This window comes from Bacillus rossius, chromosome 3 (genome assembly GCF_032445375.1).
Source record: "Bacillus rossius redtenbacheri isolate Brsri chromosome 3, Brsri_v3, whole genome shotgun sequence".
NCBI lineage: Eukaryota > Metazoa > Arthropoda > Insecta > Phasmatodea > Bacillidae > Bacillus > Bacillus rossius.
In genome coordinates this window covers 99,625,863-99,697,951 of record NC_086332.1, presented here as the reverse complement: position 1 = coordinate 99,697,951, position 72,089 = coordinate 99,625,863, and positions in this window count along the sequence as shown.

The window sequence follows — 72,089 nt, the reverse complement described above, 5'->3', positions numbered from 1 at the left end:
ACCACAGCCGTCACAAGATGTCGTTAAGGTGCAGAATCGTAACTGCGGCTGTCAAGCCTGAGATGGCCTTGACTCCGGTTAACGTCCCCATGCGGTCGTCGCTCCTAGCCACACTTCTGAGAAGAAAGTGGTGGGTGAGCAGGAGGGGGATGGCTTCAAAAAACGCATGGTCTGTGGGACACAAGGCCCACGGGATCCTCCTGTCGTGTCTTGCTGCTAGTGAACCTTATACCGATTCGTGACAGAGTTAGCAGGGCTCAGCACTGCTTCACAAGCTGCTGTAGGCAAAAGGTAGTCACGCGAAGAAATAAAGTTACCGGCTCCGACGTGCCTGGAGGCGGGAGAAATATTAGCCAGAATGCTAAGCTAGCATGAGGCTGGGAAAGAAAATCAGCTCGCCTCTGAGAACAGAGGCTGAGGGCCTGGACGTAAAGAAAATAAGATGAGAAAAAAAAATAAATAATATTTCCAAAAATATTTAAGATTACAAAATTTTTAAATAAAACGTGCCTAAATCCCTAATACACGGCACAACGTCAAGCATTAGGAAGTAACTGAAGATAAATCTGACACATGAAGTCAATATTCAGATATTCCAAATATGGTAAATTATCTGCAAGGACAATTATAGACTAAGGGTGGATTTCAAGGTTCGCCGATGTAAATAATAAACACAAATTTTAACAAAAAAACCGACTTAAAAAACTATTAAAAAACAAATTAATATACACTAAAAAGTAAAAAAAAAAATTGCGTATTCTTCTACAGCTTAATAATCAACTTACTTGTTCTACTCATCAATATTTAGGTACGATCTGTGTGTTTACCACGCAAGAAGGACGACTTACGTAGAATAATATTTTGTCTTCATGCATGTATACAAACTAGGCTTACTTGAAACCTTGGTAATGGGCTACTGTATAAATGAAGCTGTGAGAGATATATGTATCCCTGTACCGGAACTGAGCGGACTTGTGTTGAGCGTGTACCGAACAAGGGAAGAACGAGCCAAGCCGCCGCGCCGTTCCATGGAACACTTGTCCTGCGGCTGGGAGTTAATTCTCAGCTGCTCTCCCAGGGTGACTAAGTTCTCAGAAAATGTGGCAACACTGTAAGCGGGTAGCGGGGCGATGAGAAGGGGAGAGGGGAAACAACCAACCACTCGCGAGCGCACGATTCAAGGTCAGAGAACAGAGCAATACACCCTACACGTTTGACTCTCTCTCCTCGAATGACCGCTTCTAGCAGCTACCCCCGTTCATATACAAGCTAGCGGAGTGGCTAGGAACACCACTTCGGCTCTCACTATCGTCCTGTAACAGTAGAATTAAAATTTGAAAGAGTGATGATTTTTCATACGTGAACCGCGCCCTTAATGCTATAAGGAACTAAACGCCAGGCCACTACCTGCTCCCTTTACAGATGCCAACTTGTAATACCTCCTGGACTGGAGTGGCCTCTTAAGCTGTGATATTTATTTTTATTATATTTATTACATATAATTTTTAAATACAGGTGGGCCCAGTTACCCTGATAATGGGGGTAAGTGGACCACCAAAGTCTATTTCTTATAAGAAACTACAGAATCTGTGACTGGGTAACTGGGTTTAATGCTTGCAAATGTACAAATAACAATAAAAATTTACCCCCATTTAGAAATAATTTTTCAAAGCAATTACCAATGTTGCAAGACTGATTTTTGTGATCATCAGCTATAAATTAACACAAAAACAGTTTAAAAATACAATGTAAAATAAGTAAACTTACTCATACTCAAATAAACAACCTTTTAACTCGGAAACACTGAAAATTCCACGTTTGTTCATAGGGATTGGGGGTCTAATCAATCTTAAAATATCTTCTTCTTCATACCACAAAATGTCCTCCTCTTCTGGCCATCGCCAGTAAGTTTAACCAGCACTCTTCATGTGTTTTATTTGCACTTGGTCTCTATCTAAATCCACAACTTGTCCAGGATATTTTATACCATTAAACAATACAATAACATAGTCATCTTTGATAACAGAGATACCAGGCACAACTTCGTCTGATTCACAGTTCGCAATGCTCATACCTGATGAGCCATCATCATCAGAGTCTGAATTCACACTTGAAGGTTTTGCCTTTTTAAACTCACAGAGGCCAGAAGTGGAAGGTAATGGGTTTTCAAAATCTTTCTTTTTCTGATTTTTTTCCTTGCATTGCATCTTAAATTTGCTGCTTCTCTTTTTGTTTTTACTTTCAAGTTTGTCTATGAGTTTTTTCTTCACAATGTTATTCTTTTGTTTAAGGAGCTTCTCTCTTTTTTTTTTTTTGCTGTAAAGCCAAATCTTCCAATCTCTTTTCTTCCTGTCTTATTTCTATGTACTCAGATGCAGTCATAATTTCAGCTCCCGAGCTTACTTTTTTCCTTTTTGGCTTGGCAGATTCCTTACCAGAATCTTCTCGAGTTTTGTTTTTGTGGAATATTTCGACAATTATGTCTTCAAAACTTTGTTTTACATTTACATTGTTGGGCATCTCAACAACATCAGAGCTCTTGTCAGATACTCTATGACTATGAGCATTAGGCGAATTGTTGGCACCTGCCTGGGCATCAGGAGTCTTTCCAACATCAGCCGATTCATTAGGAGTGTGTTCCTTATCCGTGTGGGCATCAGGGATCTTGTCGGCATCTGTCTGGTCATCATCTGTCTGGTCATCATGAATTTCGTTGGCATCTCCAACCTTTTTGAGCTGTGCTTTGTTGTAAGCCTGTACTTCACAAGGTTTGAATTTGCACTTTTTTTATTGCTTCTTGCCTGTTTGGGCCCCCTGTCTCTTCATCATAAATTCCAGACGCTTTAAAGGCATTTGTGATATTCTGTTTGTTAACATCATGAAATGTAGATGTCAAAATATTTACAAATTCCTGTTTAGGAGTTTTTTTCCTAGGATTTTGTCTCTGCCACTTTGTTAGCTTCTTATCCCAATCTGATTTCAAACCTTTGAATACTCCAACATCCATGGTCTGAGTGACGTGTGTCGTGTGAGGTGGCAATTTTACGAGCACTACCTGATGTTCCACTGCCTTTAAAATCATAGGGACACTAACATGACTCTTGTGCCCATCAAGGATAAGAAGTACAGGCCGTTATTCTGGTATGTTGGGCAGAAATACTTTTTTAAACCAGTTTAAAAAAATCTCTCCGTCCATCCACCCACTTCTTGAAGCTGCATAACCAGTACGGGCATCAGAGTTTGTGTCAATCCAGCTTTCCATTACATTCTTCCCTTTGAAGACACAAAGGAGAGGAAGCTTGTCTCCTGCAGCAGAACAACATGCAAGAACACGCCCAGCAGAGCTTATTGTTCTAGTGCACTTTACACCTTTGCCACCTACAACTTTGGTTTTGCCTGGGTCGTGTCCAAACCCTGTTTCATCGCAGTTAAATATCAAGTGTGGTTTGTTGTTCAAAACATTATCTTCAATTGTTTTCTGAAGCAAATCAAACAATTAATTGATTACAAATGGGTTTTCTTGAGACATGCGGACATATTCTACTCCTTGTGGTTTTTTTTATTGATAGGTTATGCCTTTTCTTAAAAGCAATGAACCAATCCGGACCTGGCTTACCCTCTTTAAATCTGGTTTTTATGTTGTTTTGTTGAACAAATGCTTGCACCATGTCCATGACTTCATCTTTTGACAGTCCAAATCCCCATTTTTCTAAATCTCTTAGGCAATCTGCAAGTTGAACCTCATACACATGCGGAATTGAAAGTTTTCCACTACCCCCAAACCCATCTCTCGAAATAGACCCTGAACCTCTCGAACCATGGATGTAGTGACGCAGTGTACTTCTTGGAATGCCATGAAATTTCGCTGCTTCTCTTTGTGTGCGGTTTCCATTCCTCACATCTGCAAGTGCCAACTCTATAACCTCTCGGGAGTATGAATTTTCTTGGTCTGCACCCTTGGTTGTTCTCCGGTAGTACTTCCTTACCATGGCCTGCAACATAAAAAGTAACTAATTAAGTTATAATTTCGTTCTTGGATGAGTTGCAAGAAAAAACTCTTTGTTTGAATTTTTACAAGCTTTAAAAGAATACATTTCTCCAACAAAATCCTACCTAAACAGGCCTTCATCTTGATTAACTTAATTGCAAATTATTAAAATAACATAAACTTATATTAGGTTAGGTTAGTAGCAACTTATTTAATATAAGCATAAGTGGTTCAGTGTGGGGTAACTGAGCCATACATTCAGGGAAACTGGGTCCATAAATGGCCCACTAAATATGATGGGGCAACTGGGTCATAACACTCCACAGACATATAAAATGCATGAGAGGTTAAAACACTACACAGAATGTTATTTTGACATTAACTGAGCTAAAATTTCTTACATTCGATTTTCAAGAGATAAAAAATTACTTACCAAAAATTTTTGAATTCACCTTTGTAGAGACATGTTTTGTGATCACAAATACAAAAAACATTAGCAGCCATAAAACATTCTTCTATCAAGCTGGAGGCCAAATGCCTCTTGTTTTGTATACTTCTGCTTACCAGTGTTGCCACAACAGAGTTGAATTTCCCTCATATGTTCAGGGAAAATCAGGGATGGGATGGCCCAGTTGCCCCATGGGCCCAGTTACACCAACTTACCTTATTTAAAGTACCACTAATTTTAGAAATAACATCACCAATTAACCTTAAAAGGTACAGTATACAGATACTTTTGTTAAAATGTGGCTTCAGTGTGCTAAGTGTTAAGAAATTGTACAGCTTATGAAAGTATATACAACACTTATCATAAAGCGGAGTAATGTTTTTCATGCTTTTACAACATAGATTCAGTTAATTAATTGGCAAGTAGTGAATTAAGTTAATATACAACCTTTTTGATTTTGGTAATATTTGTATACCAAATAATAGCTTAAAATTAATGCAATCATATCAAAAATGTACAATGTATTTTGTAAACTTTAGTATCTACTAATTTGAAAATACGTTATTTAAGTTTAGGACTATGTTTGACATTGTTTTATGCAAAATTGAAAATTAAGAAACATTTTACAAAGTAAATTGTTTACTGGTTAATAACTTTTCAGTTCAAGAGAAAACAGTGGAAGGCTAATATTCAGTGTGCATTTCTCTCTATACCATAAAGAACTATAAGAAAATGCTTCGTGCATATGGTTTTGCATTGCAAGATCTAATTTCTGTTATTGACTTGATAGAGGCTAGAAGAATAGCAACTGCTAGCAACTTGTCTTACTAAAAAATAAATTACACAATAAGTACTTACTTCAGAATGTAACTTTCCCACCAATATCTGAACATTGGCCTGCAGAATCTTGCAACAAAATTCCATCTGAAAGATTCACATAATCTTATTACTGCGTGTGTAGTGTTAATACATGTAGGCCTACTAAACATGTTCACAATACACATGTACAAATGATTAGTATAATATTATTAATTGCAAATTAAAGCCTTTTCATACATTACTTTTAAGTTACCTAGAAGCAGAAATTTTAGTGACCTTGTTATCTAGGCAAATAAAAGTTACCGTACCTTACAACTGTATGCATTAATAGGCCTACATTATTTGTTTGATTTTTATGTACATTTGTATTGTTACATGTGCTACCAACTACAGTACTTTATCTTTAAAAGATTTGTGCAATGGGAGTGCATGACTTGATGTAAGTTTTTGGACATACGCCATTGCTAAGAACTTTTTCTGTTGAAGAAAAACTAATAAATAAAATAAATAAATAAAAATAAAAATACTCAAAAAAATATACAAAAAACACACAAAAGTCGCACCTGTGTTTCCGTGCCATGTGCGTCTCTGCCTGAGGACGGGAGCAGATAGCAGTTCCCGAAACGTCGCTTGTTTCTGTTTAGGTAAAACTATTGTATTTGTTTGTTTTTTCGTTTTGTCATGTTTTTTGTCTCGCTTCAACTGTTGTGCTGAATTATTTTGGGTTTCAATATTTTTGTGTTGTCATCATTTGTGGGGATTTTTTCGTTCTCTTAGTACATTTTTCTTTGTTTTTTCTTTGTTTGCTGACCATATTCCTGTTTCGGAATATTTTGTGGTGGTCATATCCTTGTTGACAACAGCAATTGTTTGCTTAATTTTGTGTGTTTTTTGTATATTTTTTTGAGTATTTTTATTTTTATTTATTTATTTTATTTATTAGTTTTTCTTCAACAGAAAAAGTTCTTAGCAATGGCGTATGTCCAAAAACTTACATCAAGTACAGTACTTTACCAGACTGTAATATAGACTAGTGTTTTATCCCAGACATTTATAGCTGGGTCTTCCTCTATGTTTAATAATAATGAATGTCCAATAACACCAAAAAAATTTCATGTTTACTTAAAAACATTTGTCACACTTTAAAGTCTGCCTTTGTAAAGGTTGGTTTTTGGGAACAACTGTTGTCAAAACAAATATCCAAAACACATCAAACATAACCTTTTACTGAGCTAACATTTTTATGGCAGATCTTCAAGTATTTTAATTTAATGGTCGCCAACTATGGGTACTGTAAAGGAACACATATAACATTTTATCTACATAAAGTGTAGGTACATATGAAAGCAAATATAACTTACCGCAGTCACTGTCAGTTGCACTCGTGAGCCCCGATACCGAAATACTCAAAAGAGACTTCACTCGTTCATCTGATGTATTAACTGACAATTTTGGGGGTAACCCGCCTCCCGTCTTGAAAACCTGCATCCTTTCTTCGCTGCACTTTTTTCGTACCACACTTTTCATGTTATCGTATTTTGCTTTCAAAGTTTTTTCAGTCCTTGGAAGTATGCCAGACAAAGAATTAAACTCTGATGTAATCCTTTGCCATGCATCTTCTTTTTGTCGCCATGTAACTGCATCGGTTTTCTTGCATTCTACGATACTGGCATACTTTTCCGCTAAAGATATAAGTAACTCCGTTTCCGAAGCAAGAAAATTTCCGGACCGTGGCCGCTTATTTTCGTCCATATTGATGTTTGTTTACAATTTTCTCTAACCGAACCTTAAACACTGGCCAAAAGTAACAAACCAAGGTAGTACGACAGCCAATCGCGATCTGATACGTCATCGCCTGGTTGCCATATTTCCCTTAACCATTGTTTAGTTAAACACTCGTTAAAACTACATTGGGAAACAGTTAAATGATAATCAGGTCTTTTATGTCCTGTTTAAATTAATTGTTTGATTAGATAACGAAACTTTAAACAGACTTTGTGAAACCGGCCCTAAAACATTTAAATATTCCTTATTCTTACAGTACATCTGTAAATATAGTTGACATGAAATAAAAAAAAAAGTCTTTGTAAGAAAATATGGGGATTATAGTGATATTTCAAAATCCATTTATCTCATGATGGCACAGTGGAGTTAACGCATTTACCTCCGTTGTGAGGGAGGCTCTGAGTAAGACATTCTCATTAATTTATAAAAAATATATTTCTGGAATTCTATAGATACTTTTTTATCCCTTGCTGTTAAAATACAAATGTTTCATTTTTGGTTTTTTCCTGTAATTTTTAACTCTGTCACGTGGAAACACAACGGTCAAGACCACATTTAACGAACCACATCATACATTGTCACGTGTCCTACGATTTCAACTAATCAATAGGCACTGATCTTATCGTGATGTACATTCAGAAAGATTCTTTGATGATTTAGACCAATCAAAGCGGACAATAGACAGACAAAAATATTTTTACCCCCATGGTGTGCTATCATTATAGCCTAGCTATAATCAGACAAGTAAAGAAACAAAACATTTTTGGAAGAGGCTCAGAAGGCATCTCTTACGAACCCAGTTCTCCCCACATATTAACCGTAACAATGACAGCTATAAAATTATTAAATGTAAAAAATGTTAAAATTTCACATCATATTGTTATAAATATACAAGAACTAATTGTGAATGTTGCCTGTAAACTGAAACCAACTAAGTGAAACTTGCTTGGGACTGAACATATTATTGTTATTGGAAAATCACACTGAATTTTGGGTTATTGGGGAAGGGGTGGGGGGGGGGGTTGAGAATCTAAATGAATTACTCATTTTGAATGCTCCATTCTATCCAAGCTATTAAAAATGTGGTTTTATGTTGGATTCCAGCCATTAAAATATTTCAAATGTTTTAATGTAGTTATAATTGTTTTTTTTTTTCCTTGGTTACAAGTCTAAAAATTGCACAAAATTACTTACATCTGCCCTACAGAATGGGCAGGGACTATTAATAGTTTGCAATTTATTAACACATTGGTGATGCACAAATATGTGGGTGGCGGGTTGGAACAAACACACTTGTATTTGCTTAAGTTGAAACCTGCAGATTCTCAATTTCTTCTAGTTCTTCTCCAGCTACAGTCTCAATGCTTTCCACCCACCGAAACTGGTTTTCCTGAAATTTAGGCTGTGGTGCTGTTAGTATTATGTTATTTTGCAAAATCACCTTAGTTCAGCTCTCACCAGACATCCTGTACGGGATGACGAACCTATGATCATAGGTACAGTAAAGTATTTTATGAAGTTAAGACTAGTTGATGCCAAGCGAGTTGTTTCTATGTAAAGAGCTACGATTCTCTCCCCCCTCGTCTATGGATCGTGACAGTTGTTCGTCGTTGTATGCTTGATAGTATTTCTCAATACTTAATGTCGATCATGCCCTCCTCTTCGGCAGCGACCCACTCTCGCAACATCCACAAGGCGAAACCCCCTGTGATGTCGAGCAGATCTTGATCGCTCTGTAGTTCCCTGGCTCTGGCTTGCATCACTACCACGCTCTTAGCCACGTTCACGCATTCTTGTATGACTCCAGGATGTATTCTGGAGAGTAGGAATGCAAAGTGGGCATAGCTCTCGCTGGTCAGGTAACCTTCTATGTCCAGTGTTGGGTTGTCCGCGGCAGCAGTTAGCACATTCAGCGCATATATATCATCCACGGTCCTAGCAGATGTCTGGTGCATTATATATCTCAGCGCGTCCACCGTGTTCAATCCCAGCGCAGTCTTGGTGGTGGATAAACTCTTGAAGATGGTCTTTTGTACCAGCCGTGCAACAGCGTCCGCAATCATGATGGGCCGGGTTGGTGGTTTACTGCCTCCAGACAGGAGCGTAGTTATGGCTGATTTGGCCCACACCAGGTTACCTTCCGTGTATGGTGGACAATGAATATCATTCTTTGACAGTTCCAAGGCCGCCTCCACCACGTCAAGTGCCTGCCTCACGTCCTGCAGTGGTATTAACTTGGTGACTCCAAGTTGCTTTGTGTCTCGCAGGCTGTTGACGTAGTTAATCCACTTAGCGTGATATTCATGCATCATTTTCACCCCAGCAAAGTCCCTGATCACGCTGGAGTAATTGGTGACCAAGCAGGCATCCGTTAAAACGTTGCTCCTGATGATATTCCTGCCCCCGTCTATCTCACTCACGTGTCGTATCCAATCCCGTGACATGTGTTGAGGTACATCCTTCAGCTCGTGTGGCATGTTGCGCGGCATCACAGGCAGCACCACGAGCCTCTTTTTCCTCACGGCTATCTGCCCTGGTGGTGCCGCCCCCAAACCACCTGAGGTACTGGGTGCGTGTAACACATCTGGTGGTATCCGCAATCCGTTCCGGTCGTTGGGAAAAGCACGCACCCTGCCAAAGTACTGTATACACATGTCGTATAGGAGCCGTGCTGCTTGACATTCCATCCCACGCCTTTGCAGCAGCATTATATTATTGTGAGTAGACTTGACGATATTAACACAATCCAGGTCCTGCTGCTCTTGCAGCTGTTTGATCGTGAAGCTGGCAAGCGAACGTGCCAGAAACCCGCGAGCACCATCCTTGGTGTACAGCACTCTCAGAAACTCCCCGCACTCACTGCCAAACATCTGTTTCATCTTTTGGAATCGGCATCCCATTGCGTTCATCACATAATATAATGCCACTGACCATGCGATGCTGCGGTTTGATATCCAGACGTCGTCCCCCTGGTGCACGTTGTATAAGCCTACAGGTTCCAGACCATACAGTCGTTTCACCCACGCACAAGCTACCTTGAAATACGCCATATTCAGTGTAGTGTTGATCAAGTCCGTACACTTGGTCCCGGAAAACATACCCATACTCACCTTCACTTTCTTGGCGGCGGTGGCTCCCCCAGGAGAGAAGTCGCAGCTCATGTTGAATTTAGCAGCGGCTAGCCAATGTGCTAGCCGCTTCCAATCCGCATGGGCTTCTTTCCCTCGGGCAGCAACAATCATCGCATCAAATAGCATGGCTTGTGCTCTTGGCGAGTGCTGTATGTTGAAATCGGCATAATCAATCATACTGGCATGGTGGTCCTTATCCTTGGCCACCATCTCTTTCTTCCTTTCCGCCGCTAGCTGTGATATTCCTGTCATACCTTTTTCTCCTCCTTTCAGCAACTGTATGCGCTCTTCCATCCCTTGGGTCACGTATGCAGAGATTAGGTAGTGCATCGGCTCCACGCCATACAGAGCTCGCTCCTTCCCAGGCTCGAACTTGTTTGAAAAAGTTGCAAACTCTTCTGGCAACTTGCTCTCAATTGCCCTCTCCCAAAACTCAGCGGGCTCACTCTCAAAGAGTGTTCTCTTGTTCGCCTTGTATGTCGTCCCATCCAGAACGATTGTGGCTCCCAAAGCGCTGCCACTTGCTGTCCACTCATGCCTCCGTAGCAAGAAGGCATGTAAACTTTCCTTTAGGCTGTTTGGTGGCAGCAAGGTTTTCATGATGTCAACTAGTTCATGGAAAAGCTCAGGGTCTTCATCGTTGTCTTGGTTCCTGTTCTGGGGTTGTGCCAGAACCTCAAATTCTGTCCACGGTATGCGACACATAGCCTAAGAATGCATTAGTACCTTATTCACCAGTTACTAATTTCTGGATTCCCTTCCGAACAATTAATGTATTTTTATTTTTCTTGTTATGGCTCTTAACAAGGCGCCCATCCGTTACACTTCTACTGAGTATTTGCTACTTACTTTCAGCAACAACCCAACAAACTTCGATATGTTGGGGTGCACTCCCATTACACTGCGCAGGCGGGAAAGGAAACTTTCCAAGTCATTGTTTGTCTGCTGTGGATGGTTGAACGTAGTGAAGTTCTTTGCACCTATGCGCCTTATCCAAAACCTTTCCACATAATTTAATAGATCATTTTGGGCCTAAAACGTTCGATAAACGTGCGAATGACATGGAGTTCTCTTACTATATCACTTTCTGGAGTTACCGTGTCATGGGGTAGGCCCGGCTGTGGTAGTTAGTGAAGGGCCATTATCATTTTAACCGCCATCTTACGAAGACATTCAACTGCCAATCCTTGTCATACACTTTGTCTCGTAATGGCCTGTATTGTTGCTAGCACCTCGTCCATTTCCACCCTGAAGTACAGTGGGCTGGCGGGTTCTTTTGGGGCAGGCTGTACGACGGGTTTGTACTCCTGAACAATGAAACTTAACTTGATCCATTTTATTTAACTAATCACTTGAACAATGTTCTAATAGAGTCGGTGTTAGTGTAAAGCAGTATCTATAATAAGAAATTAATACATATCTAAACTTTTAAAAAATTCCAATGTTCAATGAATAAATTTATGATGTGAAACATTTGTTTATATTCGGCCTATCTGAAACATCGTCTTTTACAATTTAAGTTAAGTAATTGAACTTAAATCGGGAAACAATTTATAGCATACTTAGCAGGCTTCACGTCTCGATACATCGAGGTAATTTTCAAAATGACTTGGCGTGATCTCTAAAAAGTATAGAAAACGAAAATGAGATTTCACAAAATGGGATTCGAACCACGATCCTCCATAATGCAAAGAAAACTTTTTACAGTTGTGCCATCTCGTTCTGTCAAACGAATATTTCATTAACAAATAATAAATATATGCACGTACCTTGTTGCTTTTCTTGTGGTTCTAATTCATCCCACGTTGCACACATTCCTTTTCCGATCTCTTCCCAACTTGTTTCTCGCTCATTTTGGTCCATATAATTTTTGGATGCCATGTCCCAGATTAGCTGTATTAAAACGATCAGTATCAAACATGGTCTCCTCGAGCTACGGACCACAAGAGAAACGGAACCTGCACGACTGGACATTATAGCCTCACCCACTGGAATGCGTGTATTGTTGTCTCCCGTCCCTTCATCCCGGCGACGGGACGACCGACAGCATGTTCCCGGCGCTTCCCTGTACTACCTGTTTTCAAGGACAGTGTGGCCTCCCCCATTAAAAGCAACAGTACATGAGCTCTCGCTTAGGACCCAAAAAACGGGTCCCGGGAAAACGGATAGTGTGTCCCCAGCCTAACTGTGCGGCCTGGCGGGGTATATGCGGATATAATCGTGCATTTCTTGCCTTTTATTGTGAGTACTACTGCAAATTCTTTTATGAGGCCTAGGTCTGGCAGGTGCACTTCATGGTGAAGCATGGTTTGTGTGCACTGCTAGAGCAACTCCCCCCCCAGGTTGCCCCTGACAGTTCTGTATACCACATTCCCCGGGATGCGTAGGCTGTCTGTAGGTGCTAGGTGTGTTTCAGTGATGGCTAATATCTGTATTTCTTGTTCCGTGAGAAATTATTGTCTGGTATTTAGTTCTTGATGATTAGTGCGTTCTATGTGGCTATTTTTGTGAGTGAGGCATTGGTGGAGTGTGCTATCATGAGAGGGGGAGGAAGCTGAGGACATGGCCGTGAGGAAGTCAACGGCGAGATAGATACAATGTTCTTGTGTTACAGTGGTGTCTAGCCAAGCTGCGAGCAAGTTGTACATATTCTGGGCCACATCCATTAATATGGGCTGTGATTCGGCTACTTTTGTAAGGGTGCCATTCCCCACCTGGCAGTCCCTTCGGTTTGGCCGCTATTCCACACCTGGCAGTCTCTTTGGTTGGCCGCCATTCTTTCCGGCGTTATGTCAGTGGGTGGCGTCGGCATTGGCATGCTCCGTGTCACTATCGCGGCTGGCATTTTTGTGGTGCTAGCTGGCACGATTGTGGGTTCAGCTAGTGGTGCCGCCTGTACAGGTGGAGTGGGTACGTGCAGTAGCATGGTGATACGCTCAAGCGCTGTCATTGCACTCACAGAGTGTTTCGAGTGCTGGAGCAGCCTCCCTGCCTGGCTGAACTCCTGGTCAGCAGCCCTGGGGTGTCGTGACTGTTGTGGCTGTCTTAGCTGCCTCCTGCGCTGCTGGTGAGGCGGACCCGCAGGCTAATTTTTTGTCTAATGACCTGGCCTGGGCTCGCAGTGCTGTTCAAGGGGCGCGAATCGGTTTCCTCCTGCCTGCTGCAGGTATTGGCCGAAGCTCTGGGGAGGAGGGTACCTCGGGGTTCCCCAGGGGTTTGGCCTCTAGGGGCCGGTGTAGCCCTGAAGGGCCCTCTGCGACTGCATTGCTGCCCACCTGTTATCCTGCAAGTCACGACGAGACTGTTGCTCGCGCCAGTGGCGTAGCAAGGTTTGGAGCGCCCTGGAGCATAAATGGCTCAAGGGGCCCCCCCCCCCCCCCCCCCCAACCCACGAACAAAATCACCCTAGGGCAAAGCACATTCACTCTCATAGCCCCACCCAATTTTTTACAGTATTGTAGCCTCTATATTTTGTGTATATTGTTGATCATTAGTAAATAGTATACAAGGTATTATATAGTATCCGGCACGAATTCTGACGTTTGGCACTTTCGTAACTGAACTTAATGCGTATTTATAATTATTAACTTCTTTCAAAGGAAGTTTGAACGACCATGGTCAGTCTTGACAACCGTTTTTGGAAATGTTTGTTAAATGATTAATATCACATTAGCTGCTCAGGACCAAGTTTCAGAGTTTGTGCCGCCTGCTATATTTGATTACGTTTTTGTTTAAATGTCATAAATTTACATAAAAAATACAGTGCTACAAAAGAGAATCTGCTTTTGTATGTAGGCATAATATTATAAATTAAGCTATTCTTATTTTTAAATCGTAGTTTAATAAGTAAACCAGGTGGTTCACATTGCATTTAATTGCAAAATCAATGTATGATAATTAAAATTTCCCAAGTAATGAATAAAAAAAGCAAAGGATTTTACATTGTAAAAGAGTGAACCCGAAAGTCAATAATAATATTTTTACACTAGAAACCAAATAAAAAAACATACTTTATATGAGGCTTGCTTAACTAGTCACAATTGAAAGGGTTTTTACTGAAGCTTCTTTCATGACTTGGCACTTGCAAACTGTTATGGCGTCATCTAAGTCGGTGGTTCTGGCTCTAGCACATTCAATAGAGAGCGTTGATAAGGAGCTTAACCGCTCTTGCGACATTGTGCTTCTTAGATTGTTCTTGATGATTTTCTGTTTTGAAAATGACCTCTCTGCACTTGAAATTGTAACAGGTATTGTCAAAAAAATTAAGCATGCATTGGCCAGATCAGGAAAGCTGGAACTAACTTGTGCAATCACTATTATAGTATCAGATAGGTCCCTAACACTTTTCATTTCTTCAATGTGACTTAAAAAACAAGTTTCAAATCTAACAGCCTATGGGCCTAGGTTGTAAGAGAGATCATCTGGGTAGTTTTGTACTAAAACTTTGCAAGATTATAATATTTGTTCATCATTTGAGTCCTTTAAAAACGAGGGCCTCAAGCACTTAAGAGTTGAACATATTTCACTGACCGCGATAAAACGCTCTGTAACCAGGGTAATTATTATGTTGAAGCTTCGGTTAAATACTTTAACATGAAAACGCTTCTCTTCATCTATAATTGGGTCATCAACCTGCACTTCATCAAACATTATTTTCATCCTTCTTATTCTTGAGACGGAAAAGTGGGGCGGAACATACCATTGTAAGCAAAGCTCAGTTGCATTATTTTTTACAGTTTGCCACCCTTTTCTGAGTGTACTGAATTTTGTTTTGAGTTTTGATAGCATCTTGTTTGCATATTCTATATCTTTTTCAACACTTTGTAGTTTTTTGGAGATAATGTCAATTTATTATAGAACAACACATTCTATCGAAATAAAAATTACTGCAGGAAATTGTTCAAAATATTTTAAAAGTGACTTCACTTGGTCCATCTCTTCTTGGTCTTTACCATCCAAAATATAACGAATTATTACCCACTATCACAATATATAACTTTACCGTATAACCGCAGTTTAAAACTAAATTGCACTGTAGCCGCCTTAAGCTACGACTAAGACCAAAAGCATTGATGGTGGGGGGGGGGGGGGGGTTTACGGTAAACCCCATCGGCAGTGGACAGCAGGTGCTATGGAAAAACTATAAAAGGGGATTACAACAAAACAATATTTATATTTATTCATAGAAAATTGCCTCTCGAGCGAAAACATATTAACAAGGTTATATAAATTATAATAATCATGCGCTGCTCGTGTGCTCCCGTGGGAAACCACAACGAATAAATACAATCATTCAATCATACACTTTAAAACAATTTAAAACAATGTGAAGATAAAGCGGGCTTGGTGGCGAAGCGTTAGAAGTAGCACACAAGTAATATGGGCCGCTAGGCTGAAGGCATAATCAAGAAAAGAATTATAATGCGGCTTGACAAGAAGTGTCGAATGCCATTGTGGCATGCCCATATACAACCGCAGAAATATTACGCAAGCTACAGGTAGTACTCGGCGTGAGCAAAAGAAACTAAATTCAAACAATGACCTGAAGGTTCCAACATAGATAGCAATTACGAAACATTACATATCATGGCAAAAATACAAAGGTGAAGGCATGGCCACAACGCGCAGGCAAGGATAATACATCATACTAAATACAGACGCTAAGTTTCACAGCCGAGTACATACCAGAACGCAGCGCCACCCCCACAATGACAGCCTTCGAGTCAGACGACCGAGAGACTGCGATGAATAAGCTAGGAGCCGAGAATACTCTTCAGAGAGCGCTGGTGAGGCGGTGGGGAAGGGAGGAAAAGGGGTGGTAGGAAGGGGAAGTAGGATAGGAAGGGGAAAGGAGGAGAGGGGAGGGAAAAGGAGGGGAATGAATGCTGTACAGTGCCCACAATACGGAGCAACTGCTTCAACCCCCATCCATAAAGTGTCCCTGCCCGGAGAGCCAGAAGATCCACACAATGAAGAAATTTCATGATGATGAAATCGGAGACTGGTGTCAGCATCAAACAGCAAGCTTCAGGATCGCAGCGGCGATCAACGAGATGTCTTCGAATGTAGTCACATGCTACGCAGGTCGAAGGACGCTGAAGAACAGGTCTTCAGAGCAGCGGTAGACGACAGCCAGCGGCTGATATGGAGTAAGAAGTCCAGAGATGAAGTTGGTGTTCAGCCCAGAACAAGGGCTCGGAGCAGGGCGGTCCCGCGATTCGCAACCACCCAGGCATGGGAGGGGACTCCAGCAGGGAGCACCAAGTCGCAGTGCCTTAGCAGGCTGACGAAGGGGTCAGCTACGATGTCCAAGACCCGTCCAGCAAGGGCTAGGGGCAGCCATGGACTCACAGCGGTGCGGGAAGCACTCATTCGTAATCAACACGGCCGCTCTCCAAGACCCAGAAGCGGCAAAACAGCTTTGAGCCTCCGCGCAAGCAGGAAGCCGCCAGGGCCCTGATGCTCGAAATCGTTCGACTTCATAGACCATTCGAGTCGAGTAGAGTGATGAACTCGCATACGACTTGGTGTGTTCGACATTTGCTATGCTCGAGGTGCTACTTGTCGCATGCGACTTACACAAAAGTCTTCGAGACGGAGAAGTCGAGTGGATTGTGGGAATTCGGAGAGAACTGTGAATTTGTCAGGATGGCTACTCTGCTCGTGTTCCAACTGGCCAATCAACGATCGCCGTTTCGTTTGTTGTCGTGTTTGGTAGGAAGAAGACAAACTCTTTATCAAAACATTTTTTTTATTTTGCCGTGTGTTCGTGAATGCCTAATTAATTAAAATGGTCGATTAGGTCAGGTCAGTTACATTATAAATACTTTCAAACTAAACTGACATTAAAAATAATATGAATTAATTTTAATGGTTGTTCAGTTTTAAAGTATTTATAATGTAGCTGACCTGACCTAACAAACCAGGACAAAGGCTGAACAGTAGGAACTCACGTAATTTTTTTTTTTACTTATTACTTGCGCAACAATATCAAAATAACAAATAAAACATTAAAATTAAAAACGTTAAAAACTCGCCTAAGTTAGAAGCGGGTACAATTCCTTTGCCATTAGTAGAAAATGATGTAGTCATTCACGTACGTCACGAAAAAAAAAAAATGTATACTCGTAAACAAGCAACAAAACTGAATGCCGCATGAAAGCACAGGTATTGTGATGAAAATTAAAAATTCGATATCTCCTAAAGTATTTGGAATTTCTTATCTCCGCCGTGTTTAATGAAAAGAGGAAGTTAAAGAGCACAGAATAAAAGTATTTTCGGAATTTAATTTTTTTTAACAAATATCGCCCAAATATGAATATTAAAAAATTCGATATCTCCTAAAGTATTTGGAATTTCTTATCTCCTCCGGGTTTATTGAAAAGAAGAAGTTAAAGAGCATATAATAAAAGTATTTTCGGATTTTTAGCATTTTGTTTTTCGCAAATACCGCTACTCTACATATTTACCTAAATTAAGACTAAGTAGCCTTAACTAGTGTTGTGTTTACAGTATTGTAATGAACATGTAGGCCTAACCATTAATGTTCAGTTTGGCGTTAGGGAGCAGGCTACATAGGCTAATTTTAATGTGGATACACACAAGACTTGGAACTAAATATGCCAGGCTATTACCACTGTCACAGGAACAAACCAAGCATTTTAACATAACTGAAATAGGCCTACCTATTTAAACCTGTATAATGCTTAAACAGGGGGTTTACTATGTTTATCTTTGATTAGCTATTTATTGTAACTGGTAACTTAATTCAGGTATGCTCCAAGGAGGGATAAACTGCCATTCTGTGTTAATGGTGCTTTAGTGTTTGACTTCAGTCAATAATTATATTAAAAATGTACTACAGGCTTAACTGCCTTCTGCATAACATTGCACTCTGACAGCTAACGAACCATTTGTTTTGTCACCGAAACTACACATAAGCAAGCACATAAAGATAACAATAGGGCTTCTTTGGTTTTTATAAGGTGCTAACAATTACTTTAGTTTCAACAGAAAGTGCAGTTGTACGAGAAGGTGTCGGCATAACCTCTTCCAGACTGCTAATCAGGTCTCCGGCACACCGCTTGTTAAGACGAAATAACTTAACAAATTTGTTGTCGTCCAGTTCAAACGCATCCTTCCGTTCTAGGAATCGACGAGGGTTTCTAGCTGCTTCTATTTCAGCTAATTCAAGCTCTTCAATGTCCAAAACATCCAACCACTCCGCCATTTTCACTGTTTTCGTGACTTTTCGCATTCGTAATGGTTATCTCATTCGAGTTGGACCCCTCGGTTTCCATTCCGAACACTCGAGTCGCACACGAGTAAACTGGAACAGTTTGTGCATACCAAAGCATCAAACCGATCGGAAAAGACCACTCGGCTGGCAACTCGCATACGACTTAAAACTCCAGCATAGGGCCCCAGGCAAGCTCAAGGTAGCATGATGGGCAGTAGCACGATGGGCTCTCATAGACAGGTACCACCAATAGGGTGGAGGCGACGAACGGAAGGTCCCACGGAGACGTCTCTCGGTGAGGTGAAGCTGAATATCGCTGGCGGCAAGCAAGGGTAACAGGGAAAAAGGATGGCGCGTCAAACTAAAAAAAAAAGAAAAGGAGCCGCAACACCACGCACAAATCCAACAAAAGACAAGCTGCAAACACAAGTTTCAAACACAAGTTCCTAGGAACACAAACACTTAACAACAGGCCAATAGGCTAATCTCATAATAATACAATACTGCAAAAAAGCTTACAACAAACCTGTAAAAATCTATTTGACGAAAGGTTTCACCTGGGTTACGTGAGCCTTTCGAAATTTAAACTTGCGCCTACAGCACCTTACCAAAAGGGTGTTGGCACCAACAACTTGTCGACACAATAGGGTCCCTCATAAGGAGGAAGTAACTTCACATTTAATTGATCAGCCATCTTAGGCAATTTAAACGCTCTGCAAAGAAGGAAGAAGTGTATTACTAAAGATGCTACAAGAGGTAAGTGACAGTGACGATATTTCAGTAACAGTGACAATAATCCAACAACTGAAAATGAAAGTGATGCACTTGAAGATGAAGATTATCAATATGATGCTTTACAAATATCAGATGATGATTCGGAAATAACAGAAAGTAACTTGAGTGGCCTGTATTACACTGAGGATAAGTTAGATTCGTTTTTAAATGTGTACCATAATTGGAGTACCGTACGATAAAAACGTATCAAAGCTAAACAATGACTTGGAGCAAGAAAGACATATGTAAACCTAAGTTAAAAATGTAATATTAAATAAATGCAATACGTATAGAACCCTTGTAAGAGGTTTATATGTACATAAAAACAGGAAAAAATATAAATATATTAAAAAAACAAAATATAATCCTATTTTATCAGATTTCAAAGTTTTTCAACACAAGGCATCAATAGGTAATATATTAAAATAATGTATATATTAAATAAAATAATAATTGTTCCAACATTCCGCTTGATGCAAAATAAGATACGGGATGAAAAGATCAAGTATTTTAATTATAGAACCCTAAACTTGGAAAAAACACATATTTCTTGTCATTAGGCCAAGTTTAAGGGACAATAATTAAAAAACAAGCCGAGGTACCTCATACTGGATTACTACAACTTAAAGACAGTGTATGTGAGTGTGTTGCAGCCTATAAGATTCAGGGTGACAAGATCAAGTTTTTTAATTATAGAACCCTAAACTTAGCAGAAACAGTCATCTCCTCTAGACATAGACAAGTTTTAGGGACAATAATTAAAAAACAAGCCGAGGTGTCTTATACTAGATTACTACACCTTAAAGACAGCGTATGTGAGTGTGTTGCAGCATATCAGATTCAGGGTGACAAGATCAAGTTTTTTAATTATAGAACTCTAAACTTAGCAGAAACAGTCTTCTCCTCTAGACATAGCCAAGTTTAAGGGACAATAATTAAAAAACAAGCTGAGGTGTCTTATACTGGATTACTACAGCTTAAAGATAGTGTATGTGAGTGTGTTGCAGCATATCAGATTCAGGGTGACAAGATCAAGTTTTTTAATTATAGAACCCTAAACTTGGAAAAAACACACAAATTTCTTGTCATTGAGACAATAATTAAAAAAGAAGTCGAGGTAACTTATACTGGATTACTTCATCTTAGAGATGGCGTATGTGAGTGTGTTGCAGCATATCAGATTCAAGGTGACAAGATCAAGTTTTTTAATTATAGAACCCTAAACTTGGAAAAACACATATATTCTTGTCATTAGGCCAAGTTTAAGAGACAATAATTATAAAACAGGCCGAGGTTCCTTATACTAGATTACTACATCTTAGAGATGGCGTATGTGAGTGTGTTGCAGCATATCAGATTCAGGATGACAAGATCAAGTTTATTAATTATACAACCCTAAACTTGGACAAAATACTAATATTTCTTTTCATTAGGCCAAGTTTAAGGGACAATAATTAAAAAACAAGCCGAGGTACCTCATACTGGATTACTACACCTTAAAGACAGTGTATGTGAGTGTGTTGCAGCATATCAGATTCAGGGTGACAAGATCAAGTGTTTTAATTATAGAACCCTAAACTTGGAAAAAACACACATATTTCTTGTCATTAGGCCAAGTTTAAGAGACAATAATTAAAAAAGAAGTCGAGGTAACTTATACTGGATTACTACAGCTTAGAGACCGCGTATGGGAGTGTGTTGCAGCATATCAGATTCAGGGTGACAAGATCAATTTTTTTAATTATAGAACCCTAAACTTGGAAAAACACACATATTTCTTATCATTAGGCCAAGTTTAAGGGACAATAATTAAAAAAGAAGCCGAGGTGTCTTATACTGGATTACTACACCTTAATGACAGCGTATGTGAGTGTGTTGCAGCATATCAGATTTAGGGTGACAAGATCAAGTTTTTTAATTATAGAACCCTAAACTTAGCGGAAACAGTCTTCTCCTCTAGACATAGCCAAGTTTAAGGGACAATAATTAAAAAACAAGCCGAGGTGTCTTATACTGGATTACTACAGCTTAAAGACAGTGTATGTGAGTGTGTTGCAGCATATCAGATTCAGGGTGACAAGATCAAGTTTTTTAATTATAGAACCCTAAACTTGGAAAAAACACACATATTTCTTGTCATTAGGCCAAGTTTAAGAGACAATAATTAAAAAAGAAGTCGAGGTAACTTATACTGGATTACTACAGCTTAGAGACCGCGTATGTGAGTGTGTTGCAGCATATCAGATTCAGGGTGACAAGATCAATTTTTTTAATTATAGAACCCTAAACTTGGAAAAAACACACATATTTCTTGTCATTAGGCCAATCTTAAGGGACAATAATTAAAAAACAAGCAGAGGTACCTTACAGTGGATTACTACACCTTAAAGACAGTGTATGTGTTGTGTTGCAGCATATCAGATTCAGGGTGACAAGATCAAGTTTTTTAATTATAGAACCCTAAACTTGGAAAAAACACACATATTTCTTGTCATTAGGCCAAGTTTAAGAGACAATAATTAAAAAAGAAGTCGAGGTAACTTATACTGGTTACTACAGCTTAGAGACCGCGTATGGGAGTGTGTTGCAGCATATCAGATTCAGGGTGACAAGATCAATTTTTTTAATTATAGAACCCTAAACTTGGAAAAACACACATATTTCTTATCATTAGGCCAAGTTTAAGGGACAATAATTAAAAAAGAAGCCGAGGTGTCTTATACTGGATTACTACACCTTAATGACAGCGTATGTGAGTGTGTTGCAGCATATCAGATTTAGGGTGACAAGATCAAGTTTTTTAATTATAGAACCCTAAACTTAGCGGAAACAGTCTTCTCCTCTAGACATAGCCAAGTTTAAGGGACAATAATTAAAAAACAAGCCGAGGTGTCTTATACTGGATTACTACAGCTTAAAGACAGTGTATGTGAGTGTGTTGCAGCATATCAGATTCAGGGTGACAAGATCAAGTTTTTTAATTATAGAACCCTAAACTTGGAAAAAACACACATATTTCTTGTCATTAGGCCAAGTTTAAGAGACAATAATTAAAAAAGAAGTCGAGGTAACTTATACTGGATTACTACAGCTTAGAGACCGCGTATGTGAGTGTGTTGCAGCATATCAGATTCAGGGTGACAAGATCAATTTTTTTAATTATAGAACCCTAAACTTGGAAAAAACACACATATTTCTTGTCATTAGGCCAATCTTAAGGGACAATAATTAAAAAACAAGCAGAGGTACCTTACAGTGGATTACTACACCTTAAAGACAGTGTATGTGTTGTGTTGCAGCATATCAGATTCAGGGTGACAAGATCAAGTTTTTTAATTATAGAACCCTAAACTTGGAAAAAACACACATATTTCTTGTCATTAGGCCAAGTTTAAGGGACAATAATTAAAAAACAAGCCGAGGTACCTCATACTGGATTACTACAACTTAAAGACAGTGTATGTGAGTGTGTTGCAGCCTATAAGATTCAGGGTGACAAGATCAAGTTTTTTAATTATAGAACCCTAAACTTAGCAGAAACAGTCATCTCCTCTAGACATAGACAAGTTTTAGGGACAATAATTAAAAAACAAGCCGAGGTGTCTTATACTAGATTACTACACCTTAAAGACAGCGTATGTGAGTGTGTTGCAGCATATCAGATTCAGGGTGACAAGATCAAGTTTTTTAATTATAGAACTCTAAACTTAGCAGAAACAGTCTTCTCCTCTAGACATAGCCAAGTTTAAGGGACAATAATTAAAAAACAAGCTGAGGTGTCTTATACTGGATTACTACAGCTTAAAGATAGTGTATGTGAGTGTGTTGCAGCATATCAGATTCAGGGTGACAAGATCAAGTTTTTTAATTATAGAACCCTAAACTTGGAAAAAACACACAAATTTCTTGTCATTGAGACAATAATTAAAAAAGAAGTCGAGGTAACTTATACTGGATTACTTCATCTTAGAGATGGCGTATGTGAGTGTGTTGCAGCATATCAGATTCAAGGTGACAAGATCAAGTTTTTTAATTATAGAACCCTAAACTTGGAAAAACACATATATTCTTGTCATTAGGCCAAGTTTAAGAGACAATAATTATAAAACAGGCCGAGGTTCCTTATACTAGATTACTACATCTTAGAGATGGCGTATGTGAGTGTGTTGCAGCATATCAGATTCAGGATGACAAGATCAAGTTTATTAATTATACAACCCTAAACTTGGACAAAATACTAATATTTCTTTTCATTAGGCCAAGTTTAAGGGACAATAATTAAAAAACAAGCCGAGGTACCTCATACTGGATTACTACACCTTAAAGACAGTGTATGTGAGTGTGTTGCAGCATATCAGATTCAGGGTGACAAGATCAAGTGTTTTAATTATAGAACCCTAAACTTGGAAAAAACACACATATTTCTTGTCATTAGGCCAAGTTTAAGAGACAATAATTAAAAAAGAAGTCGAGGTAACTTATACTGGATTACTACAGCTTAGAGACCGCGTATGGGAGTGTGTTGCAGCATATCAGATTCAGGGTGACAAGATCAATTTTTTTAATTATAGAACCCTAAACTTGGAAAAACACACATATTTCTTATCATTAGGCCAAGTTTAAGGGACAATAATTAAAAAAGAAGCCGAGGTGTCTTATACTGGATTACTACACCTTAATGACAGCGTATGTGAGTGTGTTGCAGCATATCAGATTTAGGGTGACAAGATCAAGTTTTTTAATTATAGAACCCTAAACTTAGCGGAAACAGTCTTCTCCTCTAGACATAGCCAAGTTTAAGGGACAATAATTAAAAAACAAGCCGAGGTGTCTTATACTGGATTACTACAGCTTAAAGACAGTGTATGTGAGTGTGTTGCAGCATATCAGATTCAGGGTGACAAGATCAAGTTTTTTAATTATAGAACCCTAAACTTGGAAAAAACACACATATTTCTTGTCATTAGGCCAAGTTTAAGAGACAATAATTAAAAAAGAAGTCGAGGTAACTTATACTGGATTACTACAGCTTAGAGACCGCGTATGTGAGTGTGTTGCAGCATATCAGATTCAGGGTGACAAGATCAATTTTTTTAATTATAGAACCCTAAACTTGGAAAAAACACACATATTTCTTGTCATTAGGCCAATCTTAAGGGACAATAATTAAAAAACAAGCAGAGGTACCTTACAGTGGATTACTACACCTTAAAGACAGTGTATGTGTTGTGTTGCAGCATATCAGATTCAGGGTGACAAGATCAAGTTTTTTAATTATAGAACCCTAAACTTGGAAAAAACACACATATTTCTTGTCATTAGGCCAAGTTTAAGAGACAATAATTAAAAAAGAAGTCGAGGTAACTTATACTGGTTACTACAGCTTAGAGACCGCGTATGGGAGTGTGTTGCAGCATATCAGATTCAGGGTGACAAGATCAATTTTTTTAATTATAGAACCCTAAACTTGGAAAAACACACATATTTCTTATCATTAGGCCAAGTTTAAGGGACAATAATTAAAAAAGAAGCCGAGGTGTCTTATACTGGATTACTACACCTTAATGACAGCGTATGTGAGTGTGTTGCAGCTTATCAGATTTAGGGTGACAAGATCAAGTTTTTTAATTATAGAACCCTAAACTTAGCGGAAACAGTCTTCTCCTCTAGACATAGCCAAGTTTAAGGGACAATAATTAAAAAACAAGCCGAGGTGTCTTATACTGGATTACTACAGCTTAAAGACAGTGTATGTGAGTGTGTTGCAGCATATCAGATTCAGGGTGACAAGATCAAGTTTTTTAATTATAGAACCCTAAACTTGGAAAAAACACACATATTTCTTGTCATTAGGCCAAGTTTAAGAGACAATAATTAAAAAAGAAGTCGAGGTAACTTATACTGGATTACTACAGCTTAGAGACCGCGTATGTGAGTGTGTTGCAGCATATCAGATTCAGGGTGACAAGATCAATTTTTTTAATTATAGAACCCTAAACTTGGAAAAAACACACATATTTCTTGTCATTAGGCCAATCTTAAGGGACAATAATTAAAAAACAAGCAGAGGTACCTTACAGTGGATTACTACACCTTAAAGACAGTGTATGTGTTGTGTTGCAGCATATCAGATTCAGGGTGACAAGATCAAGTTTTTTAATTATAGAACCCTAAACTTGGAAAAAACACACATATTTCTTGTCATTAGGCCAAGTTTAAGAGACAATAATTAAAAAAGAAGTCGAGGTAACTTATACTGGTTACTACAGCTTAGAGACCGCGTATGGGAGTGTGTTGCAGCATATCAGATTCAGGGTGACAAGATAAATTTTTTTAATTATACAACCCTAATCTTGGAAAAACACACATATTTCTTGTCATTGAGACAATAATTAAAAAAGAAGTCGAGGTAACTTATACTGGATTACTACATCTTAGAGATGGCGTATGTGAGTGTGTTGCAGCATATCAGTTTCAAGGTGACAAGATCAAGTTTTTTAATTATAGAACCCTAAACTTGGAAAAACACATATATTTCTTGTCATTAGGCCAAGTTTAAGAGACAATAATTATAAAACAGGCCGAGGTTCCTTATACTAGATTACTACATCTTAGAGATGGTGTATGTGAGTGTGTTGCAGCATATCAGATTCAGGGTGACAAGATAAATTTTTTTAATTATACAACCCTAAACTTGGAAAAACACACATATTTCTTGTCATTAGGCCAAGTTTTAGGGACAATAATTAAAAAACTTGCTGGGCTACCTTATTTTGGAGTCTTATGCTATAGCCTATCAGGTTTAGGGTGTAAAGATTAAGTTTTTTAACTTAAGAGCTGTGAACGTGGTAACAAGCCATTCTTATAGAATAAGCTTGGTGATTGTACTTACACAGCCAAATACACCTTATGATCAGGTAGGTGTCTTAATAATTATCCAAAAATAATCATTATTTTTAATCATAACAATATTTAAAAAAAATCATACATGGAATGGCACCTAGCGCTGGGGAAAAATAAATTTTTTTTATTTTAACTTATAATGTGACTTTTTCAAACATGTCCACAGTTTCCATTCCTATGTCCTACCTTTTCTGAATCACTTATTCTATGGGGAATCAAGGCTCTTAAGGGGACCGGGAATGCCCTATCTTGACAGTGTTAAAATTATCATCTTAATGTCCCATTTTCTCAGGATCCTTTTGTCACAGCATGTTGAAATTTTTTTACGTATTCATGAAGCCTTATTTATGTAATAGACTTGAGGAAATTGTATTGTGTTGTGGTATAATTGGGGGGGGGGGGGGGGGAAATATTTAGCATTTTAAAATTTTTTTGCAAAATTTTATAAAAATTTTTTGCAATAACATTTTTTCTAATTAATTTAGAAAAATAATTTTGTGTTAAAATTCGCATAATCATACTAGCAATTTATGTTCCAAGTTTCATTATTCTATCTCGAATAGTTCCTGAGAAAAAGGGGCATTTGCAGAGAAAATTTTTATTTTGAGAAAAATGCATTTAAAGTAAATACTGTATACAATACAATCTCACTTAACATTCTAATACATTCCAGCTCCATATGATGGCTCATCCGGGTCTTCTTGCTGCTCATACAGATCCTCCAACTTCCGTTTTGCTGCATTCCTCTTCTGCCTGGCTTTCATTTCAATATTTTTCACCACACGCTTTGCTTAGTCTATTCTGTAGCTGTCTAGTCTCTTCATTGCTTCCACACAATTTTTACCAGGAGGAAAACCCAATCTTTCATACACATGTCACACCACCAAATTTCCATCATTGAATGATGCAACAGCATCCCACACTCCAAAATGCAAGGTACGGAAACCAACAAATGTAGTTTTGAGAAGTCTATTCCAGATAACACTGTTTACACTCTCATTTGGATTTTGTGTCCTTCCATGTAAACATTTCTTCAGCAACTCGGGCTCACTTAGGTCTCTAAATATGGGTTTCATTTCTTCAACCACGACACGAGGAAGGTGAAAGTGATCAGCATGTTTATAACATTCTCCTTTACTCTTTGCACGCTGATATTTACACCATTTCTGAACCCTTAGGACAGAGTCCATGCTGGAGGTCTTCATCCGATGATAGTAAATGGAAATACTCTGCCCATACACTCTCTCTCATTCCTTGAAGATTATTTGAATTTCTTCTTATTGCCAAACTATAATATTTTTGAATGTCCGCTATGGGTGAATCAGTAACTGTCCTCAGCCACCAAAAACTTTGCCATCTTCTAGTTTCTTTCCCTGCAATTTGATTTTCAAATTTTTCAACCTAGTACCCATCCTCTTTCTTACATGCCCTAAGCATTCTAATTTTGATACTGTTTTAACGCCATAAGGGGCAGCCTGAAGAACAGCTTTGTGTCCCTTGCAATCACCATCACCTAAATAGTTTGTATATCGTACATTGTACTGTGATATGGATCGATTGAAAATGTTTACAACACCAGAAACCTCCATGCCACCACTAGTGCCTTTGTAGTTTGCAGTGCATGCTTCTTCATGCTGACCTTTTAGTTTATCCTTGCATGTACAGTGCTTTGATAAAATGTCTACATCTATAACTTGACCAGTATCAACACTCGTACATGTTACAACACCATGCAGTGAAACATGCCCTCTACGAGCTGGAAAAATACCAACATCGAAATAGGGAAAAAATATCTTTCTAACTATAAAAGTCCCAATATAATAGCATTTTAAAATAAAAAGTTATTGATCATTGAATTTTTTAATTGTTTTCGTACTTTGATGGTTTTTCCTGAAAATCACAACTTTTAAATTATTATTTTTAACTAAATTATTTTAGTATTTACCCTTAGTGTAATATGTCATTTTAAAGCTAACATTCTGAAGAAAAATAATCTGCAAAAACATAAAAAAAATTTTTTTTAAACAATTTCATAATTCCCAGTCCCCTTAACATCCAAATCGACTGGGCCAGATGGCAACCCCAATTTTATCTCAAAATGCTGTTCCTTCTTATTAGTTTCCCATTTTTTATAATATCTTTAAGACCAGTTTCCATTCTCAGGTTTTCCCTGAAAAATGGAAAATAGCAAAGGTCATTCCGATAAACAAACACAGCTCTAAAGTGATTGTGTCAAACTATAGACCAATATCTTTATTTAATGGCTTCACAAAAATATTTAAAAAAATTATATACAAAGTTTTAAATTTTCAACTTCAGAATAAATTATCATCCAGTCAGCACGGTTTCAGATCTGGAATGTCCACCACTACTAACCTATCTAATTACTTTTTTTAACCCAATCCATAATGTAGTTACTAATAGAGGTCAGTCAGATGCGTGTTATTTCGATCTAGCCAAAGCATTCGATACAGTAAACCATTCGCTACTTTTAAAAAAACTATCAGACTTTGGTTTTTGTACTAAATACTTAAAATTGTTTTCTAGCTATCTAAATATAGATATGCCAACTGTTACGGATATTCCGTAATTATTACTGATTTTAACCATAATTACGGGGTTACGGACGTGACAAAATTTCTACGGAAAATGCCTTAAAAGAAGAGACGAGACAGTCGATATATGTTATCGACTCTGACTTGGCTGTGGCTGTCACATGGCGATATATCGAATCGACTTCAGCGTGTGCGCCATTCAGTTGTGAGAACTTGCGTCTCGGCGTGTTGTGCTGTTAATTTTTTGTAATTTTAATGTGTTACGTGTTGCGACCGTATAGTGTGTGTATAATAGTATGTGTTAGTGAACATTTTTTGTGATAAATGTTCTCACCATGTTTTCAAAGCGGCAAAAAGTTCTTCAGAAATATAGACAAAGCTACACTGAAGAGTGGCCATGTTTGCGTGTGTCCAAACGGTCTGAAAATCACGTGTGGTGTTCTGTGTGCGATTGCGACTTTTCAGTTGCTCATGGAGGTAGAGACGACTGTAGGCGGCACGTGAATTCTACTAAGCATCAGGACAACATGAAAATAAAATGTACATCGAAGCCGGTAACATCATATTTTGCAAACAAAGACGACACTTCCGTTACAAATGCCGAGCTTTTATTCTCGTCATTTCTGATAGAACACAACATTCCAATTGCATGCGCGGACCATGCGAATTCTTTGTTTCGAGCAATGTTTCCCGATTCTGCCATTGCAAAAAAATTTGCATGTGGAAGGACTAAAGCTACTGCTCTAGTTAAATGCATGGCTGATTCCACAACAAAGCATATTGTACAGCAGTTACAAAATGGGCCGTTTGGTTTGGCAACAGACGGTAGTTCAGATTACAATATGAGCTCTGTAAAATTGTATCCAGTTGTTGTGTCATACTATAATAGTTGTCAAGGCCGAATATGCACCTCACTATTGTCTTTGCTGGAATCCACTGATAGTACAGGGAAAGGAATCTTCGATATATTGAATAAGGAACTGACTCAGAAGTCTATACCTTGGAAAAATTGTGTCTCCTTCGCATGTGATAATGCAAACACAATGGTGGGCAATTTAAAAGGAGTTATAGCTTTCATTAGAGAAGTTCAACCTTCTGTACTTCTGCAAGGATGTTCTTGTCATCTTCTTCATATAGCTGCACAAAAAGCCTCTAGTCAATTCAGGGATTTAAATGTTGAACAGCTTTTGATACAGTTGTATTATTTTCTTCAAAAGAGCTCGAAACGTAAGAACTGTCTAAAGTTGTGTCAAGCTGTTTGTGGCACCAAACCCCACAAAATTTTGAAACATGTGAGCACTCGATGGTTGTCTCTGTTGGATTCTGTTAACAGGATGATCGCACAATTTGAAGCTTTGGAACATTTCTTCTCTGGTGACAATGCTGATGTTTCCAATTCACAGTTTCTCGACATAAAGTCTCAGATTGAAAATCCTTTATGTAAACTGTACTGTCTCTTTTTCAGTAACACTCTTCCACTTTTTGTTTCTACCAATGTTTTTCTTCTACAAGAAGCTCCCCAAATACATGCTCTACAGAGGAAACTTGTTGCTCTTTACACAGATTTACTAGTAAGATTTGTTAAGCCTACAGCACTCAAAGATAGTACTGATAATGCATCTATTTTTGATGTTGACTTTCAAAGAAGAAAAAATCAGAAAGATGATCCTGACCTAGTGATTGGTGCTAGCACTAGAGCCTACATCCAAGGGAAAAATCTTACAGCTTTACAGATAAGTCAGTTTTATTCCAATGTTAGGGAATTTTACAAAGCAGGCTGTGACTACATTCTCAAGAAAATGCCCATTTACAATGAGTTTCTGAAGCATGCTGAGGTATTGGATGTTCGTTTGAGAAGAAAAGTTTCATTTTCTTCTGTTCAGTACATGGTTACTTTGTTCAAAAACTTGCCTGTTAATATTGGCCAATTGGAAACTGAATTTGCTGCTTACCAGTTCTCTGATTTTGGTGAAGAAGTTCTTGCTGCTCTAGTATCGATGTAGCATGGCACAACATTTCCAGATTGCAAGATGAAAGTGGGCTGTACAAATTTGGAGAACTCAGCAAATTAATGTTAACTATTCTTTTAGTTCCTCATAGCAATGCACCAACTGAAAGAATTTTCAGCATAGTACGAAAGAACCAAACTGTATTTAGACCCAATTTATCTACAGAAACACTAAATGCACTGCTTGTGCAGAAAGTGAAGTCATTTACTCACAACACCATATGTCACCAAAACAAGTTTAGCAAAGAAGAGTTGGCTGCAGCAAAACGTGCCACAAAGTTGTCCCTGTCTGATGAAGGACAGTAATATGGGGTAAGCTACCTACCTTTGTTTACTGAAAAAACTATCATGTATAAACTATCAAAAAATGTTTTTATATAGTGTAACATCCAATATGAGATTTATCTTTAACATTGGATTATACTCACTATCAGTAGGTTCATAATGTTCAGTGTTCATAAATTTTTGTCCCGCCTGATTTACGCATGTGTAAAAAAAATTGTGATTACTGATTGTCTCACCTGGGGGTTGGCATCTCTATAAATAATAGATACTTTTATGTATCCGTCAAAATCCATAAATCCTCTTTATACCGTGCTAGTTCTGGAGTACCAAACGGTGCCGCTCTCTCACCTCTCCTCTTCAATATATTAATGACATTACCATGGTCCTTCATTACTCAACTGGTGTACTCTTTGCCGACGATCTGAAAATCTGTAAAATATCTAGTCAATGATTGCGCTCTTCTACAAAGGGACATTAACGTAATCAATAATTGGTGTCTTGTAAACTTGGTCAATCTTAACGATAATAAAACTATGGTAATATCCTTTACTAGGAAATATAACCCTACAGTTTATAACTACATTCTGAATAATAACCCATCACAAAAACTTTCATTATAAAAGACCTTGCTGTCTTTCTAGATTCAAAATTATTTTTTTCATAAACAAATTGACTACTTAAATTCCATTTCAAAAAGAACATTTGCTATTATAAAATATACCACTCATTATGCTATGAATTCCGATTCAATTCTTTCTCTTTACTTGGCATTAATTTGATCTAAATTAGAATACTGTTGAACTATCTGGAATGACATTGGGTCGACTGATATTGAGAAACTAGAAAATTTACAAAACAAATAATAAATAATAATTCATACAGGTTTTCCGGCATCCCAATATTATTCCTCTAGCAGACTGTAGAGCCTATTTGGACTATCTTTTTGTACATATTATTTATAACTATAAAATTAATTGTAGCTATATTCTTGAGAACACCGGATTGAGAATCCCCCAATTCAATTCTCGCCTCTTTTCTAGTTTATGTACTATTTATAACAAGAATGATCTTTAGAGTCCCGGAAAATAAGCATTTTAAAATGTATATTTTAGCCTTTTAAATATTAAATTTAGCATTTTGTAGGATTTTAAAAAGTGAATTATAGCATTTTGGAAAAACACAATTTTATATATATATTTTGAAAAAATTTAAAACATGTCACACATAAACTATAAGAATACCTACTGATAACTTTTAGATAAAGAAAACTCTGCACCGGGGACTACCCTTATAGCCTTCTCCTATGAGACACGTGAGGGGTATTGCTGTTGTGAACAGACTGTACCAGTTGACTTTGGCTACTTCCTCTTGCTCTCACACACACACACGCACACTGGGCTCACACTATCTATCTCTCCTCTTCTTTCTAATAATCTCTTACTCACACAAACACACCTGCTGACTGGGCTGGCTCGGCTTGCTTTTTCCCTCTCTATCTCTTCACCACTCTTTATCGCTTACGAACACACCTACACACATTTGGCTTGCTGGCTGGCTACTGCCACAGCAGTACAGTAGAAGTCGCTACTACGAGAGCTGACAATGGCGATAAACATCCTCATAACTACGATTATTCGTAATAACTGAATGCAAAATCCTGAACATTCCCAAAATGTCAATGTCTCACAATATCTCGGGAACGGTACCTTGCAGTGAAAAAACACATAGAATAAAAGTTGTAGCAAATTAAATTTCAAATATAAAAGGCTTCTGTGATTTTTTTTGTATCTGCAACTATTTTTTTCTTTTAATTGTGAATGAAATGGTCTGACTCATTACCGCGCTCCGAGATGCAGCAAGAAAAAAACCAGCTGTCACCATTGCCTTGCTTGATCAGGGAGGGGAGGTACGTGGAGAGGAGAAAGGAAAACAACGTAGGGAGGGAGGGTAGGAAGAAGAAAAGGAGGGGAAGGGAAGGGCATCTGCCATCTTCCTTGTTCATTTGTAGACACACACACGCCCTCAGAACAGACACAAAGGTTGGTTTGTTTTTAGATCTGTCCCCCTCTACTGACAGCCAGCGCAGTAGAAAGGCAAATAGCCTACACCATGAGAGAGTTAAGGGGTGAGGGCATTATGTTCCGCCCACTTCTTACCCCTCCAAGGGCCGGCAGCTACCTAGAGTCAGTCCGCCGGTTCCGGCTAAACACACGGCATGCGATCTGGCGCTTATCAGTCCGTGTTAATACTACATGAATGTTTTCCCCTCCTAACGGCCATTTTTTCCTTGTTTGGAGATGCCATTTAAATCACTCCAGCCAGTTTAATTTAGCATGATTTACGTAGTCAAATCGACAGTGCATTACAAAACTGTCGTAATTTCGGAGGTCTCTTAGTATCCCGTACTCATAATAATGAGGTTCCACTGTATTAGCATTTTTCAAAGAAAAACTAATACTTAGCATTTTATCGCTTTATTTCGCATTTGCGAATTTATGATGACTAATGATCGTACTTATAGACTCGTTACAAACTATAATAGACACAACATGAAGTAAAATTAATTGTGAACAGAGCTATTTTTTTAAGTATTTAATGTAATTTATATTCTCATACTAATTACAGTTAGTATTTTTTCACTTTCAAGTTAACATTATTGTACTCTATTAAATTTTATGTCTTGCTGCTTACTACCTTACTACTTTGTACTAATTATTATTTTAAGTATTATATTTGTATGGATGTCATGTCCTTTATTTCTTGTTTCTTTATGTAATTGTGTACACTTTGTATACTTCGTGCCCACCACATAAGTCCCCGGACTATTGGTGCACATGTAACAAAATTAAAATAAATAAAATAAATTATTTTTTAATGTAAGAACAATGTATTGGTGAAAGGTAATGCATTTCAAGTACTTTTTACATTTACCACGACTATTTTGTAAATTGTTACATGTTATCACTATACATAAACTATAAAAACTTATAGAAATTACATTCAAACATTCATATACTGTACAGAGAAAAAATAATTATTAACTGTTATTAATTGCAAACTGCTACGGGACAGTCAAATTAAAGTTTACAAGTATTTTGAACAAAAAGTAATGATACTTCAAACATACAATAAAAGTTTGTACTCATCACGTATCACATACTATTAAAATATTATTTATAACAGTACCTATAAACATAGCACATGTAAGGAAAGAAGAAACATAATCTTCACTGGGAAATATAAATGAAAATTGTTATTTCCTTATCATAATACCAAATGCTTTAAACTGTGGTCAAACATTAAGATATTTTCTTGTTTTGCAATAATTTTTTTTGTCTGCACTTTTTTAAAAATTGTTTGCAATAAAGCTCAATTGCTTTTTAGGAGTTAAGTAGGCCTACAGCATATTGGGAATGTTATAAAGAAAGCAATTACTGGTTTATACATGTTAGATAATCCCATTCACATCTTGTCTGGTTCAATCAATTTTATTCATGTCTTGGCACCAAATCTAACTCCAAAACCAACTTCTCTATTATCTTAGTACCTATGAATTGCAGTTACAAGATGTTCAAATATTTAACTTATTTTATGTGTAATACTTCACATAAAGTAATATATGTATTGGTTGTGCTTTACTTTTATAGTTTATGCAGATTTTATATATGCAACACTATTTTCTTGTGCAAATAGCACGGTACATTGAAAACAGTATTTACAAAATTAATAGAAAATTGTCTACTACAACACATACAAATACATTATTATTATTAATAATAATATTATTGCTTGTCATCAGAAACCTTTGGCAGGACGGACACCAGTTGATCATGCATTCACCGCAGATGTTATGGCCACTTCCCCACTAGGAAATTGGCGTGACCATGAATTACTTGCATAAGGGGCACTGCAGCACGCGGACAATACTTTCATTTGCATTGTTAATTGTTATTCCATCACATCTGCAAAGAAACATACATCGTTAACACACCTCAACAAGATTTGCAAAGCAGCAGTTTGAAAACATTTCTTTTAATTATATTATAGCAAATCAACCAATGTCCATACATTTGTAAAATTAAATAAACAACATCCAGGTATCTCCTTCAATGTTAGTCAGGAATTCCTTGGAATACACAATTGAACCATGTTATTCCAAAAACCACCCCACAAAACCTGAAAGTCAATTAATTTTTTTTTGAAGTCTTGCGATACAAATCCGTGGTTAATGAAACTAGTTTTTATCAAAAAATAGGAGTTGGTGTTAAAGTAGCAGCTAAAATAATTCTTTGGAACAGAAAATCAACATACAGTAAAACCTCATTTCACGTACCTGGGAATTGCTAAATCCCGTAGTTAACGTATTTTTATATTCGCACCGTCATTTCCCCTATAGTATTAACTATTAATGCATTATTTTCCCGCTGCATGATACTATAAAATGAAGTAAATATTATCAAGATTAGTATTTATTATATGTGCACACATGCACTCACAATTTCATTTGCCATTGTAAACCATGCCTAGCGCTCTTCTGTATAATTGTCGATTTCGTGTTTAGTGTGTCTTACTGACAGGGCAGTGCTGCATGCGGTCTGTGCGAGAGCGACAAAAAATAAATCAAAACTTTAAGCAACATTCCAGGCAGCCATTTTAGATTTTAAGGTTACATTGTATCAGTCGTTTCAATGGTATAATTTGAATTATATAATCAGTTCTGTATGAAGTGAATTCTATAAATAACCTATAAATATGCCAAGCCAGAATTTGGGTTGTGTACCTGGATGTGATTTCATTCCCGGAATAGTAAACGGTTTCCTATTTTTGAAGAGTGCCAGTTTAACGAGTGGGTGAAGAGAAATTCCATCCCATAATTAGTAGGTTTAAGCAACGAATGATGTTATTCACAAGCATTATTTAGTTTGTGACACACATTTCAAGGATTTGTGTCGAAGTTTGGAAACTAAAGTGTTGAACAGACTCTCTTCCACTATTAAAGTCTATAAATATTTAAAAATGTGCGAGTCCCCACAGTGCATCCAAAACTAAACATCAACCCTGTACAGAGAAATTTCTTAGCCATAAGGAGGCTTGAAGCATAGACTTATTTGTTTGCACAAATGACAAGTCGGTGCTTCGCAACTACATACTGCTAAAAAATTCCATGTCAAGGGTTGATGCTTGAGTTTGGATGCACAGTAAGGACTCACATATATTAATATTTGTATTTGCCGTCCACAGAATCACAAAATGCAGATAAAATATATATAGTACATCGGCAACGCAATAAAAGTACAAAATGCTGGCAGCCGTGTCATTGCACAGGCTTCGTTATGTAACATACAAATGGTAATTCTCACAAACCAGTTGGAATATATAAATGCTCATTTTAGGATAAAACAAGACGCATGTCCTCTCCAGAGATCATACCTTCTTCCTGATCATTGTGCAGTGCCTCGAAAAAGGATCTGTTTACCAGTCCTCCCCGTACCATTGCAGTTTCAACATCTGGGAGTGTCTCCTCGTTGCCATCCTTAGGTACCCTGAAAAATGGTAAATAAAAACTACCAATAGCGGTGCAAAAAAAATTGTGAAAGCGGTGTAAAAAAAACCAGTCATAGAGGTGTCGACCAAGTGTGGTAGCAAAAATTAAAGGGAAGGAGAGCACCGTATTCGTAAAAAAAATAACCCTAGTAGTCTTGTGTATGGGGATTTTGACATGCAACTAATTGTTGGTAGAAGATTAATTTAAAAGAAAGGTGCACATGGGATTCAAAATGAATTGAGGTTGATATGAATGTTACAGGTAGGGATGCAGAGATAGGCGTGTTTGGAAGGGGGTCTGGCAGTATGGTCGAATCATCATAATTTATCATGATGCATGACTGTTAAAAAGAGAATCAAATGTTTGAACTTACCAATAAAAAACTTAAATCACTGAACTATGTCAGGTATGCTTATAAGTCAGTCAATTATTACTTTCATCAAAGATCTGGGCATTATATTAATATTAAAATCTGAATTAATATACCTTCAAAATGTCAACTACAGTACCTGTTTCTCATTACATACATTTTTTTTATGCCACTATCATTGATTCAATTCTTACAATTTATACAGCCTAAGCATGCTCATCATTAGAGTAAGTTTATGTGAACATGGAATAACATTATTAAATCAGTCACAAAAGTGAATTAATCATAATGTTCTATTGATGCAAATAATTATTCGTACTGTTTCATGTTGCTCAGGAGGAAAATATGCTAAATTTTACTGCAGCAACATACAAATATTAAAAGTAATTTTTCCTTAAAAATTTAAGACGGAAACCTAATCATTTTCATTTTGAAGAGGCCCAGAGAACCTCTTCATTTATTAGACCCTCACTTCACGCCTCGCGCCTACCCCCCCCCCCTCTTCCCCCCCCTCCTTTTCACTCCTGGGTCTGTGACACAGCGTTTCTTTTCCTCTTCTCCCCGTGCTGCGATGGTGGCGCCTCCAGTGGCAAGTCGATGTGCGACCGAGGCTCATCGCCTCTGAGCCTTTTTCACCTCTAGCTTCCGTTGGGGTCGGTTGTGCGTTCGGTGGTGGTTATCCACTCTTCCGTCTGGTCAGTAATGTATTTGGATGCTTTGATTGTCCGCGAGGTGACCATGGAACTAGTGTAAAGTAAATCGTGTGTTTCCATAATCTAACTATAACGTTCTTTTGGCTGGCACCTTCTGATATTGTCATTCGCTCCTTTCATGGAAACACACGTCACTTGCCGACCTGGGTGCTGCAGGATGGTTTTCATTAGTGGTGCACCGATATGACTTTACCGATTACCGATTTGATTACCGATTATGAGAGCAATAATCGGCAGATACCGATTCAGTTACTGATTATAATGAACAAATTTTTTTAAGTGTAATAATCCACACAAAAATATTATTCCCATGTGAATTTAATAACAAGATTAGGTAAAATTGAAAATACAGTTATAATAACAGTATAAAAATATATAAAATACACTATTAAGTCATTGCACAGTGTAAATAAATTAATTTCTATTTATATTTGTTATTGTAAACAACTTGAACTACAGTCTAATAATTGTAATTTACAATGGGTAAGTTTTGTTGTGGAAAACTAGCATTATTATAGACTATCACATAAGGTTGCATCGAGAAATTACCGTTTAACAATGTAAACATGTTGCTTTATTTTGTTCATTTGAGTTTATAGATACATGTTTCCACAATTCACTTTTTTTCTCCGTACTCGCCATCTCACTATAATTATAAAAAAATGATTCAAAACCAATTCTAGCACATGTGATTTTATTTATATTGACTGAATATATCAAATTATAAATATGTTTTCACTTTTCACATCACATATAAATAACACAACGGATAATGTTACCAAAGATGCCCATAACGAGTTTGTAAAACGCAGTGATAAACTCTAGACGGTATCGGGACCACGATTTTGAACTGCTACTACGACTCGAAAAGATCGATTCTCATAGAATCAAATGCAACTGCTTGTGGTATTTTGATTGCGTGCCATCTATTTTACGTCTCTGGCTATAGGTAATATACAAGGCCACTAAACAAAAATCAGAACAAAAGACAAAACGTAAATAAACGTGTAGGAAAAATGTATTTTTTATTGTTCGAGGCAATGAGATTTATTAAACTTAATGAAATATCTGTAATCATATGACGGAGTTAGATGAATTTTGTAATATAAACATATATTACCGTATTTCATCCTAAAATGTGTAACAAAATATTACACTGTAAAAACCTACTTAATTACGCCGGGACGTAGATAATCGGCAAAGTAATCGTTAAGGTAATCTCCGATTACGATTCATCGGAAAGTACCAATAATCGCCAATTACGATTCATCGGTATCCGCATCGGTGCACCACTATTTTGCATTGCCATTCTTTCTGCCTTTTTTACCAGTGCCCTTTGTAAAGTGTGATTTTCATAAGCCTCCTGGCTGGCCACCCATTCCCCTATTTGATTAACCGGTATGGGGTTTCGATCGCAGGCTACTGGTACTGTCGCACGTGTATGAGACGTCTGTGTGCGCGTCTTAAAACCCGGGTTTTCTTGTTTTCGTGCAGTGTGCTTAATTTCTGGGTACGTTTCCTTCCCCCGACGGTCTCATATTACGTTGGGCCATGCCATAACGATTCCAACATTCTAGAGGAGGAATTGGTTCGACCGCTTGTGGCGCACGATGTACCTTCATAATCAGTAACTTGTTTTTTGTACTTGTGCACTTTAACCTGTATTTATTATTACAAAGAATATATATATTTGTGTGTATAATACTTAATAATATACTAGTCTCATGTTCCTTATGATCCCGTCTAATTGTATACTCTTTTATGTACACCTCTAAACTTGCTGTAACAGGTTCTACTAGAACAACAAACCCCCCCCCCCCCCCCCCCTCGTTTTCCCTATGTTGTTATTCTTGTTGGTCCATTGTCGGGTGCAGTGATTAGCAGGTTGAAGCATCCTTCAATTTCAAACCCACAACATAGCTTGGATTTGACCATATTTAACAAACATAAATCTTACATTCACATTCATGTAAACAAAAAAAATATGGTCTTACATTAACACAAAATAATTAGGAATGGTTCAGAACATACCTATGTCAAATGTGAATCTTATATTGAACAAAAATTAATTACACACAAAAAATTGAAATATTTGCGGCAAATAGCAAATTAAAGTTATCTCCGCGGTGCATCAGAGAAGCTTTTCCCAAGAATGCAAAACCAATACGAATGCTTGAAAAACATTTACCAATTAAGAGACTAAAACTGACTATCATTGCTGACAGATATGATTTCTGAACATTTTTATGTCTATCATTACTCCACTTTCTGTGAACTCTCACAATAAATCATAAATTTATGCTTCTATATAGCAATTGATAATTTTTTTTCCAACACTACATGTAGAACAAAACAAGGGAGAGGTGCAGAGAGTCTGTGCGTAGTCGGCCCAGTTGTGCCCACGTCCCTGGACAGTAAAGCACTGCAGTGCATAGTCACACAATAGTTATGATAATGTTGAACTTTGTATGAAAAAAATATTTCATAAGCAGCATAAATTAAATACAGATTGAATGACAGCTAGAAAAGAGTATCCAAGAAAAAGAAATGAAAATATTAAATAAATCAATTTAATTATTATGTAGTCTTACCATGATATTGCCTTGATCATCTTCCGCAACCGGTAGAGGCCTCTGTGATTCAGATGTAGTCCATCTCTATTAAATTAAAGAAAATAAAAAAATAACATTACTAGGTTACTTACTCTACATAAAATATTTGTAGCGAGATTGTAAACCATCAATATGTTTACAGTTTTTATTTTTATTTTTCTCGTGTTTTTGTGAGATTATGAGTACAAAATTGATGTAATTAATTTTAAATGATTTATGTTAAAAGCAAAGCAAGAGGAAGATGTGAATAGAGAGCCTCAAATCTAGTTAATGATGCTATTGCAGAACTATTTTATCTATGCATTTATAAAACAATTACTATATTTAGCGCGGTTTAAATTCTCATTATTCCTACTTGCATAAGTCTGTGAATTTTCAATTCCGACTTTGGTTAATTCATCTATGGTTGCTATAAACAGGTATTCGTTCGATAGTGGTTTTTCGAATATGGATTCTTTAAAAAGCAAATAAAATAAGGAAAATTATCTGGAGAGGAAGATATGTACTGAGTGAGGGTCGTACTTCTCTTTACATTTCCGTTCAGCTCGCAAGAAGAGACTACAGCGGATTTATGTTATTTTGATGTACGTCAATGAGTTCATGAAATTCTGCATTAATTTGACAGAATTATGGACTTTCCTAACTTCAAGAATGAACTTACACTTCGGTCGATATCTACGTTCCTGACCATTCTGGGTTCGAATCTTCGTACTTTCCATCCCTGAAGGATGATGGTCGGTGCCGTCAGTCGCTGTCACAATAATTCTGAGACCTGAGTTCTCGTCACAACCATGACGACCATACATCTAATATTCCATGTTGTCTACGTCGGTGAGATTGTTTCACATTAATTATAAAGACTTTTCAGGATCAGAGAAGGATGCTGGACTGCCGTCATCTAATGTTACAACTAGAACAGTAGTATCCGTAGTTTTCAGCTGGTCGTAAACGTCCTTGTCTCTGGTTACCGCAATCCAGAGGTCCAGTGCTACAGAGTTTGAAGTGTCTCCGAACAACTGAACTAAGCATAAGGTTACGTGAATCGTGACATTACTAGTATGAAATACTTTTACTTAGATTTTTGGCTCTCTAGGAATATATTTCCGCATGCAGATAACTCACTGATCTAGTACATATGTTATTTAGACTATTTGATCACCCAATAGATGTCATTCATGTTTTATTGTTCTTTTAAGGCAAGATAATAAAATTAACATTTTGGAAGGTATAACTAGTTACGTCAAATTCCTAACCTTTGGCATTTTTTTTAAACATACATTTGACAAATCGGATTCATAATTCAATGTTTAGTTTATGATTCACGCTACACTTATTTACTACACATTTTAGACACTTGCATGTCTTGTAAGCGGAAACAAATTAGCCAGGAACAAATGAGTGTAATAACTTGGATAAAGCAATATTAATGAGAGGAATCATAATCAATTGTTTATTTCTGGAGAAACACCATATATAGAATTAGGCGCCCAAATCAATAAGTAAATATCCCACGTTCTAAAAGATTATCAACAGTTTACACTGGAGTAAAAAGCTCAGTACAACTTAACATGCAGGTGTACAAATGGACACACACTAAATACACTTGTTAACAGTACAATAAATAGTGAACATAGGTATTTCCAGCAAAAACACCTTAATAACAAACTCTTTGCTAAGTCTCAACCATGACTTTACTAAACACAAGTAACTTCTACCCTTATAGAGCAAACATTCATATTCCATTAAATGACAAAAAGTACGTATATTACAAAAATACCCAGAGCATAATCAATTTTTTCTGAAATATAAGTTAGTTTTGAGCCCTTAAAAAATAGTGCTAACAAAAACTCATAACAAAAAAAATGTTTCTTTGTCGTAAGTTGCTTAGTATGCCACTTAGGTAAAAATTGAGTAATGTGGTTTTGTTTATCTATCTTAATAATAATATGCAAAATACCTTGTGTATATGGTTTTCCGCATGCATGCTGCCTCTGCCGCGAAGTCGGCCACATGAACTGGCTGGCCGACTGGAAAAAAAAATGACAACCCTCTATTAAGTGTGTGTGTGTGTATATAAATACATAATATGTAGATCTCATCGTCATTAAGTCAACTTTAAGCCAACTAGCACACAAACTACGTGAATTAGTGTAAGTATCTCTTACTTACCACTCTTGTAAAATTCAGCCACAGTTTGGAGGTGCCCATTCCAAAAGGACAGGCACCCCTCTTTCTTGGATGAGTCCCGCAGCCTGCGGAACGTAACTAGTGTAATTTTCTTCTTCTTTTTTATAAGGTACAACATTATCTTTTTCAGCTGGCCTTTCAAAGCCTGGTTGCTGGCACCACTCTGCAACAATAATTGTTTATGAATTCAACACTTTAAGTTTCATTTGCCTTAACAAAAAAATTATAAAACAAAAGTAAGTAAGAAGTGTGTTAGAGGGATGTGGCACAAACACTAAGAAAATATATAGTAGAGACAGTACAACAAGGAAATGCACTCTACAGGTGTAAGTTGGAATGGAAGAGGTAGGTGCAATTATAATGCAAATAAGTGTTGTTCAAGACCAGTGAACCCATAGAAATTGACTGTATACAAGAGATATGTTGGGAAGATTACGATTAGTACAATAGGTATGAAGTATGAAATTAATGAGGATTATGTTAGTGGTTATTTGGGGTGTTCGAGAAAGGACATTATGCTTCGGGAATTATTTGGCAGGGAAAAACAATTTTCACTTGGGAAGTCAGGAAAATTCTGGAAAATTCACTATAAGCTTATAGGATACAAATTTAGCTATGTATGATGAGAAAACCAGCAGTAGGTATCTTCAATACGTCTTTGTTTAAAAGGGCCTTGTGGTGAAGCATCAGTAGTTATAGGCTGTGGCTGTAACAGGACAGGTTATGCTGGCTCTCAAATTCTAACTTTACAGTTTAAATGTAGTGTCAAATGCCGTATGGGTATGAGACTTGATGTGCTACCATATATTATTTAAAGATTTTTACTGCACGTCTTGCACTTGGAATTTAGTTTATCGTAGTTTCTTGCAAAGTAGTTCCTAACACATGTCTTAGTCAGCCATCTTATACTTACACAAAGTGAACAAACAACACCCTGCCCCTTTGTGACTAACGAGCCAATCGCCACTCGTGATGATTTTCATCATGTTTTCATAAAAAAATTTACAAGCAAACATAATTTTGGACTTTTTAACTCATTTTATTCAAGTAAATTATTACGAATATAATATTCAAATACATGCTGTATACATGGAAAATGCCAAGAAAGAAGAAAACCAATAAATTGTCTTTTCAGCGCAGTATTTTAGGCTGATCCATGCCCGTTACAATTTAAGATAAAAAAAAATTCCGTTATGCCTTTCTAATCATTCGTAATCCTTAAAATAATATCAAACAAGTTGTCTGCTGTTTCGTTGTAGGCTAAATGACGTACAAAGATGTAGATATAAGCTCGAATTTTTTTAACGTGAATAATGTTTAAATTCCTGAACATACCAAATAAAATATTCCCTCACGACTGGAAAAAAGTAATGCCCCACAGAAATTCTTCCCGAAATTCGGGATCCCTCCCAGCTGCAGTGGCTACGCTTATGAGCCAAGACAGGGTTAGGATGACAAGGCTGAAGCAAGTGCTGGACTTACGTGATCATGGAAAATGCAACAATTATATGGTATGGCCATGTAAAGAGAATGTGAAAGCAAAAATTATATAGTTGAAGCATACAGCAGTGATGGATTAGGCATCTGGCAACAGATAGCTGATGATTCAAAAGATAATTAGTACCGTACTCAATTAATATGATTATGATGATGACAGCACTGTTGTGCAGGAAAACATTTGACATTCTAAATTCAATTGGTGGTACCATTCCCTACTAAAAGTTTTTCTTAACCTAGTATTCAACATATCTATTTTAGCTTAATGCAGTGAAACCTTACAACTTTTTTAAAAAGCAAAATTTAATGAACAAAAAATTATCATCCAAAAATATCAAATGAGCTCTGTTAGAACTATTTATATTAATGGATTCCTAACTACAAATTAAATAAATTAAACAGTAACCAAAAAGCCTATTTTTTTTGTGTCATTGCAGAATCGTTTGTTCACTAAAAAATTGTACAACCGTGTACTTAATCTGAAACCGCAGCATAACGGCAAGCTATAGAATTTTTTTATTTCTTTACTTTTCCTAACAAGTAGATCCAGCCTAACGCATAAGCAAAAATGTCTACATGAGATACTGATATCGAACACATAGCATTAGCCAGCGATGATATGTAGCACAAATGTTTCAGCACACTTCCATTTTTTTTTTATAATGATGCTTGAATAATCTACATACATTGTGTAATGGCTGCTAAAACAAATTATTATGTGACAATTAAATATTGCAACATTATACACTTCAAAGATAGGATCTGCGTTGAAAAATTTTGGGTTTGAAATAGGGATGGGACGAATCTACATTTTGGTCGAATCCGAATCCTTGTTCAAATCCTCAGTGTTTGTCATCGAATCTCGAATCCCAGTCCACACTAAACTTCACCACATGTTATTAAAAAAAATCACGCATTTTGAAAAATTACATAGCCCTATGTATTAAAAAAATCACATGTGTATTTATAAAATAAGTGCATAGTGTATACACCTGGTATAAAATAAAGACATATAACCTCAAAAACCACACACGTAAGTTTGCATCTGTCTAATTCTCTGTTAAATTAATCCTTTCTATGTATTCAATAAAATACGTTTGTATAACAGACACCGTTTAAAAAAAGTTACGTTTTTTTCCTGCAATGTTATATTATTGAAGGTTGTAAATGATTGGGTAGTTATGCTAATTGACAAAATGCAGCGTAGTTTATCTTATGTTCGTGCTATTTCCGTTACCTTTATAATACAGTTTAGGTATACAATTTTCTAGAGCTGGACGAACCTCAGTTCTCTGGTTTCGAACCGAAGCGAACCGAACCGAATCGCACCATAGCAAAAAAATTTCGAACCGAGCCGAACCTCATACAGAAATAATTGTTTTGAATTAAAATTAACCGACCACCAGAATTTTGGTTTTGAACTGAATGGTGAGAAAGAAAGGTTCTCCAGTAATATGTAAAATTAAAACATTATACAGCTTAGCTTTATTAAAACATTGCAAAACATTTTATAAGTAAAGTTTATGCAATAAATAATGAAGTAAAGAAAACAGTTTAGAGAAAATCACACACACACACACATATATATGTGTGTATGTATATATATATATGTGTGTATATATATATATATATATATGTATATATATATGTGTGAGTGTAAAATATTTTAATTCGTGAAGAAGTAATCTAGTATAAGTTACCTCGGCTTGTTTTTTATGAATTGTCTCTTAAACTTGGCCTAATGACAAGAAATATGTGTTTTTATTCCAAGTTTAGGGTTCTATAATTAAAAAACTTGATCTTGTCACCCTGAATCTGATATGCTGCAACACACTCACATACGCTGTTTTTAAGGTGTAGTAATCCAGTGTAAGGTACCTCAGCTTGTTTTTTAATTATTGTCCCTTAAACTTGGCTATGTCTAGAGGAGAAGACTGTTTCTGCTAAGTTTAGGGTTCTATAATTAAAAAACTTGATCTTGTCACCCTGAATCTGATATGCTGCAACACACTCCCATACGCGGTCTCTAAGCTGTAGTAATCCAGTATAAGTTGCCTTGACTTCTTTTTTAATTATTGTCTCTTAAACTTGGCCTAATGACAAGAAATATGTGTGTTTTTTCCAAGTTTAGGGTTCTATAATTAAAAAACTTGATCTTGTCACCCTGAATCTGATATGCTGCAACACACTCACATACACTGTCTTTAAGCTGTAGTAATCCAGTATAAGACACCTCGGCTTGTTTTTTAATTATTGTCCCTTAAACTTGGCTATGTCTAGAGGAGAAGACTGTTTCTGCTAAGTTTAGGGTTCTATAATTAAAAAACTTGATCTTGTCACCCTGAATCTGATATGCTGCAACACACTCACATACGCTGTCTTTAAGGTGTAGTAATCCAGTATGAGGTACCTCGGCTTGTTTTTTAATTATTGTCCCTTAAACTTGGCCTAATGACAAGAAATATGTGTGTTTTGTCCAAGTTTAGGGTTGTATAATTAAAAAACTTGATCTTGTCACCCTGAATCTTATATGCTGCAACACAATCACATACGCTGTCTTTAAGGTGTAGTAATCCAGTATAAGGTACCTCGGCTTGTTTTTTAATTATTGTCCCTTAAACTTGGCCTAATGACAAGAAATATGTGTTTTTTCCAAGTTTAGGGTTCTATAATTAAAATACTTGATCTTTTCATCCCGTATCTTATTTTGCATCAAGCGGAATGTTGGAACAATTATTATTTTATTTAGTATATACATTATTTTAATATATTACCTATTGATGCCTTGTGTTGAAAAACTTTGAAATCTGATAAAATAGGATTATATTTTGTTTTTTTAATATATTTATTTTTTTTCCAGTTTTTATGTACATATAAACCTCTTACAAGGGTTCTATACGTATTGAATTTATTTAATATATATTTTTTTTAACTTACGTTTACATATGTCTTTCTTGCACCAAGTCATTGTTTAGCTTTATAACGTGTTTACCGAACGGTACTATAATTATGGTACACATTTAAAAACGAATCTGAGATTCGAATCTAACTTATCCTCAGTCTGTATTACATAGGGAACAATGGAATGAAATAGTTTAGGGATCCAATAATACACTCTGGACTCTGATGGACTATGTCCTTCCTCAAGTAAACGACTAAGATAGGACTCAATGTAACAGGTCCATGATTTGAAAGGGCCTCAGTTGTAGATGATGTGGATCAACAGTTATAAGTTCCCTCTAGGTTGCGGAGAATGACATTATTTAACGCAATTGTCTTGTAAAGTTACCATTAAATATTATAAAGATTAAAGATGTTAAGGATTTTGATACTCATGCTAGCTAAGTTGATCAATTAAGCTGTTAACTAAAATGTAATATGGAGTTCCCTAATTTCAGCAACGTAATTTAAATGTAATTAAAAGAATGACGTGTAGAATTTTATAAGTTAAGTTTGTTATTTAAATAAAGTTAGTATTCTGTCCATATTACACCATGCCTTGGTAATTGTTGAGTTTACATACTTATGGACTTAAAATAATTGTTTACCTAAATCAAACTGACATTAACTAACCTGAACTAAATTAAACCATAGGCAAAAACACTGTCAAAACCTAACCTAACTGAACGTGCTTGGGGATGAGCATATTATGTAAACTAACCAAAATTAACATAACCTAAACTAACCAAACATAAACAAACCTATTTGTTTTTAACCTAGCACATTTGCCACATATTACAGGAACATATTTTATTAACAAACGACCTCATGGTCTATAAAAGTAGCTAAAGTCCACAATTACACTTGCCGTATGTTAAATCAATCAATCTTGTAAAGTTTTGAATATACACAGACTATTCCTACCAGGAACTTGCTGCAAAGTGGGATTGCACTCTCTGTGCAGGGCAATAAATAATAATTGCTCCCAATCTTTAAGTACAATTTTCTTGTTGCCCGTTTTCTGGACATCTGTTTTCGCCTTCAAACGAGATTTAATGTTATTTATTTTCTTAAGTATTTGAGCTTCACTGAAATTTTTTCCAGAAACACCAACATACTTATCTCGTATTGACTGCAAACAGATATATTTTTTTCCTTGCTTCTGCTGCCATTATTTGTAGCTTCACTTGAGTTTGTACTCCAAAAGTAGGGGAAGTTTGAGTATATACTCTGTCATTTTTTTTCATACTGAATAGAGTATAAACTTCAACAACATGCTCAAACTCAAGAGTATATGCTCCAGAATATATACTCATTTTTATTCATATTACTCATTATCTTAGTTTTTGCAAGAAAGGAATAAGGGGGGGGGGGGCATTGTTATAATATACCTAAATAAGTTTCGTGTATTTATTACTAATAGTCAATACAGGGATGGATACTTTTATTGGTCTGTTTATTGCTATTGTTATACGAACAATATATAATATTATATTCAATATATAATAATTTAATTTATATTTTACATTTTTTTCCTAGAAATGGCTTTAGACTTGTAAAAGAACAACACATTGTTGGGCATGGAATTGGAAATTTAGATATTGAGGAACTTCTCCAGCAATTTCCTGGAATGTAAGTTGCAAAAATCGTTATAAATGCACCCAACCGAGATAAAACACACAAACTCCAGAATTTGCATCAGATATTGTAAATATTGAAGTGTTAGAACTTTATTTTTAACAAATATACTGGACACCAATATAGCTATATTTCTCATGTCTGTACATATTAGTAGAATAAACAAAAATGTATAAAATATTTCAAACAGTAGAACAAAAACAATCTAGCGCTTGAGGAAGGCAAATGTCACTTGAAAAGAACATTGTAGAGTATAAATACACCCTTGCCCTATGGGTTGAAACACACTTTATGTTACAACTGCTTTGAACTTTTCTGAGGCACGATAACAAAGATGCCCAAAGCGAACACAGCCAAGTGAATAAAATGTATTGAAAGCACTAGTAAACGTTTACTCATAAAAAAAAAGTATAAGCAGCCTACGCCACCACCATTTTTAATGATAAAATATTCACTAAACTGACATTGCTACTTACATAATTTCTTCATCCATTTTTATATTTTTCTATATTCTTCTTTTACGTTTCATGTATCGTGGAATAAATTGTTTCCCAAGAAAGTGCAATGTTATAGTCACGTCTCCACAACTTGTATTTTAAAACTAAATCGTGATAGTTCAAAACTCGTAACACATTCACTTCAAACAACAGAACTCGTTCAATACAACTGCTGAGCAGTTGTGAATTGCTGCATGCGCCAATATGATACTATTAGCGCTATCTGTTTGCTCATTTAGGAACTGCCAGTACAGATATTTTTTAGCTCCTGTTTCCCCATTCAATAAAATAATGCAACATTTTTGAAAATGAGTCATACTTGAGATATAAGTTATCTTTGAGTGGGGTTACAAAAGACCCCAAGTGCACTGTGAAGGAGACTTATAGTTTAAAAGGTTATAACACAATTATTTTAAACCAGAAAATTTCCAGAATTTAAACAAAGCACCTTAAAAACATTTCAAGAGATGTCCTTAAATAACGTAAGTCTCAATCTAAATATATGAATGCTGTGAAGTAAAAATTTCTTGTGGGGTCTAGAAAGACCCCACGTGCAGTGTCGTAGGTTAAAAAGGTTTGTATTATCTTAAACACACAATTTTCATAAATTTCAACGTTCTATAATGGCCATGTTTCATTAAAATTAGTCAGACTATTTTGAAGTATATTACTTTCTGTATTAAAAAGTGGGCAGTTATATAAAATGTGTTATGTATCTTCTTGCTCTAATTCACATTGACAGGTATCATCTTCAATTTTATGTAATATGTTTTTAAGATAGTATTTCAGCTGACCGTGTCCTGTAATTAAAGGTATACTATATTTATTAAAGTAGTTTTTACTGTTGTACCAGTTTTCAATATTTTAATATGGTTTTTGGTATTAAAACTTACTTCATTATTTTTTGTTTCTTCTTCCCATTCCTTAATACTTTTTATGTAAAGGTACCTTTTAAATTCTATAAGATTGTAAGGGTCTTCATTATTTATTCAAATAAAATTTTTATTGTTTTCTGTTTCTATCATTGAATATATATTTCCTTCATGTTCTAGTGGTTGTTTATATGTTTTAAGTTTATGTATTATATTTCGGTCTCTAATTTGATAGTCTATAGGGATTAGTTTATTTGTTATTAGGGTTGAATCAAAGGAAGTTGTTGGGCAAATACCTGTTAGTTTAATGATATTGTATCTTTGGGCGGCACGTAGGATTCTTTTAATATGTGTATGGTTTAATCTATTTTCAAACGAAGAGGCTGAATATTGTTTTATGTTTAAGAAAAGTGATTGGTATATAATTTTTTGATTTTTATTATTATATTCTATAATATTCCATATTTTTTGTCTTAAACGGGAAAATAATTGTTTTGTTTTATTGGTTATACATTTTATATGTGGTAAAAAGTTAAGTTTGTTGTCTATGATTATTCCTAAATAAGTAAATTCTTTAACAAATTTTATTGTTTTATTATCATATTTTATACATGGTGGTCTTTTATATAAATCTCCTTTTACTTGTAATGCTAAGGTTTTATCTGTTGATATTTTAAGATTCTGATTTTCCATCCATTGTATAGTTACTTGAAGTATATTTTGAGATTTATGTTCTATTTCTAATCTGTTATTACCTGGAATTATTAATGCAATATCATCGGCAAAGGCTATTGTATTTATGTTATAGTTTTCAATAAAATTTGTTAGATAATCGTTTATTATTTAGTTCCAGAAAGTGGGGCCTAGAACCGAACTTTGGGGACTTCTACGATTTCATTTCTTGGTGTATTTTTATTGTACCATATTTAAATTATATTTTACGATTTTCTAAGTAATTCCACAAAATTTTCGTAAGTGTTAATGATGGTGGTAATTAATTTAATACTTCTTTTATTTTATTCCAGTTTATTGTAGAAAAAGCATTACTTATATCTATAAAGATGATTATTATATGTTTATCAGGCATTTCTTTTATTAGATTTAGTAATTTATTAATTGCTTGTTAGGTTGATGTTTTTTCTCGAAATCCAAATTGGTTGTGATGTAAATATTCATTTGTTACTGGGGATATTCTTATAAATACTATTTTTTCAAGAATTTTTCCTAATACTGGTAGTAAACATTTAGGTCTATATGAATTTGGCTTAGATTTATTTTTATTGTTTCACTTATAAAGTAATATGAGTTCTGCTGTTTTCCACGGTGTAGGAAGAATTCCTTCATTCAGGCATTGATTATATATAATTCTAGTTTATTTTGAAATTCGGGCCATACATTTTTGATAACTTCTAGAGTGATTTTTTAATTTTAAATGAATATATTGCGTTTCTTATTTCAGTTATGGTTATCGGATTTTCGGTTTTGTTATTTTTAGGATTTAGGTTTGTTGGATTTATGTGTGTTTGTATAGTACCTTCTTTTAACGGTAGTAAGTAATTTTTTAATTCTTGATATGTTTCTTCTATATTATTATTATTTATTCTGTTTTATTTATTAGGATACTATTTATGGGTTCTGTTCGTCTAACACTTCCTCTAGTTTTTTTGTCTGGTTTATTCCAAATTGATTTATTTGATTCTTCTATTACAAATTTTGTCGAAGTATTAGGGCGCTTGCACACGCACTGGTATTTTCCCGGTGCTAGCTCTGGCAACGAATCCGGCGCCCGGAGCTGTCCTTGCACACGCTCCGGTTTATTCTGGAGCCCTCTCCGGCAGCGGCTCCGGCGCCGGCAGTGATGTCCTTGCACATGCACCAGCAAGCCGGTAGTTTGGTTTCAGCATCCGCGATAGAAACATGTGCCCTGTTTGGAACAGGAGGTTGTACATATTGTACTTGCTATGTTTACGCCGTAAATATCGCCGCAACTTTCACCAAAGACGGTATTGCCTACTTCCTATAGTAGCAGTTAGAAATATTGAAGGAAGTTTTTATACTCTTCGAGAAACTTGAAGGTGACGAAATAAATTTTTTTAACTACTTCCGAATGAGTACGGGAACATTCAAGTATATTTTGTTGCCTATATCAGCCAGCATTCAAAGCCAAGATACTTACACTAAGGTAAGAACAATTTTAATACTATATTTAATTGACAGTGCCGTTGCATTAAAAATATAAATTAGTCCTGAAGTATAGTTTTATCAACTCCTAAAGGTTTGAATATACATATGATGATGAGACTGGAATAATATATTATGAAAAGCACAGTGAAAAAATTATTTATAATATTTTAGCTTTAATAAGATTTGTTAACTTTTATTAAATCACAAAATTTTGTAACTGAAAAATAAACACATTCATATTTTTAAATAAAATGAGCAGAAACAAACTTGAGACATTACTGGAATAAAATGTTCACTGTGTTATATTTCCAAATATGTCATGCTGTCGATCGTACTGATGCACATATGGTTGTTACTGTTCAGAGAAGCACGAGAAATGGGCTGAGTCGGATGTAAAACTATGACCAGAATTACAAGGGATAGTGCTATGAGAGTGTGATGAAGCAGTGCTTGCAGGGGAAAGTGTCACTGGAGGAATTTCAGGGTATTTGGCTTTCCTGTTAATGTCCCTAATCAACCCTAGGACAGCGAACCTAAATTCCAGTTTATCGTCTGCAGACATTTTTCGTACAGCTGGAGTAATAGAAATGAAAAATGCTTCATCCTCGTAAGGTGTAGTGCTGTGCAGAGATTTCAAGATTTCCCTGTCGATATCATTCATAATTCTGCGTTCATTACTCCTGCCATCACATGTAGGTCTTTTTCGTCGTTTGATTTTTTCATCATCCTCGCATTGTCTCTTCCACTTGTTATTCCTCTACTTGCGATTCTTGTGAATGAGCTTCTGGTTCCATAATGCTTGAATCGGTGTCATCTTTCTCGATGATTTTCAAAAGGAACTGAAGATTAGCACTGTACAAGTATTGTTTTGCTGCACTTTGACCTGACTTTTTTTTTTTTTAGAGATTTAACAAATGCATCTCTGATGTTCTGCCACTTTCCCTGTATGAGCTGACCTGAAATGGAATATAATATGTAAATTAAATACTTATGTGTTTAGCTATTGGTAGATAATATGTTGTATTCAGCACACATCTTATGTGAACAAAGAAACAAACTTAACGACGTTTTTAAAATTCAATAAAAATGATCCTATATAACTATTGCTAGAAACAATGTTGCCAGAATACCTAATGTGTTATATGTAATATCTTGTGCCACAGTACTATACATTAAATTCCTGTTTTAGAACATTTTACTATGCTATAATATGAGGTGTTTAATATCATAACCAGCTAAATCCATTTTCCGAAATGTTACAGGAGATGCGAAAAAGGCCTCACAGATATACTTTTTTATGTTTTTTCCGAAACACATCGCTCATTCTGTCTCCCAGTGTATCCATTGTGTAAAGTTTCTGGCTCTTTTTCTGATATACGATGAACTTCAGAATGGTTAGAGAACTGTTGCAGTTCTACATAAGAAATGTTATTTTGTAAATTTTCTGGCTCTATTTCTAAGATTTCCTTAGTTCCAGAGTGAATATCTGCAGGTTGCAGGTCTACATAAGAACTACTGTTTTGTAAAACTTCTGGATCTTTTTGAGGTATTTCATCAACTCTAGTTTTGATACATGAAGGTTGTAGTTCTACATATGAAAAGTTACCTTGAAAAATTACTGACTCTTTTTCTGCTATTTCCTCAGGTGCAGAGTGAATACATGCAGGTTGCAGTTCTACATAAGGAATACTGTTTTGTAAAACTTCCGGTTCTTTTTCAGGTTGTCCTATTTCACCCATTGCAGCAAGATCCAACTCGGCATTTTGAATTCTCTGCTCTTCATATGTATTGTTATTTACATGCATGCCAATAGTTTTTTGTGTACTATCTAAAAAGACCTCTTGCATCGGTAAGTACTGTGTTGTGTCTTGCAGTGGATTTGTTAGTGGTGGAACTTCGTTAATGTCGTCGAAATGTTGTGGTTTTATGTAATCACTTTGATGGCACTGTGAACTTTGATGTCTGATGTCGTCTATGATGGAGTTATTTAGACTTGTCATGTTTGAGGTGTTTGTATGATGTCTGCTGTCACCATGCGAACAGTGTATTTTGTTTGTTTTAACAAGCTCGTGTTTGTTTCTGATAGGCCTATTTGGTTGTTTAGGAGTCTTATTCCTTTTCAGTTTTTTGGTGTTTGATTTAGTGGAAATGGTGTCGTTGAGTGATGTTTCGTTGGTACAAATATTCTTTGAGTTTGTGGTCTCTTCCTTCTTCCGTTTCATTGTTTTTTTACTTGATGCGCAGCGGAAATGGAGGCTGTCTTCCCATATTTGTACATCAATTTATGCTTGCCTGAAAAAAAAAAAAACGAAAATGTTATCATAAAGTACAAAACTTATTAATTGCACAGCTCCGAGTCACGAGGTACACATCATATTAGAAATCACATTGAGTCACCATAGAAAATTTGTTGGAACTGTTGACGATACATTTTGATGAAATACAAACATAAATACAATGTTAGCCCAATTTTTCATGGCAACAAAAAAGTCTAAAACAATTGACTTATTGCCCTAACAAAAACTTGGAAAGAATAACATCAAATACGTGAACGCATAAACATAATGGAATGCCCTGAATTTACAAATTTAAATATTTTAGGTGAACATTTTCAAGTATTAAACATATGTATAGTTAGGGTATGGTATTTATGTAAGTATATTGGGCCAACATTGCATAATCAACATTTTACACAAAGAGCTCAAAATAACTTAATTAAAAGAGAACATAAGCAAAATTTATTATAATAAAATGTACTGAATATATGTTTTTTCTTCGAAATTTCTTTCTTTCTATCATACACATTGGGCCAATGTTGGAAATTCAACGCCTAACTTTTCATAAACAATATTACGCCAACCAGAGAAATTCCTTTGTACATAGGTTGGTCGAAAGTCAGCAACAAGTTGGCCAACATACTGTTGAATTTTGGTATGAAATTAATTGTTGAACTAATATTGCATAACCACAATTCATATAAGAAATCTAAAAAAGAACTAGATACAATAAGAGAATAATTGCTCCTTATATTTTATAAAATACGTTGATGACGATAACGATGTTTGTCTGAATACGAAAATTTGCTTTCTTTGTTATTTATTACATTGTTTACACTATGGAAACCTAATGGTAGGATAAATGTTCTTTTCAGAACGTGGACCCAACATTGCATAACACACATTACGCCAACTACTATACATATCTTTTTTCTGTGGTATAACATACTGTTTTATAAATTTCCAAATGAGATTTCTTTGCACAAGAACAACACTTTTCAGAATGTTATATTTCTTGGTTATTATTTGGACTAATGCTGGTAAAAATATGTTGGCAATTGGTATATATGTTACGGTAACGTTATAAGAGTCGCAGTTTTTATATATGTATCGGTTGTTCTTGGCAAGGCATCTGAACATGAAGGAAAGAACAGATATAAGATACTGGTTTATGTTGCACTATGTTTACCATTTAATTTTACATAAAAATATCCTAAATTTAGATATTCTGAATTCAAACTTTAACCTTTGATTTCTGCTAGTAACAATATATTATAAACTACTAAAGATATTAATAAGGCTCCCAGCAGGCAAATTATCTCGAACTGCTATAAATTAGAAAACTCTTTCTCAGCAACCTCACCGCATGTATTCTTCGATATTTCACGGAATTTACAGTCCTATGGATTTTCCTTTAGTTGGTTTTGAAACCCAAATTGGGTATGATATTGTAAAATTATCCAAACCAATTTCTGACAAACGGGTTTTACTATGTAGGCCTAACTGTATAAATGTTTTTTACGGAAAACTGCACGGTGCGAACTAATAATTTAATCAAATAAAATTACTTCAATAATCAGGTAATTTCATTACGTGTTTTGACTGTTATTGTTAAAAATATTTTGGAACAAATTAATGTTACGTGCACGCCTAGTCGCGGTGCACACTGCGCGCTCCGCGGGTGGCGGCGCTCACGTAACAGCAGCTGTTTTGATTTAGATGTGTTCATCTCGTCGTTTAACGGTTCTAGACTGAAGTCTATCGCTCCTCGTGAAATCAACTGCTTTTTTGTTGTTTGGCAAATTAATGTTTGGGACTGCATTATGTTTAAGCAACCTCCGCCTTTTCTCGCCCATTAATTCGGCACGCAAGTCTCTTTGATAATCTTCATCGGTAAAGTGTTGGAACAAAGTCGTACTGTTTTGTGGTCAAATGTATCCTTCCTACCACACAAAAAAATCCACTTCTTTAATAAGTCATTGTGTTTTGGAAATCTAAAATAACTTATAGCTGCGCCTGTCTTGTGTTTATAGTTTCTACAATTCTGCACTGCACATCCGGGCATCTTAGAAAATTATAACTTGAAAAACAGCTATTTACTGTGCCTGGCAGATAACTTGGCGTCTGAGGTCCCTAGTCCTGTCTGGGTAAAGGGGGGGGGGGGGGGGGGGCGAAGAGAAAGCGATATCCTATTGTCTAGGTCAGCGGCCAGGTTTGTACTAGCAGAACAGAAAACATTCGGCGCATGACTTCCTTCACTACGTAAGTCGGTATCCACGCCCGTGGGGGTCCCAGGGCGGTAAGGCCTTTTGGCTACGAGCGCTGGGTTACCAAACCAAAAGTGAGAAATTCTATGAATTGTACTTGTACTACAAAAGTGTAACATTATGTAAATTGCAGTGGTTGTTCTCGAATATTTGTACTCATCTGTCAGGAAAAGTAACAAACTATTATCTAAACCTGCAACGTTTTACTTTGTCCCATAAAATATAATTATTATGCTATACCAAAATTAATTGAAATGTTGTTAACTCTGTAACTAGCGAAAACCAGACACGATTTATTTTGGAAAACTAGGTCACTTAGTATGTAAAATAAATTTAAAACTATGCTTCTCAATTCATTGTGTTCTCAAAGTTATTTTAAAACAAAGTCTCGAAAGAAAAAGCAAACGACCAAAACATTACGCAGTTGTAGCTCTCCGCGCGAAAGCTATCTCACTGTTGATGACTCTAACTCTTATCTTTCTCCGGTTTCCGTACCTAAAACGTGCCATTTAGCGCTGGATTTACATTTAAGTAAACATGGAGCTTGTTATGTTATATTTTCTGCTTTAACTTCATGAAACACCTGACTGCCAATGTAAATGGCATTTAAAAAATGCTTGTGTATGTGTGGCTTTATATTTTAATGCACCTTTAATCGATTATTTATTATAAATGTAAATACAATTTGCAAGGTACTTCCACTTTAGAATGCATATTATAACCTTCAAACCTCATATATATTACATGATTTGTTTAATGTAAGTGTGAAGTTCTCTTTCCATGATAATTGATTGTATTAGGTGAGGTAAAACAAAATTAAGTTAAAATTAATTAATTTTATTACTATTCGATTGTCAGCATTCATAGTGTACAAACAATGCAGAACATATTTTAACTTACAATTAAAACTTCTATTTAACACTTTGAAGGCTTGCTCTTAATCAATGGTTCTGACCCAATGGACGTAGCATAATTGAACATTTTTGTTACTTTTAATAAGTTATTTAAATTTTATTGTTTTAGTTATATTTTATGTGCATATATCATTTTTTAGATCTAATATTCCTCTATACAGTGAAATAAAAAGAAATAAAATTACATAGTTTATAAAATCTGTGTATATTTTATTATAAATGTTGAATTTTTAATCAAGTAAAATCCAAAATTTCCTTTAAAACCTCATTTGAAGGCAACAAATTACAAGAAAATGATGTAAAATAATATATATTTGCAAAATTTAGTTATAATCATAATAGCACAACTTCTACTATGTATGATATGTACATAATTGTTTACAAGTCATGTAGAACTTGGGTTCTGTACATTTTTCACAAGATCCAATTCACAAATCAACATCATACTCTGACCATTGGTAGGTACTTTATGTCCTTTCCTCTTGATATTCTACTGTAATAACAATTTCTAGAGCTAAACTTCCTCTTCATACTAAAATAAAAATATAATCAATATTTTTTATATATAATTTTTATATAAAATCAAAAAATATTTGTCAAAAAAACATTTTGAATGCAATAAATCACAAATACACTGATGTAGAGTTATCCATGAAAATGCATAATTCAATTCTAAGTCTGAAGACAATGAATTCTCTTACTAATTATGTGTGTAAAATGTTATTTACAAGTCATATCAAACTTTAGTGTGGTAAAATTTGAAGCAAGGTGTGATGCACAAGCCAACATCACAGTCTGAACATTGGTACTGTGTGTCTCTTCTTGTTGATGTTCCACTGTGTGTTTTTCCTTTGCTTGAACACACATGACACCTCCGTTGTGCTTTCTTCTGACCTTCCTTGCGGTGTACCAGTTCTGGAAAATGCCTCTGTCTTAGTCTTGCAAGTTTGCCTCCTCCAACTGCTGAAGTGCTTACTTCTTCACTTTGTACAAGATGGTTGCAAACTTTCGATATGAAGTCAGTGGTTGTGATATTTTTTCCTTTTATTTTCCGGAACAGGACACAACTGTTTACCACAACCATCATAACAAAATGTATTGTCAACTTTCGCCACCACTTGACTGATCGATGGTCAAATGAACCATATGACATACGTTGATCTACTAAATCAACTCCAGCTTTATGGTGATTGTAGTCTATCACTACTGAGGGTTTTTGTACACACTGTCCTCGTTTGTTTGTCAGTGGCACCATGGTAGGCTTGTGTCTCGTGCTTATCATCCAAACATCTCGCTTATCATGCCATCTTTGAACAAGTGTATTTCCTCTGCGACTGTGAATAGTCTCCCCCTTCCGCAACCGCTTCTCTTTCATCACAGCAGGAATTTGTTTTCTTGACTTCATGATTGTTCCTACTAAACCAGTCTTAGCTTCAGCTAAGTCGTCGGCAAGCTGTATACTTGTAAAGAACCGATCCAGGTAAACTGTATGCCCAACACCAGTAAGCTCTTTGAGTAGGCGTTTGACAATCCCTGAAGCACTGTTGTCTTTCCCTTCAATTCTACCAGTGTACACTTCAAAATTGCAAATGTAACCTGATTTACTATCAGCCACCATGAAAATTTTGATGCCATACTTGTTCGGTTTTTGAGGCATGTACACCCTAAATCCTACTCTGCCTCTGAAAGGGCATATCCCTTCATCAACTGTGATTGCTTCTCCAGGAGTGAAACTGCATCTAACAATGGCCTAACTTTGTGAAGGGGGTCAAACTCAGGATCATCCTTTCCTTTTGCTGTAGCATTATCGTTTATGTGAAACATTGACAAGATGAGCAGAAATCGATCTCTCTGCATTACGTTGGGGCAAAATGAGCATTGCATTACCAAATTTGTGGTCCAATGATTTCTCAAGCTTGGCCTTGAACTCACCGACATGTGCAAGAAAAATTTTTATTTCCAAGAGTGTGACAGTTGCCTAGTTTTGAAAACGCGATTTTGGAGACAGTTTGTTTTCCGCTCTAAGTTTGGCCAATCTTCTACGTGCAAATAAATTAGTTTGTTCCTTCATATTTTTTATTACACTGTCGTCAAAAAAGTACTTGAAGAAATCTATTTCTTCGCAAGTATCATCTAAAAGAATACCTGGATTAGGTCTTCCTATGCCTCCAAAAACTTCAATATCTGGGACGTCAACGAGATCATCAGTTGTCCATTGTTGAACAGTATCTGGTCTGTTTGTCCGGACTCTCTTCCGGGCTGGACTTGGTTCATTATGATGACTGGGTCCTGGCAATACCTCTTCAGAAATGTCTTCTTCTGATTCTTCTGAATCAGATTCATCTATAAATGAAAAAAAAATTCAAGTATGGTACACAGATATAAATATAAAAAAAATATATAACAGCAAGTTTCATTTTATTTATGAATTCAGTAGGTCTATGCTAAATATTGTACAGAATATTATGTAAATAAGGTACTAAAATTATGTGTAAATAAATATAACAATGGATAGTAAATAAATAATCCAAATAATTTGTAATGTTATCAAAATTTATTTATTATTTTGTAGAAAAGACATACCTACCACATTGAGAATTGGATTGAATATGAATGGTGTGTGAATGAGGGACCCCAGTAGTATAAATATAATTTTTTCTATTGTTGGAATAAATAATTCCATGATTTTATAGTCAATTATTTTTTCTTTATCGTAAAATATAAACATTACCACATTGAAATCATGATAAAGCAGTACGTGAATCACTCAAAGAGTGTAAAAATAAATATAACTTCGCATAAATAATTACTATATTTTGTAGTTTTACCAAAAAAATATTTCCTTTGTTGTAAAAATCAAATACGTCTGCCACATTGAAAATTGTGCTAGCATGTTTTTGAATGCTACCTGGAAGCTGTCATAACAAGTAATCATAGAAGGGAAATACTGTAATAATAAATATATGGAAATGAGAGGTTTTTTTCTTACCATTTTGTAGCAGAAAATTACGTTATTCATAAATAAATCGCGGCTAAATAAAAGCATGAAATATTTACCTTCATTTGTAGATAATACAAAGTCAGGATCACAATCGGAATTATCTCCGAGTCCATCAGATGACGAATAATTGTCTTCACTGTCTTGGGTATTCATTTTACGAAACATTGATGTATTCCGTTAGCATATACTATATTTCTAAGGCGCCAAAAAATACTCCGCAAATGTAATTCCGTGTGGTGTCCAGCACAGTAAGGAATGGTGCAAGCTGCGCTATCGGGCGCCGCACTTCCGAACTAAACTCGAAGCCGCGATAAAATAGTAAGCAAATGCTGCTACCTGACGTATATAAAGTGAACTACATGGACAGATGATGCCGCTAGAACAACCAGACGCCATAAATATACGTTACGCACGGTAAAAATACACGGCAAATGTTGCGCAGTAATATTGTGTCATTCGCATTTTTACCAAAACACACAATGACGTAATATTACGTCGGTAGCCTTCAAAGTGGTAAGCCACTTTTGCGCTTTTTTTTGGAGCAATAGCAACTTATACCATATAATAATAATGTATTAGTATAAAAATTACACAATTTAATAAATTCTGGCAAATGTACCCAAAATCATCCAGAGTGCATTACCGACAATCAAAAAACCACAAAACTTCACAAATATCTGAAGATAAGAGAGTGAAGTGAAATGATTGGAGATACGACGCAAAATTACGTATCACTTAACGTTGGTACCCTTAACGACTTGTGAGACATTTATTTTTCGCTACTGCATCACGGTTTTTATTATTTCCCGCTCTCCGCTATGTATTACTTTACCGCGCCTCTGCGAGCTGCCACCTTCGCCCATTTTCGGGTTGAAGAATGGCCAGAATCTTCTAGTCCGTTCTTACCTCTCCTCCCTTCCTTGGCTCGCCCACCTCCTTTCTTACTTTCCCCTTTCCCTCCCTCCCTCCTTCACCCCTCCTCTGGCCTTCTAAACCTTCCTTACCATCCCTTCCCCCCTCTCCTTTCTTCCCCTCGTCCGCCCACTTGTTTACCGTTAGTGAGCCGGCCACTTCACTTGTCTGCTGACTGGCAACGGTCCTGGTTCCCGTCGCGGTCGCCCCTGTGTCTGGTAAGGCGTATTTGTAGGCGTGCTCGGCCATGCCCATTTCAGACTTACTTATGTCTCTTCCACTCCAGGCGCTGGCGCCTGTTGTCGGGCCTTGTTATCGCTTTTGAGTTTAATGTTTGTGTTTGCTGGTCATGCCCACTTGTCTTCGCGCTGTTCGCCCTGCGGCCGAGCCTGCCGTGATAAATTATTGATGCTATGCCACTCGTTGGCTGCATGATTCAGGCCTTCTGCCCTTTTTGATTTGCCATCTCGTTTTCTGGATTGTTACCACGCCTTACCAGGTCCACAGGGGCGACACATAATTATGATTTTGTCTTTTATTTGTTAAATGTTAAATTGTTATTGAGTTTACGACCTGTTATACAAATCAATATTTTCTTATAGGGTAACCTTATATGATTTATGATGAATGTGCCATTTCAGTATTAACTAATGTAACAAGTTAACGAATGTACTAATTAATGTTGTTCGCATTATACAAATGGATTTCTGCACTATTTATTTATTGACTTGTTCTCTTTTTTTTATAATTGTGTCTTGTGACGTTTGAGGCAGTCAGGTGGGTGACTCGTGCCCCACCTGGATTCAATTTGTGGACGAGCAATGAAAGTACAAAGTTTTGGTGTATTTTTTGCGTACCCCAGCGTCTTTTCCGGACATTGTCGAACAGCCATCAAATCCAAAACTGACGTATTTACCTGGATTAAGGTCTTCTTTTGTCAGAAACTGATCGATGCTATATGCAATAGATTTTGCATCCTGACCTTTCAGCTCAACAAATCCGACTTCGTTGGTTTCCTCATCAAAATATCGCAGCCCAATCGATAACCGTTCAGTGCCAGAAATGTCATCTGTTTTGTCCGCTAACACACTATATGCTTCTGCTTCTTTTACTTTTTTCATAATATCTGCAGTAATAACCTCTCCACAAATGCCGATAACTTCATTTTGAATATCAACCGATTGATAGCTTGCATTCTTTTTCCCATGCTCAATGTGTTTCTTTAAAACCAAATCTCCCGCATCAATTCGCAGCTTGTATAAGTCCTCAAGAATACCTTCGCCATAATGTTTACCTCTCAAAGCTAAGTCATGCGACCCGCAAAATGTAATGCAGGAAATAAAAGATGTTATAATTTTTCGGTTTTCTTCAATAATGCCCTGGGAGGGTTTGTTGAGTTGCACATCTACAGGCATACTTCCGAGAAATTATTTAGTAGCTTCCATTGCCGCCTTATGGAAGTGAGTTTCCATGTGCTTTTTGCACTGCTCATGAACATCTTTGAACTTTAAAAATGGCCTTATGATAAATGATCCAAATAGGCCTCTAAAAGAATTTGGATTTGGCAGGAACAACATACAATATTTACAAAACGCCCCCTTTTGGAGACTGGAATAAGCCAACCATGGAGAGAACGTTTCCAACCATGAATAATTGAATTTTCTCTTAAATATTTGGCGTCTTCGGCAAAATCATATGTCGCAGAAGGGGACCAACAGTTTTAAAACAATTCCTTCTTCTTTTCGGTCGATCACATCGATGCTCGCCCAATAAATCGACCAATGTCATTTTCGTTGCAGTCATCTATCGAAGAATCGGGATCCGAGTTCATATCTTTGGATGAGCTTGGTCTCGGCAAGTCAGCCATGGAATCATCATAAGGACTTGCACCTAAATAAGGGTCTTGAACTTGTTCCTGAGACTGAGAATCTCCCATTGTGGTGACTGTGCTAGAAACATGCAATATTGTTTCCATTTTGTTCTCCTTTACCTTTTGTACATTTTCATCCTGTTCATCGTTGTCACTGCTTCCTCCGCTTATGCTAGGTTTTTTCTTTTTAAATTCCCTGCAAAACAAAACACTTAAATAGGTAGGGTAGGTACATAAATATATTAGTACCAAAATTAAAACTGAAAAATATATTCCCTTTTCTATAACATACGAAGATTTTTGAATCACTATCCAAATAACTCCAGTGGGTGAAAACTAACTTCAAACTTGAAAAATCTGTACTAAATATTGTTCATTTTGATATCCATCAAAACGAACAACTTTTAGTATAGATTTTTGAACTTTTACAGTCTATCAAATTTATTAAGTACCTTTTGAAGTTTCACATTTTTAATTCCGCAATAACTTTGTAGAAGCGTACTCACACAATGGCAAATAACCTTTTTCGTAAAACTATGGAATTGTGAAGTTATTATTTTTCTTTGCAAGATGTATGATTCCTAATTTATTACTAATTAAAATTTAAATCCTTCAAACAGAGCAAAAACACCAACTGAAACAATATAATATATTTTTTTCTTGGCATTGTTTCAGACACATTGAAAGACATTGTTTCAAAGGCACACTAGGTACCTTACTGTAGTGTTGCGATAATTCTAATTCACGTGTACACGAATAATAGGTAAAACATATTAATAATCGAATTTATAGACAACTAGCTACAAAACCCGGTGTTGATCGGGTTGAAATACATCGTACACTCAATGGTAATAAAATAAGTTTTTCCATATCTTACATATGTATATACAAATCCTTGCACTATTTAATGTACATTTAAATAATTTTAAACATGTGAATACAGTTTAAAGCTTTCCAGATCAATCTCAAAATTTTTAGAACAATCTAGAACATTCTAGACCGACGAGAATAATTTTAAATAATTTTTAAATATCTACATAAATGTCAGAAATTTGCAAATAATTCTTGAATATTTTAAAACAATCTAAAACATTCTGGGCCAATTATAGTGATACATTGTAATCAAAAATAAAATAAAAATCCAAGAACAGTATAGAACGTTTAAGATATTTCTTGAAAGTAGTATATATTGGTTCCTCCGAGATCAGGCTTCAGGCTGTGGTGCTTGATGCCGGGGTCCGCCATCTTGGATTGTGACGTCACGCCGGTGCAACCGTATAATGAGCGTAATGGGACAGGTAGTACAGTGACCTTGACCTTTGGCCTTGACCCAGGCGGCCATCTTTGATGACGTCATTTGTTTTCTCAAACATTCGGGCATTTTGAATTATGACGTCACCGCTGCAATTTCCGTTCCGTCCGCCATCATTAAAATCTTTATTTGTTATCCGATTTTAATAAAAAAAAATTTAAAATTTATAAAAAAAAAAATTCATAACATTTTAACAGAAATATTAAAAAAACATACATTTACGACATGGAGCTCAGACTCCTCGCTTCAAACCCGACAAGTGCAAAAAAAAAGATGGTGACCGAATCTTCCCCCGTGGTGGGTGCTGGCAGACTGACCCCCACCACTTATGTCAAAGTATATATATCGTCAGGTAACATGACGTCATGTCTGCCATCTTGTCTTCGTTTGCTGGAAGCCATCATCATTGTATCATCGGCTAGAGTGTGCTGACGCCATGTTAGTTTAATTCTTACCCGCTAGAGTGCAGTAATCATTTATTATTACTGTGACACCCGCCATCTTGTCATTTGGGCGCCATCTTGGAATTGTGTAATTATTTAGCTAGAAATTCGGGTAAAGTTCCAAAATTCATTAAATAAATCACTCATTAATCAACATATTGATTTGAACGATTCCTGTCCTTGGTTCGATACCCGATCGATGCAATAATGTTTTATTTATGTAAAAATAATAATAATTTCAATAAACCATTTTTAACATTCTTAAAGAGACTTTAAATCCTCTACTACCATCATCCTATCAGACATCAAGACCACCATATTGGAAATTCATAATTTTAATGCTAGAAATTGGGGAAAAATTTCAAAATTCATTAAATAAATTTGTAATCTATATACTGATTGATTAGATCGACTAAGGTGCTTGGTTCTATCCCTGGCCAATACAAAATAACTTTAATTTTAAAGAAGTACCACTAAAGTGACAGGTTTGAGAAAGTAAAAATACCGCAAGTTCTATTAAAAAATATTATTACATAAATTATACACTACTAAACGTACAAAAAAAAATACACAGACAAATTACTAAAGTTTTGTGGATTTCTGTATTCAAACAGTCTTCTTAATGGACGAAGTAAGTCCTTTACATGTCCATAAATGTCTATTCAGTTTATCAGGTCGACATATTGGTACACCACAATTTTCACACAAAGACGAATTATCGACTTCATTAAAAGGACAGTGATACATTTCATGTCGTTGTGCACTTTGAATATTTGCTAATGTTTTGTTACAAAATATACAGCTTGTTTCTGATGAATGTACAGTCAGTCTATCACAATTCGTGAGGTGCCGTTTTAAGCTTCCATAGAGTATAAACTTGCTTAAACACCTGTTACACCGATATTTAATGTGTTCAGAGTTATAACAATTGTGTATTACATAATCCCGTGATTTCAAGTTTTTGATATTCTCACAGTACGTGCCGTTGGGTGATGGAACACCGTTGGATGCTCCTTCCTTCATCAATGGCACTGGAACTGTTGACAACTATTGTAACACTGCTGAAATGTTAACTTCTGAAGCCTTTGAGCTCTGCTCTGCGGAAGATGTTGCACGTGTCGAAATCCCCTGTTGTGCTGAGAGAGTAGGTGTAGCTATAGACGACGTTGTCATCGAGCTCTGCACTGTTGATGGTAGACCAATCCAGGTTGGTGTAGATAGTGGTAATGATGCCATCGAGTTCTCAAGAATAGCTAGATACAGGTCTATTACGTTATACAAGTCTAACTATCCGTTCATCACTGCAGCCGGAGACGGGCTGAAGTTCATATCACCGGGGTCTCACTTATATATTCTCATTAGCTGGTACAACACATGAGTCAAAACAATAACCATGTTCATTATAACTAGCACTTAACTTTCTCGGAGCAATTTTTATAATGACGATGTAAGCTATCGAGACGTGAAATTAATTTTCCGCACTTGTCACATTGAAACTCTGTTCTTTTCAGTAAATTATTCGGACAAATGCTTCTTTCATGTCTGCGCGAATTTGTAGGTTTAGTAAAAGATGCGCCACAGTATTTGCACTGATGCGATGTACACTCTTCATTAATTGAAGTCTGGAATGCAGATGGTGAAACTTCAGCTGATGATGGAACAACACGTATCGTTCTCTCCTCTGCAGTCGGTATCGGGATCTCCACAGCTGTCGACACCGCAGCCATTGAGCTCTCTGCTGTCGTGGTCTCCTCTGCAGCCGGTATCGGGATCTCCGACTCCATCATTGTTGCTACCATCGAGGTCCCCGCTGCTGATGGTAAACAGTCTATCCCGGTCGACATTGGAGCAGTAACTAACTCTCACGAAACTTACTGAAGAGAGCAAGTCTGTACTGAACCACGGCCAGAGGTGAACTGAGGGTCCAGTCGTCTGAACCTCGCTTATATACCCGCGGTCTACTGGAATACTACATGAGTCAAAATATTGTTTGTATTTAAAAAAAAATTTTATTAGGTACCTAAAAATAATAGAAATAAAAAAACACACACATTCAAGTTATACACATTTATTTATAAAAAATTACACAAATCCATATTAGGTTAAGGAATTAAGCATTTTCGCAAGCAAAGTCTTTAATGCCGCATGCCCTCCCTCGTCGACTCCGGTTCCAACTGGTTCGCAGGCCACGGGAGCAGGAACACAGGTTTCCAGCTAGTCATCTTCTGCGACGTCGACAACTCCGACAAGACATGGTCGATGACGTCTATGACCACGTCTGTGCTTGGGCTTTGGCTCAGTGCTAGTTGGGATAGATTCACTGCCTGAACTGCGACGACGAGACGCACGCCGTTTGGACGTCTGCGTAGAAGCATCACAGGTCGCAACAGGTTGCAACACGCTCATGTTTGGTGTTGCACGTGCAGACGAGGCGACTACCTCAGCGATGCTAGCAGGAAGGATTGTTTGTGGTCTCATATGATAGATGGCACAGTTTCCAGGTTCGCAACAATCTAACAGCTGCTGAGTCGGTTCGTAGGACACAGGAAAGTGCGCAAACTGCCAATGCTGAGCGCCTCCATCACAGGTTTCTGTATATGTACGTAGATACCCAGAATCCCAGTAGCTGTACTCGACACTGCTGAAGCTAGGTCGTACACTCACGTACACAGCAGGACGAAACGTAAACATCTTCTTGCAGATTGAACGTTAACTAAAGGCACGTAAGGATGTACGCCATTTATATATGCAGGCTCCTACAGACACTGTGTGTGCCATTTCTGCATTAACTGCGAGTTTGTACAGGCACAGACATGTTCAAACTTGTCACTTGGCTGCACGTCGTATATATTGCACTAAGCTTTCGCAGGGAAGGACAACCAGAGTCTGTCTGTAGGTCAACAATTACAACTGACGCATCACACAACTTTGCTCAGCCATTTCTTCTGTTCAGGTCCGGCAACGTAGATTATTTCGTTTTGAACTAGTAAACCTTCAATAATGTTTTTCATTTGGGGGTATGGAATTTTTCCTTCGTCCCATTCTAGTCCGTGATAATATTTACATAGCCATTCATTCGACCGTTTACTTTTTTCGTCTAGTAGTTTCCAAGGATACGGAGGGTGGAAAGTACGTGTTCGAGTCTTGTCTCCGGAGGTGATACTTATTTCCTTGAGCACGAATCCATTTTGAATCTGGAAACGTTGCAGGTTGCAGTACATCTTGTCGCTAGCAATGCTCGGTCGTAACTAAACTATCATCGAAAACGAAACAGTATTTATGTCAGAATTTTCACAAGTTTGTCTCGACAATTGTACTAAGCAAGCCGATCGTGAAGTATCAGACAAAAAACATAGGTGTTTGGTGGAATATTTCCGCTAGTCGTTATCTCGATCCTACAGTCGATGATGTTTGAATTTATTCGATCATCCTGTTTGGAAACGTCAAACACCATTAACGGAGCCTTGTTCTTGGAACTGTCGGGAATCAGTATCGGTGACTGTCTCCGCCCATAGTAAGCTTGCTGAAACTTGGAGTACTTTTGATATGCAAGAAGAAATCTTCCACTTTCAAAGTCCATGTTCATGTCAACGTACGGATACTTTCGCTGTTTAAAAATATTTTTACATTACGTATTTGACAGTTATCGAATACGGAGCGACTTACTCCTGCATTGAGCTGTCTTCCGGTATGAAGCCCGACGATGATATATCTTGGTTTTTCCGTAGCGAAGCTGGACTTTACTATCCAATTGATATGCTGACTATGAGGCAAGCCAGGATTAGTTTCCAGGCTCCAGGATCGGAATGGCACATCGAAGTTCGTGCCATTTTCTATGTTCTTTAACATCTTGACTCATTCAACGGTGTTCACTTGGATGTGGGGAAGCATCCACTTGATAGACTGTAGTGTTAGCGAGACATCTTGAGGGTTTTCTGCAGCGGTGACAATTGCATTATTGTGCGTGTTGGCTAGAAGCAGTACGAGCTCTTGTTTCGAATTAATGATTATATGCTTGTAGTCCTCAGCGAATCCAAGAAGCATGGACAGAGGAACACAAACTTCGAACTTCCCTTCGGCATAAACTGGAAGCTTATATTCATCCTGGAGCGCCCAACCAGCCATCTTTGCAGCAGACAGTTTATTTGGTGTGAGCGAAAGGTAATTTTTCATAGCAGATGTTATGCCTACATCTCTCGTCTGGTCTACCTCGACGCCATTGAGTACATATGTAATGCGCTCGATTATGTGAAGAATACCATTGCACTATATTGACGTTGTTGTCGGATGCGTACCATCCGCTTTTGTCAGCGTGCCTCTTATACGTAGGAATGACTACAAAGGTAAAGTACAAATGTCTTGGTGCTGTACAGCAATGTGTACTTCCGATGGTAGTGCGTACAGTCCGAGCAGGAAAGGCTGGTATTCGTGCAATTCCATTTTCGTAATGCTGTCATCAAAAATGACCGGATCTTCCACGTTGAGGATTTCGTCATCTTCCATATTTATTCGGCACTTGTCCAATACTCAGAAGATACTTTATGCTGTCAGGTGTTAACGCACCGATGTCTGGTAGAGAACTGTTCTTATTCACGCCAATACGATTTCTTTTATAACTGTTCGGTGTTACGAACTTTATGCCCATCACTTCAAGTGCAGACGTAATGTAATTTCTTCGTCTTGAAAATTCACCAATCGTCCTCGCTGGTCAATGATTCTGACGACGACTTCGTGTGCACACTTAACGACGACTGGAACGTAAATGATACTTTGCGGTACTTCGACCAGTTTATATCCTGGCGGAACCATCGGCGAAAATTCGTGCAGCATGTTGCTTAGTCTTCCGTTGAGATACGTTCCACTTGCCAAATTACAGTTTATTCTTATGACATTGTGACGCCTTATTTCATTAAATATTACCAGTTATTATCATTAACAACCATATCTAAGGTAAATTTATTAATAAGCCAGACGGTACAACCTTTAACTTATTAATGTCCTGGATTTACGTTGGACATGGCTTACTCAAGAGTCCTTAGGTTTGTGACATGGTATGTTTGAATAATAGTAATAAATAATATTTTTATTTTTCAATGTCCAGTTTTTTTTCTAGCTCAGGGAGAAAATTTTGAAACTACTTACTCAACCTCTGGGTGTGAGACGATTTATATTGTGATTATTATTGAAAAAAAATATATTAATAACTTAAATTCATTTGCGTCAAGAATGCGTATGCTATTACATTATAGTATATAAATTTAACTCTCATTCTAATTAAAATCAAATCATATCTGTACACTTACTTAAAATCCATCCAATCGTCCTATATTGATCAAGCATTATTCACAAAAACAAATTAAATATACATGGCCTTCCAAAAACCTTTCCTTCTTTTTTTTGAAGCCATTCTAGTCTCTCCTTTCCATAGAGGTACTTAGCTTATAACACAGCAACAACGATCAACAAAAAATTAAATGCTGAGAGAAATAATACAAAGATAAAATAAATAAATGAAGTAATCACAAACTGCACAGATATGCAGTAACGACTGTGATGGTGACGTCACAGACTGCCGCTTCTTTGAAAGGAAATGAAAACAAACATAACACTTGTATATTCTGGAGATTATTGTTCTGTTTTCAGTTTTCATTCAAACTCCTGGTCAATGTTGGCACTGCCTATTTTTAACTCTATTGCTAAATAACAACAAAAAAAAAACCTTCATTCTGCGCACGAGCGCCACTTTTAGCACATAACACAGCACAGTTGATGAGTTGATTTAGAACAGCGCACACTTGCGCTTTTCCGTTGTAGAATTTTAACTCGTGGAACCTTGATAGCTGATTAAAGCTGCTTCCACTGCAACGTTCTTGAAGAAGTGACAGGAACACAGGCAACTTGGTAAGTAGATTTACCGGGAGTGCTGAGGCGAGAGATGTGATGGGGTTCGGGCCTGCACTCAACAATAGGCGCGGGTGCGCAGGACCCACTGCAACGACGACCGTCACACGGACAACATCACGGCCTCTGACGATCCATGACGGTGCCGACCTCGTGAGGATCCCGAAAACCAGCCGCTTCACCTCCTGAACCAGCAGACTGGTCTGCCGCTACTGCAGCCCAGGTCGTGTCAACGCCCTGCCATGACTGCAGTTGGATGTGGTTCCACCAAGTCGTGTCGCAATGCAGGATTCGCCGGATAATTTCCACTCTTACACACCACACCATCTGTCGTCTTCTCACTATCGCATCACTTAATAAGTCCCAGCTTTCATTCACTACCTTCGTCGCACACCTAACATAGTGTGTCCAAACCGCAATTAGCCATGCCAATTACACTCTTGACGGTGTAACTTTCTGCTTACATTTAACCTTCGGTACTTCAAGTTGGTCGTACAGTCTGGCTTATACCCTCTAACTTAATAATACTCACTTAAGACTATAAAAATTTGATACTATACTTGCATTACCGATAAATCATAACACTAATATATACCTTAAAATTCACATTAATAATGCGTGAGGATATTTAAAGTATAAAATTACATTTACAGAAAGGTTACTCGTATTTGTTTGTTTAGTACAATGCGAAAATGTGGCTTTCTGCCTTGCTTATCTCCAAACAACTTAAATCAATTACATTAATTGGAAAATCATAATTAAATTCACCTCATCTTACAAATTATTATTTACAATAGCAATTAAAATGTTTTTCATAACAGGCTGGTACGAGATAAAATTAAAAAAAATATATAAACACACATTTTAGTGAACGGCTCACAGCCTGCGACTACATATCTTTCGTGAGTGTGCTTTTACACGTACGTTTTTGCGGTCTTCAGTAATAACAATACCTATTCTTACCGCTATTTCAATGTATCTTAAATGCTGTTAAAACATATGGAATCTCATTTATTTCAACCGTATAACCATTTTGCTACAGCAAATTATGACTGTTTTTACCATCTGTTGAGACTCTGCTTCGCATCTCACCAGTGTTATAGTTTCTTAATCTTGTCGATAAAGTTTACCAAATAAAATAGTGAATAAATTCCTCTCTGATATTTATTTTCAGTGGTGAAAAATTAGAACCTATTCTACTAA